General features: G+C 49.0%; 2 protein-coding genes across 6 annotated transcripts in view; both read left to right on the top strand.

Annotated features, from left to right (window-relative positions):
- Positions 1 to 27,750, top strand: part of Spire2 (spire type actin nucleation factor 2) — a 36,784-nt gene extending 9,034 nt beyond the window's left edge. The window contains exons 2-15 of one of the 4 annotated variants that reach the window (XM_069987818.1): positions 3,975 to 4,018; positions 10,672 to 11,028; positions 14,466 to 14,543; positions 14,666 to 14,830; positions 15,513 to 15,599; positions 15,925 to 16,048; positions 17,726 to 17,895; positions 18,492 to 18,681; positions 19,896 to 20,011; positions 20,930 to 21,064; positions 21,168 to 21,235; positions 22,147 to 22,174; positions 26,273 to 26,388; positions 26,821 to 27,750. In XM_069987818.1, the coding sequence (XP_069843919.1) occupies positions 3,975 to 4,018; positions 10,672 to 11,028; positions 14,466 to 14,543; positions 14,666 to 14,830; positions 15,513 to 15,599; positions 15,925 to 16,048; positions 17,726 to 17,895; positions 18,492 to 18,681; positions 19,896 to 20,011; positions 20,930 to 21,064; positions 21,168 to 21,235; positions 22,147 to 22,174; positions 26,273 to 26,388; positions 26,821 to 27,043 (1,901 nt within the window). In that variant the 3' untranslated portion in view covers positions 27,044 to 27,750. Of the gene's footprint in view, positions 1 to 3,974; positions 4,019 to 10,671; positions 11,029 to 14,465; positions 14,544 to 14,665; positions 14,831 to 15,512; positions 15,600 to 15,924; positions 16,049 to 17,725; positions 17,896 to 18,491; positions 18,682 to 19,895; positions 20,012 to 20,911; positions 21,065 to 21,167; positions 21,236 to 22,146; positions 22,175 to 26,272; positions 26,389 to 26,820 lie in introns of all 4 variants that reach the window. The other 3 variants (XM_069987817.1, XM_069987816.1, XM_069987819.1) reach the window with 3 other exon arrangements.
- A 2,562-nt stretch (positions 27,751 to 30,312) lies between these two features.
- Tcf25 (transcription factor 25) lies at positions 30,313 to 66,894 on the top strand. Of its 2 annotated transcripts, XM_069987814.1 has the most exons (18): positions 30,315 to 30,588; positions 36,844 to 36,996; positions 37,563 to 37,637; positions 41,719 to 41,837; positions 45,729 to 45,794; positions 51,918 to 52,000; positions 53,679 to 53,809; positions 54,414 to 54,513; positions 55,254 to 55,347; positions 56,617 to 56,709; positions 56,835 to 56,940; positions 58,806 to 58,965; positions 60,318 to 60,405; positions 61,076 to 61,234; positions 63,436 to 63,526; positions 64,312 to 64,391; positions 66,164 to 66,236; positions 66,605 to 66,894. In XM_069987814.1, exons 1-18 carry the CDS (start codon positions 30,397 to 30,399, stop codon positions 66,761 to 66,763), a joined length of 2,022 nt encoding a protein of 673 aa, XP_069843915.1. In that variant the 5' UTR covers positions 30,315 to 30,396; the 3' UTR covers positions 66,764 to 66,894. The 2 variants fall into 2 exon arrangements, with proteins under 2 accessions (XP_069843916.1, XP_069843915.1); XM_069987815.1 differs by lacking the exon at positions 64,312 to 64,391 and having other exon boundaries at positions 30,313 to 30,588.
- Positions 66,895 to 69,431: the final 2,537 nt, after the last annotated feature.

Below are 69,431 nucleotides of genomic sequence, written 5' to 3'. Positions count from 1 at the left end.
ATGGAGCAAGAGGGAAAACTGTTAGAGTGTAATTGTGTCAGTTCTAAGCTGCCCATGAGGTACAGGCAATGGTGGGGTCCAGGAGATGCCACCAGGGGCTGGATGAGGAAGTATAGCAGTAGCACAGAAACAAGATCTCCCTCATCCACTTGTGTGGGATGCAGAGAACACTGAGTGCTTGTAGTTGGAGTTTTGGGGCAATCTTAGGCAAAAATCATCCCTGGTTTGGGTCTCCTCCAGATATGTGCCTGTGGCTGGGTTTGTGTTGTGGAGGAAACGTCCTAAGAGGGTGGTATGAGTCTGGAGCTGACACCAGCGGCTGGTCTTATGGAAGTGAAGGGGGGTGGGGGAGAGGACATATCTGGGTCCCTTTGCTCCAAAGAGCTCTCTGTTAGCTAAGCAAACACTGGACTCTGACTCCAGTTTCGTCCTTTGGGTGTGTCTCCCTCTTTGACCAGGTTAGTGCTTGATCTATCTTTCTTGATAATGGAATAAGTATTTATGGGTAGCTTACTAAAGACCAAACACTAGGTCTGTTTTTTGTTTTTTTTTTGGGGGGGGGGGGTCCAGTTGTGGAGCCTGAACTCTGGGCCTGGACGCTGTCCCTCAGCTCTTCAGCTCAAAGCTAGCGCTCTACCACTTGAGCCACAGCGCCACTTCTGGCTTTTTTTTTTGCTTATGTAGTGCTGAGGAATCAAACCCAGGGGCTCATGCATGCAAGGCAAGCACTCTACCACTGAGCCACCTTCCCAGCCTGGTCTGGTTTTTGTTTTTGTTTGTTTGTTTTGTCAGTCATGGGGCTTGAACTCTGGGCATGGCGCTATCCCTCAGCTCTTCAGCTCAAGGCTAGCGCTCTATCACTTGAGCCACAGCACTACTTCCGGCTTTTTCTACTTATGTGGTGCTAGAGGAATCGAACCAGGGCCTCATGCATACAAGGCAAGCACTCTACCACTGAGCCACCTTTCCAGCCCCCTGGATCTGTTTTTGTTTAGCCCTTAGAGTCACCTTTACAGTAGGTGACATCCCTTTCATGGGAGAACAGAAGCCACTTAGGCAAACTGGGTAAGTTGTTCAAAGCCACACTTGTCAGTTTGGCTCCACAGTCTCTTGGTTCCTGGTAGCCTACTCAAGCTACACCTTGACCTACAATATGATGTAAGTGCTGGATGTTTGCTCATCCAAATGTATTCCTTCACCATGTAGCACATCCACATAATTCAATTCAGATGTAAAGGAAAGAGGACTGAAGAGTCCTGTGCCACCCAGACTTCTTTGTTTTTTTGTTTTTTTTGGTCTGGTCGTGGGGCTCTGGGCCTGGGCACTGTCCCTCAGCTCTTCAGCTCAAGGCTAGTGCTCTACCACTTGAGCCACAGCGTCACTTCCGGTTTTTTTCTTATGTGGTGCTGAGGAATCGAACCCAGGGCCTCTGGCATGCAAGGCAAGCACTCTACCACTGAGCCACCTTCCCAGCCCCACCCGGACTTCTTTGTTGACAGACAGCACAGCATGAACATTTCCTACACATGCCAATATGCAGGCAGGTGTATGCCCTCCTGAACTCAGGGATACCTTGCATCAAGTCAGCACAAAGAGTAACTTGGGGAGTGTTTTTTTCGGTTTTGTTTGTCGGGGAGGGTGTTGGGACAAGTCTCATTATTAAACACTGTTTGTGTACTTGCTTCCCAAGTGCTAGGCAGTCCTATGATGGACTTCTCCACAGCCATTCCTGCCCTGATTCCAAACCCAAAAGGTGTTCAAGGATAGGAGGGCCCAATTGTCCCCCTGCAGCATCATATAACTGAGTTCTCCACATCCTTTAGGCACCTATGCTAGCTGATGGTGACTCACATCTATGCTCCTAGCTACTCAGGAGACTGAAATCTGAGGATTGCAGTTCAGAGCCAGTCCAGGCAGACAAGTTCTTGAGATTCTTTAATCTCCAATTAACCAGCAAAAATCTGGAAATAAGAGTGTGGCAAAAGTGAGCATAAAAACAACAAAAAACAGTACTTTCCAAAGTCCATGCAACTGATGTCATAGATTCATGAATACTTCATTTTGGCAAAACTTTTTTTTTATTAACATGTGGCCTGCTTAGGCACTAAGATTAAAGATACCCAATCAAGAAAGCTGCCAAACATCTAAGAACATAGAAAGGCCACGCTCAATTTACAAAAATTGTGGAGGAACCTACCTGCTGGCCTGTCGGCCTGCCCTGCGTTGCCTCCTAATGCTCAGAGTGACTCAGGGCACTGGCTTCTTCTAGCAAGCACCTTTGTTCACCTCTGATTTCTCCCACTTTCCCATTGCCTGTACCCAGTCAACACCAAACATGGGTGGGGGACACAAACCCTCTAAGAGTGCTGCTTGCCAGTCACCTTTTCAGTACCTTACTGGTGTCAGGGAAAAGATTGTTTGCCATTATTTTAATGGACCTCACATTTATTTTTGGCAATCTTCCTGGTTCTTGATGTATTTTGAAAATATTTGTGGAGTTAGCAGGTTCACTTAGAAAACAATTTCATGGTTCATGTTTTTATGTCTCACCTCATTCCAGAAAGAACTTAAGGCATCTGAGGTTGACATGCTAGCACAGTTCTACCTGTATAAATAATTGAAGGAGGTTGTATAAGTGAGTGGGTTTACTCCTGGCATTCTAGAAGGCCTGTGGATAAGCCTTAAGGAATGTAGCTATTAGTACAAATGCTGAGGTTTCCAGCCTGCCACCATCATTTACTAGCCTTGATATCTTGGAGCCTAGGAATATACACTTCTCATCTCCTCATCTGTGAAATGGATGTCCAAGCTAGCTGCCTCCTAGATTATAGCAAGTGAACTCTTGTAAAAAGGACAGGTACCTATTGATTGCTCATGCCTGTGATCTTAGCTACTCAGGAGGCTGAGATCTGAGGGTCACTGTTCAAAGCCAGCCCAGATGGGAAAATCTGTGAGATTCTTTTTTTTTTTTTTTTTTTTGGTCGGTCATGGGGCTTGAACTCTGGGCTTGGGCGCTGTCCCTCAGCTCTTCAGCTCAAGGCGAGCGCTCTACCACTTGAGCCACAGCGCCACTTCCGGTTTTCTAGTGGTTTATTGGAGATAGGAGTCTCACGGTCTTTCCTTCCCCGGCTGGCTTTGAACCGCGATTCTCAGATCTCAGCCTCCTGAGTAGCTAGGATGACAGGCAAGAGCCACCGACGTCGGGCAAATCTGTGAGATTCTTATCTCCAGTTAACCACCAAAGAAGCTGGAAGTGGAGCTGTAGCTCAAGTGGTAGCATACGAGTGTTGTGCAAAAAAGCTCAGGAACAGAACTCAGACTGAGTTCACATGCCAAGACCAGGGGAAAAACTGATTTTCTGCCTGTTTCACCTAGCACAATGTTTAATAGATAAAATGCACAGAGCCTGTCATCACCTGACCTTCAACCCTGGGATGCTATCTCTGAACAAGGTACTATCAGCCCAGGAAAAGCTTGAGGTAGAGGGGTTGCCATCTGAACTGGGTTTATTCAGCCTATGAACTGTGATGAGGGCTCATGGACTTTGTTCTAGGCAATCTCATTTCAGATGGTGTCTCCCTGCAGATGTGACGATGGGAGCTGCTCCCTCCTCTGTCTCCCAGGGAACGGTCCCCTTTTGTGCTCACTTGGCCAGGTCGGCCGCTCTCCAGCCCTGACTTTTGGTCTTAAGCATCACCATGAAGGACTGGAGACTGTCTTCACCAGGGGACCTTGTACCTTTGAGGGCAGAGACTCTGTCACTCTTGACCCTGTACCTGGAGTCCTACCCAGCATGAGCTTCTCAGTTTCTGTCCAAGTGACCAGCTGGCTCGGCCCATTGTGAACTTTGTTGTGTTCTTTCGGAAGTGTGCTATGTGGTGATGGAAAAATGGAGCTGAGGGGGAAGGAGCTGACAGCTCGGTCAGGGTCCCATGGCTGCCAGCACAGCTTTGACTCATTGTCTTCTCTTGCAGAGCCTACAACCATGGGGGTGGTGCCAGCCCGCTCAGAAGCCCAGGTATTCAAAAACAATTTTAAAGATGTCTTACTTGGGCTGGGAAGGTGGCTCAGTGGTAGAGTGCTTGCCTTGCATGCCAGAGGCCCTGGGTTCGATTCCTCAGCACCACATAAGCAAAAACAAAAAGGCCGGAAATGGTGCTGTGGCTCAAGTGGTAGAATGCTAACCTTGAGCTGAAGAGCTGAGGGACAGCGCCCAGGCCCAGAGTTCAGGCCCCACGACCAGACCCAAAAAAAAAAAAAAAAAAAGATGTCTTACTTAATACTATGAAAACTTACCTGTTTTGTCTAATATAAATCATCAAATGTATAAAGTGTGAAGAAACCATTCACAGAGGACAGGCAGAGCAAGGAGCCCAGTTGGGCAGTAAGGATTGTTACTCACTGTGCCCAGTGAGGCTAGGCTATTGCTTGACTACCCTGCTGCAGAGAGGGACAGCAAGCGGTGGCCTTGCAGGACACAGAGCAGACAGGGACAAACAGGAAACCAGCCAATGATCAATGCCCAGGAACCCACTCAACTCACCACGACTCTAGTCCCACTAACAGCATGTCTTCCTGGGACTTTCCTTTTCACCTACTGGTCATGTCCTCAACTTGGTATTTTATCTGTTTGATATCTTTACCATTTCTCCACTCTTTTTAAGCCATAATCTTAATGTAATACCAATTTAGAGAACTGAGTGTAATAGTGCACGTCTCTAATTCAAGCTACCCAGGAGATTAGGGCAGAAAGAGTATGAGTTCGAGGCCAGCCTTAGCTACTGAGACCCCCCTCTCTAGTTTTTTGGTGGTTAATTGGTGATAAGAGTCTCATAGATCATGGTTTTGAACCATGATCCTCAGATCTCAGCCTCCTCAGGAGCTTGAATTACAGGTGTGAGCCACCAATGGCCCAGCTAGAACGCTGCTATTTAAGCATCACATGGCTGAGTGTTGCTTGGGAGCCCTGTGAAAATGGTATGTGTTTTATATGTAGAGTCCTGGGATTTGATGGGGGGAGGGTAACTGTTTCCAAGCCTTAGCTGAATTGCTGTGTGATTGTTAGCCATCCTTTTTCACTGCTGCCTAATATTTTGAATAATATTTTCCCAAATATAGTGGTTCTGAGTTGGGAAGTCAGATAGTCCCTGTGGCCTAGAGTCCCCACGAGCAATTCACATCACTCAAAGACTTTCCAAGGATGTTGGTTAACTACCTTTAAAATATTTACAAAGTAGGCACCTGTGGCTTATGCCAATAACCCAAGCTACTCAGGAGGTTGAGATCTGAGTACTGCAATTCAAAGCCAGCCTGGAAAGATAATCTGAGAGGCTCTTATCTCCAGTTAATCAGCAAAAAGCCAGAAATGGAGGTATAGCGCAAATGGTAGACTGACAGCCTTGAGCAAAAACAGCCAAGATCTAGAGGCCCTTAGTTTAAGCACCAAATCTGGAGTGTATACACACACATATACATACACACACAATTTAATTTAAAAAATTTGAATGAGGGCTGGGAAAGTAGCTCAGTGGTAGAGTGCTTGCCTAGCATGCATGAGGCCTTGGGTTCGATTCCTCAGCACCACATATGCAAAAAGAAAAAAATCCGGAAGTGGTGCTGTGGCTCAAGTGGTAGAGCACTAGCCTTGAGCTGAAGAGCTGAGGGACAGTGCTCAGACCCAGAGTTCAGGCCCCATGACCGGACTCCCACCCAAAAAAAAAAATGTGAATGAGAGTGCCAGTGTGAATTATTTTCTCAGAAGCCCATACATTGAGAGTCTCCTCCCCCAGGAAACAGGAGAGAAGAGCAACTCAACATTTTCTTTATTTTTTATTTTTTATTTTTGGCTGATCATGGGGCTTGAACTCAGGCCTGGGCACTATCTCTGAGCTTTTTCTGCTCAAGGCTAGTCTCTACTACTTTGAGCCACAGCGCCACTTCCAATTTTCTGGTGGTTCATTAGCGGTAAAGAGTTTCATGAGGGCTGGGAAGGTGGCTCAGTGGTAAAATGCTTGCCTTGCATGCATGAGGCCCTGGGTTCGATTCCTCAGCACCCCATAAGCAAAAAGAAAAAAGCTGGAAATGGCGCTGTGGCTCAAGTGGTAGAGTGCTAGCCTTGAGCTGAAGAGCTGAGGGACAGCGCCCAGGCCCAGAGTTCAGGACCATGACTAGACCCCCCCCCACCCAAAAAAAAAAAAAAAAAAAGAGAGTCTCATGAACTTTCCTGCTCAGGCTGGCTTCAAACCACAGTCCTCAGATCTCAGCCTCCTGAGTAGCTAGGATTATAGGCGTGAGCCACCAGCATCCAGCTTCAACATCTGTTTTTTATTTGGGCTATTGGATTTCATGAAATACCTGTGCAGCCCCTTCCAGGTTGCCAGCTGTGTTTGTAGTCTGCTCAGCCTAGTCCCAGCCTAGAATTGGAGGGAGGGCTAGAAGTCCTGCAGCTGGCCAGCTGCCCAGAACTTTTCTTATGAGAAAGTATTTTTTCTTTTATGCCTTTCAAAGAAAACTTCCAGTCACTTGAGGCACAGAAAAGCTTTTAGCAAAGTTGCTCCCGGCCTTAAGAGAAGAGGATCAGATTGGAGTTAGCCATTTCTCTGACACGTTGTTAGCTCAGGCTAGCAATCAGACAAAGAGGGAGGAATCATAAGCAGGTGAGGTGCTGTTCTGTGCTATGTGTGGGGCAGCTTTCCTATGTGCCTGTCTGTTTGTCCTGCCCCATGGACTTGTATGATTTCTACTGGAAAGGACATCAGTACCACACAGCTAAGATCAGAGCTATGAGGCAGACCACAGACTTCTACCACCTCTAGCTCATCCCTGGGCCTGGCATCTACCTCTGGGACCAAAAACAGTTGACATTTGGATAAACTTTGGCTCTTGCCAGCCATCCCTCTCTGTTGTATCTAGGAGGGGTGCCGAGTTTCTCCTTGGAGCCCCCACATCCCCAAGAGACACTGCATGCTGGCCCAGCCCTTGCTGTCACTGCCAGACGTGACTGGCCATTCAACTACCCTCTCACCATGGGTTCTCAAGTGTGTCTTAGACTTACCTGCCTAAATCAAGGATGACTAGCAAGTGGGCTAATGCCCCTACCTGCCAGAGGTTGACTTACCCAAGCTCCTCAAGTTCCAGGCTCTTCTCAGACATTGTTGCAGGACCTAGAGTCCTTGTTCCTCTCCTAACACCAGCTTTTACCACTTGTTTTTGTTCTTACTCAGGCTCAGGTTTCACCCTGGGCTCCTGGTGGTGTGTAAGCTGAAAATAACAGGAGAAACACTGGAACAAAGTGGGCCCACAAAATGTATAATGCTGGATGAGCATGTGGCCCCGCAATGACTTCTTCTAGCAAAGTAGCACAAAGCTTAGCGCACGATACAAACTGAGTTAAGTCCCAGATCTAGCCAAGTCATGGCACATACAGACCTAGTCCCAGAGCTAACCCAGCCAAGTGACCTGACCTCCCGGTGCTTCTGTCCCCTAACCTATGAACCAAGAAGTGTGTCAACTGGTTATTGTTGGCTGCATTTGTTATGTACAGGCTCAACATAGTGTTTGACATAGGAGAGGTATTATTTCATGTGTATGTATCTTTTATATCCTTATCATAAAAGGAAAGTATGTAAGCCCTGGATTTTGTTTTGTTTTGATTTGAGATAGGATCTTCCTATGTAACCTTGAGTACTGAGCTTACAGGTATACACCACCAAACCTGGTTCACTAATAATTTTTGTGTGTGTGTGTCAATCCTGGGGCTTGAACTCAGGGCCTGGGCACTGTCACTAGTGCTCTATAACATGAGCCACAGCTCTACTTCCAGTTTTTTGGTGGTTAATTGGAGATAAGAGTCTCATGAGCTGGGTGCCAGTGGCTCACGCCTATAATCCTAGCTATCTGGAGGCTGAGATCTGAGGACCACGGTTTAAAACCAATGGGGGCAGAAAACTTCCTTTGAGACCTTTATCTCCAACTAACTACTGAAAAACTGGAAGTGGTGCTGTGGCTCAAGTGGTAGAGCACTAGCCTTGAGCAAAAAGGGGCTCAGAGATAGTGCCCAGGTCCCGAGTTCAAGCCCCATGACCAACAAAAAAAAAGTCTCATGGACTTAACTGCCTGGGATGGCTTTGAACTGTGATGTTCAGCTCTCTTGAGTAGCTAGGATTATAGGCATGAGCCACTGGCACCTGACACTAATAATTTCTTTAAAGTATTTTAAAAAATCTCTGAGGGGCTGGGAAGGTGACTCAGTGGTAGAGTGCTTGCCTTGCATGCCTGAGGCCCTGGGTTCGATTCCTCAGCACCACATAAGCAAAAAGAAAAAAAGCTGGAAGTGGTGCTGTGGCTCAAGTGGTAGAGCGCTAGCCTTGAACTGAAGAGCTGAGGGACAGCGCCCAGGCCCAGAGTTCAGGCCCCACAACCGGAACCCCCCCCCCAAAAAAATAAAAATCTCTGAGCTCCTCTGGAACTGCAACTCCTTTGTATACTACTTAATTTTTTTTTTTTATAAAAAGGAAAAAAAAATCTGTGAAGTGTCACAGAAAAGTCCTCTTAAGGTAGTAATATTTTTCTATTTCACTGGGCAGGGAATCCTAATTTTAGCTTACCACTCGTGATTGGGACCAGTGGTTCTTTTCAGGGTATTGGCAGATGTTACCATGGTCTTGTCCCATATATGCCACCTGTATTCTGACTTTCCATGCCCAAAAGCCAGAGGGTCAGGTATGACCAGATGGGAACATTGAAATGAGCTGCTACCACCGCAAATACAGAAAGGTAATAATGGCATTTGAATAGCATTTGATTTCGTGTTTTAGAGGGCTTTCATAAAGCTGAGCGTAGTGGGACATGTCTGTAATCCCAGCACTGATGAGGCTGAGGCAAGAGGATCATTGGTTTGAGTAGCTAGGCTACACAGTAATACCCTGTTTCCAAAAAAGCAAAAGCCACTGGCTGTAATCCTAGCTATTCAGGAGGTTGAGATCTGAGAATTATAGTTCAAAGTCAGTCCAGGCAGGAAAATCCATCAGACTCTGATCTCCAATTAACCAACAAAAAGGCTGAAACTGGAGCTGTGGCTCAAGTGGTAGAGTATCAGAGCAAAAAGCTTAGGGACAGCACTCAGACCCTGAGTTCAAGCCTCATGACCAGCGTGCGCACGCACGCACACATGAATACACAAATGTCAACCTTTCTTAGGTGTAGTTGTATGAATCAGCTCTCTGTTCCTGTAACAAATTCCTTAGGATAATTAATGTGGTTCAGTGGTAGAGAGCTTAGCTTAGCATGCACAAGCAGTGAGTTTAATCTGTAGAAGAGAAGAAGGAAGAAAGGAAGGGAGGAGGGAAAGAAGGGAGAGAAGGAGAAAAGAAAAGGAAGCACAGAAAGGGAAGGAAAGCAGGCAGGCAGGCTGGCTGGCTTAGTTTGTTTCAGCTCACAGCTTTGGAGATGTCAGTCCATGACCAGTTGACCTTGTTTGGGGCCTGTGGCAGCACAGAACATCATGACAGGGCACATGGTAGAGAAGGCCCATTTACTTCATGGCAAAAAAGAAACTAAAGGTTTAAGTTCTCAACACCCCCTCCAAGAACAGCCTTCAGTCAGTAGAGTTCCCACTAACCACCATAAAATTCTACCACTTGGGGCTGGGAAGGTAGCTCAGTGGTAGAGTGCTTGCCTCCCATGCATGAGGCCCTGGGTCTCAGCACCACATAAACAGAAAAGGCCGGAAGTGGTGCTGTGGCTCAAGTGGTAGACCGCTAGCCTTGAGCTGAAGAGCTGGGGGACAGCGCCCAGGCCCAGAGTTCAGGCCCAACCAAAAAGAAAAAAGAAAAGAAAAAAATGATTCCACCACTTCAGCTGGGCACTGGTGGCTCACACCTGTAATCCTAGCTACTTAGGAGACTGAGATCTGAGGACTGAGTTTCAAAGCCAGCTCTGGCAGATGAATTCTGCTGTTCCCATCCACGTACACCCTCTTTGTTTTTGTGCTGGTACTGGGGCTGGGTGCTAGCCTTTAGGTTTTTTTGGCTCAAGCCTGGTGTTCTATCACTTGAGTCACAGCTTCACTTCCAGCGTTTTGCTCGTTAATTGGAGATAAAAGTCTCACAGACTTTCCTGCCCCAACTTCAAACTGGGATCCACAGATCTCAGCCTCCACAGGCAGGAACAATTGGCTCTGGCTTTCATTCCCCCCCCCACTCCTCCACCCCCACCCCCCGCCATCTTAAAACAGTTTCACAGGTGTCGTTCTGTTTATATATGTAAGTACTATTCTCATTCACCCTCTCTATTGGCCCTCCTCTCATGGACATATTTTTTAATTTCCCTGGATTAATTCCTGGAAGAGAAGGTGCTGAATCACCTGGTAGAGCAGGTTCATATAAGACTCTGCTTAACCTTCTTCTAAAGTAACTGTGCAATTTAGGAAACATCCTTTTAATGATTGTCAGTGTTATGGTTGAACCATGGTATGTACCCCCTGGCCTACAGTTAGCTATATCCAAGTCAGTCTTACAAACTGTCCTGTAATCTCTCCTCCCCTCCCAGCCGGCACTGGGTCTGGCAGTGGCTCTGCTCCTAAGCTGCCTTGCGCTTAGCAGCTGCCTGCCCTGATGCCCCTATGTCCCTGATACCCTGTCCTAGTGACCAACCTCTACTGCTGCTTCACAGATGGTGCAGTCCTTGGGCTTTGCCATCTACCGTGCGTTGGACTGGGGGCTGGATGAGAGTGAGGAACGTGAGCTCAGTCCACAGCTGGAGCGGCTCATTGACCTCATGGCCAACAGCGACTGTGAGGACAGCAACTGCGGAGCTATGGATGAGGGCTACGGGGGTCCTGAGGAGGAAGAGGAGGCCGAAGGAGGTCCCCGCACTGTGCGTACCTTCACCCAGGCCATGCGGATGTGCGTAGTCCGCCTGACAGACCCCCGTGGCGCACAAGCCCACTACCAGGCAGTTTGCCGAGCACTGTTTGTGGAGACACTGGAGCTGCGAGCCTTCCTGGCCCGGGTCCGGGAGGCGAAAGAGGTGAGCAGCGGACATGCACAGTGCCATGGTGGGCCAAGTAAGCAAGGGGACACTGTGGTGAAGGGCCTTTTGTGCTAGAGGGCCCAAGAGCCGGGTCAGGGTCATCCCCCGTCCATCCAACCAGTGGAACCCAGGACAGTGCATTCTGCCCTTTCACTGGCTCACCTGTGCTCTGGGCTGTCCTACATACTTCACATGTTTTACCCTAACCCTCATGCCTTCTTTCCACCAGTTTTCACTACAGGAAACTGAAGCCCAGGGAGTTAGGAAGTTCCTCCTTAGACCTCTTTTCCTCGCTGCATCATTCCTCTTGTTCTAAGTTATTATCCCCCCCAAATTCTACTTTTACCTTGAAAGAGCAGGATCTGTCTACTGCCTCCCAGCTAGCCTCTCCAAGTCCCAGGTCCTTCTGAAAGCAGGAAACTAATGATAGTCATTGCTGACCCCTCAGAACCACATACAGACTGGTCCAATTGGTTTGAGCTTTTGGGGCAGGTGGATGAGAGACTCTCTGTGAGGCTGTCACTGTGCATACCACAGTCCAGCCGTATTCTCCCGCTACCCCACTGAAATAATCCTCCATTTCAGAGAGAGCACATGGGAATTCTGTAACTGTCTCCCAGAGCCACAGAAGGGTAAATCTCCCCCAACTACCAACAGAAGTCCTGCTAGGGTTATCCTACCTTCCCAGAGTTAGAAGATGACATCTCCTCAGCTCTTCTTGCTTCTGGAAGGAGTTACTGTGTAGCTATGAAGTGAGTTCTAGACTCAGAGTCCAGCTCTTCTGTCAGCAATCCACAGATATAAAGGGGACTTTGAAGAACCAGTGGAAGTTTGTTTCATTCTTTCTTGCTTAGATGACAGAAAGTTTTTTTTTTTTAATGTTTTATTTCTTTGTGGTACTGGGGATCAAACCAGTGCCTTGCACATGCTAGGCAAGAGCTTTATAACTGAGCTACACCCCAGCTTGCAAGGGTGCTTTTGAAGTTAATTAACTCTGACCCTTTCTGGTGCTGTCTTCCTTTTCCTCTAACTCAGAAGTACTATGGCAAGCTTCCTGACCCTTGTAGCCTTTGGCAGGCTCTTGAGAATATCTGACTGATAGGGTCAGGGACGCAACCTGAACCAGTTGGCCCCCTTCAGTAACCAGTGGCCTCCCATCCATGGGCAATATTAGTAGTCCATCCCTATTTTTCCTCCCAGCTTTTCCTTGTCATCTTTTTTCTTTTTTTGGGGGGGGGGGTCCGGTCATGGGCCTGAACTCTGGCCCTGGGCACTGTCCCTCAGCTCTTCAGCTCAAGGCTAGCACTCTACCACTTGAGCCACAGCGCCACTTCTGCTTTTTTTTTTCTTTCTGCTTATGTGGTGCTGAGGAATCGAACCCAGGGCTTCATGCATGCAAGGCAAGCACTCTACCACTGAGCCACCTTCCCAGCCCTTTCCTTGTCATCTTAGAAACACTCTTCTGATGTTCTCCATGGTTAGCAGATGGTCTGCATGCCTTTTTTCTCTAAATTCAATCTGTGTTCTCTTGCTCAGATCAGTTCCTTTTCTGGTCATTTAACAGGAGCACACAGCTTGTACTTTAAGCTACTGACTCAGGAGAAGTTCAAGGAACTGGTGGTAGGGTTATAGCAAGAAGGGTACCTGGAGTCAGGGCACAGCCAGGCTAATCTGGGCTGATACTTTGACAGAAGCAGCCTGCTCAGAGACAGGCATAGCTATTCCAGATTGGACCAGAGAGCTATCCTCTGTGCCCTTTGCCCCACAAGCTGGTCAGGCACCACAGGAGGACTGTTATTAGGATCACAAACCTTGCACTGCTCCAAGTTGGCAGCGTTTTCTAGAGCATCTCCAAGCAGTTTGGCAAGTAGTTTAGGTGAAAGCCAGGAAAACTAGTTGTGTTCTGGCAGGGGTGGGGGGTGAGGGTGAGGTGGTAGCAGCTGAATGCTGACAGGGAGTTGCTTCTCCAGGGTGAGGGTCAGTGAGGACAGGAGTTCTAGGCTGCCTCCAAGATCCAGGGCCACAAAGGCAACAGGATAGCTTCTTTTCATCTAATCGTCCCTGACACACTTCCTAGGCCCTTACCATGATGTCAGCACTTCCCTGTTTTGTTCATTCTCTCTCTCTCTCTCTCTCTCTCTCTCTCTCTCTCTCTCTCTCTCGTCGGTTGTGGGGCCTGGGCACTGTCCCTCAGCTCTTCATCTCAAGGTTGGTACTCTACCACTTGAGCCACAGTGCCACTTCTGGCTTTTTCTGCTTATGTGGTGCTGAGGAATCGAACCTAGGGTCTCATGCATATAAGGCAAGCACTCTACCACTGAGCCACCTTCCCAGCCCCCCCCCTTTCTCTCTCTCTCTTTCTTTTCTTTCTCCCAGTCCTGGTGCTTGAACTCAGGGCCTGGGCACTGTCCCTGAGCTTCTTTTGCTTAAGGCTAGCGCTCTGCCACTTGAGCCACAGCATCACGTCTGGCTTTTTCTGTTTATGTGGTACTGAGAAATCAAACCCAGGGCTTTATTCATAAATAGTAGGTAAGCACTCTACCACTAAGCCACATTCCCAGCCCCTGTTGGCACTTTCTTTCGTTTTCAAAGCACACAGCTGTAACTGTCTCTTGGAATTTGCTTGTAAATCACTCTGTCACCTACCCCCACACATACATACAATCCAGTCAGTAATGGCCTGCCATAGTCCACACTGGTCCACTGCTGTGTCAGACTTGAGTAAAGCAGCAGCCGAGTGAACAGATGCAATCTACAAGAGTCTGAGTCCCTTGGGACCTCTAGCCTAGGTAGCACACAGGCCCCAAGAGGAGGGACAGACACTAGCTCCAGCCAGGGGTCCCTGAGGAGGTGTGTAAACTGAGATCTGAAGAGCAAAGAAGTGCTCTCCATAGACAAGGCTTCCACACTTGTCTCTGCCACCCATGAAGGACATAACACCTCCCTGTGGCATGCGGATCAAATGGGAGAAGGTGCCACATGGGCTCTAGGCCCTCACAGTCCCTGCTCAGGAGAGAACAAAGATGGGTAAGAGCCCTGTATGGTTCCAAGGTGATGGCTTCCTCAAATCTTCCCAAGCTCTACAGCTGGGCCCAAATAACTAAGGGTCTTCTTTTTTTTGGGGTCTGGTTGTGGGTCCTGACCTCTGGGCCTGGGTGCTGTCCCTCAACTCTTCAGCTCAAGGCTATCGCTCTACCACTTGAGCCACAGCGCCACTTCCGGCTTTTTTCTTTTTGCTTATGTGGTGCTGAGGAATCGAACCCAGGGCCTCAGGCATGCAAGGCGAGCGCTCTACCACTGAGCCACCTTCCCAGCCCCCTAAGTGCCTTCTTGAGTCAGTTTGGTGATAAGGATGTACTCCCTGCCAAGCAGGGCCATATCTTATGTCTGCCAGTCTCCTACCTTCTCTGAGCTAACCAGACATATGCTCCCAGATGTTGCAGAAGCTGGGGGAGGATGAGCCGCAGGTGAAGCCACTGGCTGAGCTTGACAACTTGAGACATACTGATTGGGTAAGATATTTGGTCTCTTCTGGTTGAAGATGCAGAAGAGTACAGTTCACCCCCAAGGGCCTGTGTGGGGAAGGTTGTGGGAGATGCCATGGCTGAGATCCTTTCTGTCTCCCTGGAGTCAGGCTCGACTGTGGGTCCAGCTAATGCGGGAGCTGAGACATGGAGTGAAGCTCAAAAAGGTGCAGGAACAAGAGTTCAACCCTCTGCCCACTGAATTCCAGCTCACCCCTTTTGAAATGTTGATGCAGGACATTCGCGCCAGGAACTACAAGCTGCGCAAGGTCATGGTGAGTTGGCAGGCCTCCCTGCTTCTCCTTCCACCAGCAGCAGCCCTGAGCTTTGCTCTTTTGCTAGGGTACCGAGTCCAGTATTGGTTTGTAGATTAAGTCCGGCATGGCCCCCATTCCCATGGCTCAAGGTTGTGTTAGGTCCACAGTGTGACAAGGGCAGGGAAAGAAGCAGGGGAATATTTGGAAGGATCAGTTGGCCCTAGCAGGAGAGGGGACCATAAGAGCCGGAGCTAGAGTGACTCTCAAATGATAGAATGCTCACTTATCTGTGTTCCATCCCCAGTACCACAAAGTAAAAGAAAAAACCAGCAACTGCATTTTTCCATTTAATACAGTGTGCTTATGTATACAGCCATCACTCTTAAAATTTTAAATGAGCAAGGTCATTTTGTTTGTACAACAACCTATGAGTGTACATTGCCAGACTCATTTCATGAAGAACCTGAGGTGCAGGAAGCTCAGGCAGCTGTATTTGGAGTATCAGCAGGGTGTGACCCATGTATTTATCTACTGTGCACCTGTCCAAAAGGCAGCTGGGTCCCAGCGAGTAAAGGCCATGAGGCAGAGAATGTAGATGAAAACCAGGCTGTGTTCAAGGCTGTTTGAGCCTCTTCCAGTCACCCCAACACCAACAGCTAGTGCCTGCAAGCTCTTCATTGCCTTACCATTCTTCTGGTAGGTGGATGGGGACATCCCTCCCAGAGTGAAGAAGGATGCGCATGAGCTTATCCTGGACTTCATCCGCTCCCGACCTCCACTAAAGCAGGTACCAACTCTGCCCCTCCTCTCCAAGGAATTTGTGAAGCCTGGGCTCTTCTGTGGCCAGCCTGGGGAGCATCTTACAGCACATATTTGTCTTTCAGAGGCATACTGTACTCTTGGCTGTTCACTGGTAGGCTGAGCACAGGTCTATGGCCTTGGGTCTCCTTCCTCCTGGAAAGAATTCACCTATTTGTCACCACACTAGAACACACAAAGGCCCCAAAGGCCTCGGGAGAACTGATCCTAGCAACTCTGATTACAGCATCTCCTTCCTTCAAAGTGGGCCCATGTCACTTCCCCACTTACCTGCTGCACCATCTTCTTTGCAGGTCTCAGAGAGACAGCTTCGCCCATTGCCACAAAAACAGAGGACTCTGCATGAGAAAATCCTAGAAGAAATCAAACAGGAGCGGAGATTGCGTCCAGTACAGGGCCAGCACTTGGGTGCCCGTGGTAAGCAAGAAGAGGGCACAATGGGAGAGAAGAAATGTCCAGGGGCAGGCTACAAATCAGGAATTGGTGTCAGCTCCAAGAGCTCCTCTGTGGGTGGGAGACCTGGGACATTTTGATTTTTGTTTGTGGACTTAGGGAGTGCTGATAGCCTTGTGAAGTCTCAGTGAGAGTCATATAAGGAGGAAGTGATCTTGCAGTCCAGGCTTTGACCTGATTTTGTCATTCTACATTGCTGCAGTGGTATAAAAAATTTCAGCATTTAGGAGTAAAATAAAATAAAAACAAGTTTTCTGGGGCTGGGAAGGTGGCTCAGTGGTAGAGCGCTTGCTTTGCATGCCTGAGGCCCTGGGTTTGATTCCTCAGCACCACATAAGCCAAAAGAAAAAAAAGCCAGAAGTGGCACTGTGGCTCAAGTGGTAGAGCGCTAGCCTTGAGCTGAAGAGCTGAGGGACAGTGCCCAGGCCCAGAGTTCAGGCCCCACAACTAGACCCCCCCCAAAAAAAAAAAACAAACAAATTTTCTGGGTAGGTAAAAACAGGCATTAGGGCTGGGAAGGTGGTAGTAGAGTGTTTGCCTCACATGCATGAGGCCCTGGGTTCAATTCTTCACCACCACATAAGCAGAAAAGGCCAGAAGTGGTGCAGTGGCTCAAGTGGTAGAGCACTGAAGAGCTGAAGGACAGTGCTCAGTCCCAGAGTTCAGGCCTCACGACCAACCAAAAAACAAACAAACAGGCATTAGTCTTTAATTCCCATTTCCTGCATGGAGAACAGAAATTTATCTTTTTCTATTTCTCCCTATTTTACCCCTGTCACACTAAAGTAAATCTTTATTAAAACTTAAAAAATATATTTATTAAAATATTTGTTTAAAAAAAAAAGGGTCCAGGTGTCAGTGGCTCACTCCTGTAATCCTAGCTGCTTAGGAGGCTAAGTTATGAGGATCACAATTTGAGGCCAGCTGGGACAGGAAAGTCTATGAGACTCTTCTCTCAAATTTACTACCAAAAAGCCAAAAGTGGAGCTGTGGTTTAAGTGATATTGCCTTGATAAAGCTCTCAGGACCCGAGTTCAAGCCCCAGGACTGGCACCAAAAAAAAAAAAAAAAAAAAAAAAAAGGCTTAGGAACAGAGCCCAGGCCCTGAGTTCAAGCCCACGACAAACACCAAAAGTTGGGAAGGCAGGGGGCAACAAACTCTATCTCTACTTCCACTGGGTCTCTGGTAAACGAGGTAGTTCTACTTTATCAACTTCAATTTCTCATTTGAATAATAACTGATATTACCATCTTGGTGCAGAAGTGTCATGGAACAATGGTCTTGGGACACTACTTCCCAAGCCAAAGAAAAGAGGCTATGAATAGAAGTAACCCTCTTTTTTTTGTTGTTGTTTTTTTTTCGGTTGTGGGACCTGAACTCTGAGCCTGGGCACTGTTCCTCAGCTCTTCAGCTCAAGGCGAGTGCTCTATCACTTGAGCCACCACACCACTTCTGGCTTTTTCTGCTTATGTGGTACTGAGGAATGGAATCCAGGGCCTCATGCATGTAAGGCAAGCACTCTACCCCTGAGCCTCCTTCCCAGCCCAGAAGTAACCTTGAAAGCAGAGGGGTGAGCCAGTGGTGTTCCTGGCCTGTCACCCCTGCCTCCCGCACTGTCCTGTCCTGATTTCTGCTTCTAGGGTTTGGTTCTCTGCCTTGCATCCTCAATGCCTGCTCTGGAGATGTCAAATCCACTTCCTGCATCAACCTGTCTGTCGTGGATGCCAGGAGCAGCAGCCATCGTCCAAGGCCCAGAGTCTTGCTCAAGGCCCCCACCTTAGCAGAGATGGAGGAGATGACCACATCTGAGGTCAGAGCTCATGGAGATTCCTGAAGAGACCATGCAGGAAGAGGGTAGGGAAGTGAAAAGGGCTGAGCAGAACCAGCTAGCAGAGTCTTCAGCAATTAGCTGAGTAGACATTGCCTGCCCAGGGCTGACAGCTAGAGTTAAGCTTATAGCGTTAAGCATATCTAGTGCAGAAGTGTCCTTGAGATACTAGACAGTGGTCATGGGACCCCTTTCTTGAAACAAACAAAGCTGGAAATTAAAGTGACGCATTGTCTTATGGTTGAAAGCTGGACCACCTCCAAATGACTAGAGTGAGGGCCTGTCCTTCACTACTGTCCTCTCTCCTTACGAGGAGGCTGGAGCATGGCTTCGTTGCTGGCCATCTCAGTGGCTCCTAGCCTTGACTGTAGGCTGTCTTTCCCAGAATGCTCTAGAAGGCTCTTGGGAGGAATGTGGTTATTGAAGCACCTTAATGAGCTGTCCAGAAGACCATAGAGTATCAGTTAGTGGGCGGGGGAATGCCCAGGGTCTCAGTGGCCTCCCTCGTTCTACTGCCTGGGTTTAGGGATGGACAAGAGGGGCGGGAGGCAGTGGTCCTGTGTCTGACACGCCTGCAGGAGGAAGAGTCTCCGTGTGGGGAAGTGACGTTGAAGCGGGATCGCTCTTTTTCTGAGCGTGACCTGGCCCAGCTCCGGTGTGAGGTGATGTCTGGCTTGAAACCAGCCACTCAGCCCATGCAAGGGACAGAGCCATCACGGCCACGGGCAGGCAGCATGAACACCTGGAGATCCAGCACCCGGGACCAGGGCAAGTGCCACCTCTTCTCCTCAGCCTGTCCTGTCCCTCAGATCTGTCCGTGGGTACTCTGTATTGTCTCAGTCCCACATCTGAGAAAACAGCACCCTGGCTTCAGAAGTTTGTCCCTGCAGGAAGGTCACTCAGTCCCCCACTCCTCAGACAGGCATCCCTTCCTTTCTTTACACTTGAGAACTTTTTGTTAAATATTCGTTATTTATTGCAAAATATTTTGTAGAGAATTAATTCCCATGATTCTATTACCTGGTGATAATGGCTACCATACTGGGATGGAGAAGGAATGTTATCCAGGCCATAAATCTTTTTCTGTGTGAACAGAAACATGAGTCCTCATTTCCAATCCATCTGTCCTCAGCCACCATTTCCCACAAGCTCTTTTCCTGCTGTGGAGTTCAGAGGAGTAGAGCTTAGAAACCAAGACCTGAGGGGCTGGGAAGGTGGCTCAGTGGTAGAGGGCTTGCCTTGCATGCATGAGGCCCTCAGTTCGATTCCTCAGCACCACATAAGCAATAAAAAAACGCTGGAAGTGGTGCTGTGGCTCAAGTGGTAGAGTGCTAGCCTTGAGCTGAAGAGCTGAGGGACAGCGCCCAAACCCAGAGTTCAGGCCCCACGACCAGACCCTTCCCCCCCACAAAAAAAAAAAAGAAGAAGAAGAAACCAGACCTGATAGCCACACAAGTTTAGTACTACTACAGAGGGACTGAACTCTATCTACAACAGTCATCAGGACACTGGCAGCTGCAGCCCAGCAGCCATGGCTAGTGCTTCTTGTCTGCCCCTGAAATCACCCTGGACAGCCTTGTAGCCTTGCCCCACCTTAGACAAACCCATTTAGTAAGGATTCACTTTCCATTGTTGAGAGAGACGTCCCAGGCAAGATCTACCCTCAATTTACTCCAAGAGTCCTCATTTCCATCTCGTCTTCTGAGCCTGCAACAGGCACCTGGGCTAGAGGCAGGCCTTCCTGTGTGGTATGTCTGTTGAGTCTGCTCAAGAGCCCTGCCGAGTCATGAGCTTGCAATGCTGGCTTGTCTTATGTCAAACCATGTTCAGATATGGTCCTCTGAGCTGCATACATCCCCAGCACATGGGTAACGTATTTCTGACCTTTTAGATTGGTCCCAGGGAAGCACATATCCCCAAAACCCACTTAGCACAGTGGAGTTCTGCCAACTTGTCCTCACAGACCTGTGCTCTGCCTCCAGTTTCTTGTGCTGTGAGTGTCCAGTCCCAGCCTGACTCCATCTGCCCACCACACAGCAGTCTGAGCTCCTCGAACAGACCCAAGGCTTCTGAGCCAGATGCCAGACACCTGTGGCTGGTGAGTGAGTTACGGTTTCCCTGGCAGGCCTCATTAGCACTATTTTTTTTTTTTTTTTTGGTCGGTCATAGGGCTTGAACTCTGGGCCTGGGCGCTGTCCCTCAGCTCTTCAGCTCAAGGCAAGCGCTCTACCACTTGAGCTACAGCGCCACTTCCGGTTTTCTGGTGGTTTATTGGAGATAGGAGTCTCACGGTCTCTCCTGCCCGGGCTGGCTTTGAACCGTGATCCTCAGATCTCAGCCTCCTGAGTAGCTAGGATTACAGGCGTGAGCCACCAGCGCCCGGCTCATTAGCACTATTTTTTTTTCTTCCTAGGGCAGGACACCTGCCTGGAGGAAAGTGTCTCAGTTCTCTTGGGTGTGGCTAGGTCTGGCTTTGTCCTCAGAGGCCAGGGTCAAGGCAACATATTCTGCGGAGGTTGGTCTTTGCTGCCACCTACTGGGGTTCATTGATCTTGTGGTCAAAGTGGAGAACAGCCTTGCAAGGTACCACTTAGGACAGTGGACCTGCTGGGTTCAGAGAACAAAAAGTCAGGCAGGTAGAGGGGACCTTGGAGCTACTCACAAATCAGGAACAGTAGAGAGACCCAATGGTTAAGGCCTGGAGTAAGGATAAAATTTGAAACAGACCATAGGTGGTTTTGGTCATCAGATCAGATGAGGGTATTGGAGAAGGCAGGCTTGGACGTGTGGTCAGTGAGGGCTGGGCAGATTTCTGAGCCTGCGGTTCTGGGGAACTTGTGGACCACAGCTGACTCCCAGGTGTGGGAGCACCGATGCATGAGCTTCAGGAGGTTGCCAGGTGTTTAGACTGGGACCAGGGAGATTGGGGGGCCCCAAGGAAGTAGAGAAGCTTGTGGGTAACCTCTGCCTGAAAGGCCTTGTCCGTTGGTGGAACAAGCAGGACCCCGCCCACCAGGAGTTCAGCCATCCTGTGGAGAGCCTGGCCCTGACTGTGGAGGAGGTGGTGGATGTGCGACGTGTTCTGGTGAAGGCTGAGATGGAGAAATTTGTCCAAGATAAGGAGCTCTTCAGCAGCCTGAAAAGGGGGAAGGTGAGGCACTTGAACCTCCTCTCTCATCAACCCTAGGTCAGGACTGGTGAGGGTGGGTGAACTAAGTCTTAGGTGCTTGCACTAACAAGGTCTTTTCTTACAGATTTGTTGCTGCTGCCGGGCCAAGTTCCCAATTTTCTCTTGGCCACCCTCATGTCTCTTCTGCAAGAGGTGAGCCTTCTCTAACCATGCTTTTTAACAAGGAGCCAGGAGCTGGGAGGTCTCTATACCAGGGTGACTTGAACACAATTGTCACCACCATGGCTGTGGCTGTTGAGACCTTGAGATGTGGTTAGTGTGAGGAATGTAATTTTTTTGGTTTACATTTCATGTGTGTGTGTGTGTGTGTGTGTGTGTGTGCATGCGTGCGTGTGCTCATGTGTGCATGTGTGCACCAGTCAATACTGGGAATTGAACTCAGGGCATCATGTGCTCTCACTTGATTTTTCACTCAAGCCTGCTGCTCTGCCACTTAAGTCACATCTCCACTTCTGAGTTTTTGGTGGTTAATTGGAAATAAGCATCTAATGCACTTTCCTGCTCTGGCTGGCTTCAAATTGTGATCTTCAGACCTCAGTCCTCCTGAGTAGCTAGGATTACAGGCATGAGCCACCGGGTGCACAACAGAGTGGAAGGCATGAGAAAAATCCAGGCCACATGTTCCCAAGAGAAGTAAGGACAGAGGTGAATGGGTAGGAGCTGAGAAAGAAGATTCTAGAATACATTAAAGTAAAATATTGGGGCTGGGAATGTGGCTTAATGGTACTGTGTTTGCCTAGCATGCATGAAGCCCTGGGTTCCATTCCTCAGTAAACAGAATGCCGGAAGTGGCACTGTGGCTCATGTTGTAGAGCGCTAGCCTTGAGCAAAAGAAGCTCAGGGGACAGTGTCTTGGCCCTAAGTTCAGAAGCCCAGGACTGGCAAAAAAAAAAAAAAAAAGTAAAATGTTGAAATAATGAGGAATTAAGCTGAAATCAAAGATAGCTGATCTGGTTGTGTGGGATGGGACATAAGGCCAGAGAGAGACTGTTGTTAACTCCTTAGATGTCCTCACCTAATATTCTTCCTCCATTCCCTTCTAGAGCCATCTGCACTTCCTGTAGCATAAAGGTGAGGATCTTGGGGGGTGGTCTTCTGGGTCTCAGAGAAGGGACTACCCTACCTCTTGTTAAATTGGTACTTCATCTATTTTCCTTCATGAATAGTGGTGAACATAGAGAAAACCTAAACTTTCCAAGGTTGCAGGTTTCTGTTTTGCTTGTTTTGTTTTTAGTTTTGAGATAGAGTGTCCTGGTCTGGTTTTGAACTTATTGTGTAGCTCACACTGACCTGGAATTTAGAATCTACCTGCATCTGCCTCCGAATTGTGAGACAGGGTCCTCCTAGGCAGGCCAGGCTGGCCTTGAAATCATGATCCTCTTGTCTTAGCCTCCTGGGTATGAGGGTATACCACCATGCCTAACTTAAGACTTAAAAAAATTCAAGTCTAGCCAGGCGCTGGTGGCTCACAACTGTCATCCTAGCTACTCAGGAGGCTGAGATCTGAGGATCACGGTTCAAAGCCAGCCCGGGCAGGAGAGACCGTGAGACTCCTATCTCCAATAAACCACCAGAAAACCAGAAGTGGCGCTGTGGCTCACGTGGTAGAGCGCTCGCCTTGAGCTGAAGAGCTGAGGGACAGTGCCCAGGCCCAGAGTTCAAGCCCCACGGCCGACAAAAAAAAAAAAGATTCAAGCCTATGCTGGATGCCAGTGGCTCACGCCTGTCATCCTAGCTTAAAAATAAAAATAAAATAAATAATTCAAGCCTGGCACCATAGCTTATGCCTATAATCCTAGCTATTAGGAGGATCATAGTTCGAAGCCAGACTAGGCAGGAAAGTCCATAAGACTCATCTCCAGTTAAGCACCAATAAAGCTGGAAGTGGAGCTGTGGTAGAGCCCAAGTGGTATAGTACTAGCCTTGAGTAAAAAAGCTCAGGGAAAGCCGGGCGCTGGTGGCTCACGCCTGTAATCCTAGCTACTCAGGAGGCTGAGATCTGAGGATCGCGGTTCAAAGCCAGCCCGGGCAGGAAAGACAGCGAGACTCCTATCTCCAATAAACCACCAGAAAACCGGAAGTGGCGCTGTAGCTCAAGTGGTAGAGCGCTCGCCTTGAGCTGAAGAGCTGAGGGACAGCGCCCAGGCCCAGAAGTTCAAGCCCCACGACCGACAAAAAAAAAAAAAGCTCAGGGATACTTCCAGGCCCTGAGTTCAAGCCCCAGGACTGACATGCATGCACACATGTGCGCATGGCACACACACACACACACACACAATTTAGCCAGGCATTTGTGGCTCGTGCTTATAATCCTAGCTGCTCAGGATACTAAGATCTGAACATTGTGGTTTAAAGCCAGCCTGCTGGACAGGAAATTTCACTAGACTCTTCTTATCTCCAATTAACCACCAAAGAGCCAGAAGTAGAGCTATGGGTCTAGTGGTAGAGCATTAGCCTTAAGCAAAATAGCTCAAGAACAGTGCCCAGGCCAAGTTCAAGCACACACGTGTGTACAAACACACACACACACACAAAATTCAGAGGCGGGGTACTGGAAGTTCATACCTATAATCCTAGTTATTCAAAAAGCTGAAATCCAAGCTAGGTGCTAGTGGCTCACAACTGTAATCCTAGCTACTCAGGAGGCTGAGATCTGAGGATTGAAATTCAAAGCCAGCAGGAAAGGGCAGGAAAGTCCATGAAACTCTTACCTCCAATAAACCACTAGAAAACTGGAAGTGGCGCTGTGGCTCAAGTGGTAGAGCGCTAGCCTTGAGTTGAAGAGCTGAGGCACAGCACTCAGGCCCAGAGTTCAAGCCCCACAATCGACAAAAAAAAAAAAGTAAGAAAGAAAGAAAAAAAAAAGCTGAAATCCAGAGGATTGTAGTTCAAAACCAGCCTGGAAAAAAGTATCCTTGAGACGCCATCTCCAAAATAAGCAGCAAAAAAGCAGAATTAGAGGTGTGGCCTGAGTGATAGAACAGCAACCAAGCAAGCAAGCTGGGCAAATGTAAGACCCTGAGTCCAAGCTCCTCTGACTATATTTTAATTTTCACTGCTGAAGTTCAAGCTCAGAGCATGCATACTTTTTTTTTTAATTTAATTTAATTTTATTTGTGAACATACTGTACAGAGGAGTTACAATTACATGGGCAGGATAATGCGTACATTTCTTACCAAGCATTGCAGCCTCCTCCTTTGTTTACCCTTCACATCCCTTCCCAGCCTCCCCCCTCCCCGCCAATTCCAATCCTTCTCCTTCCCCTCCCTTCCCCACCCCCGCACCGACTTGAAAGCAAGTGTTCTACCACTGAGTTACACTCTCAGCTCTTAGACTGTGCAGTTTTGTTTTCTGAGCAATCCTGGCGTGTGAACTCAGGTCCTGGGTGGTGTCCCTGAGCTTTTTTGCTCAAGCCTAGGGCTCTACCATTTGAGCCACAGCTCCACTTCCAGCTTTTTTTTTTTTATGCTTAATTGGAGATAACTCTTCTGAACTTTACTGTTCTACCTGGGCTGGCTTTGAACTGCAGTCCTAAAATCTCAGCATTCTGAGTAGCTAGGATCACAGCAGGTATAAGGCACTGGTGCCTGGTTTTGATTGTGAAGTTTTCAAAAGCTCTTGTCGGTAATATTTATTTACTTAGTGCCAGTAGGGGCTTGAAACTCCAGGCCTCAGCTCTGTCCCTTAGCTTATTCGCTTAAGGTTAGTACTCTATCACTTAAGCCACAGCTCCATTTCTGGCTTTTCTGCTGGTTAATTGGATATTAGAGTCTCATGGGCTGGGTGCTGGTGGCTTACGCCTGTAATCCTAGCTGAGATCTGAGGATCATAGTTCAAAGCCAGCCAGGGCAGGAAAGTCTGTGAGCCTTTTTTTTTTTTTTGTCAGTTGGGGGTTTTGAACTCTGGGCCTGGGCACTGTCCCTGCACTCTTCAGCTCAAGGTGAGTGCTCTACCTCTTGAGCCACAGTGCCACTTCCGGTTTTCTAGTGGTTTATTGGAGATCAGAGTCTCACAAACTTTTCTGCCCGGGCTGGCTTTGAACCGTGATCCTCAGATTTCAGCCTCCTGAGTAGCTAGGATGACAGGCATGAGCCACCTGTGCCCAGCTTCTGTGAGACTCTTATCTCCAATTAACCACCAGAAAACTGGAAGATTAAAGCAGAGAAACATAGTATAAGAAACATCCTGTTTCCTACACAATAAATAGTAGTTAAAAACTTCCCTTATAGGTAAATCTTTTTTAAAATGTTTTGAAAGCTGGCATGGTGGTAATACGAGCACTTGGGAGGCTTGGGAGATTATGATGCCCAGGCCAGCCAGCGCCACACACTAAGGCCAGCGTGGGCTATATAGTGAGAACCTATCTCAAACAAACACCACAAAAACCCCGTAAGTTTCAAATATTCCATGTGAGTAGACTGTTCTGAGAAGCACTGCACACACACACACACACACTCCAGAGTCCCTCTGACACTGGTGTTTGTGCATGCTTAGGTGAAGGTGTGCATAGAAGTAAACTGTTTGCTTACGTGTCCTTCACCATGCCTCCACAGACACAAGAATGTATTGAGACTTCTGCCATTGCTAGTTTTTGTGAATTTTTTGTTTGTTTTGTTTTTGGTGCCAATACTAAGACTTGAACTCAGGGCTAGGGTGCTGTGCCTGAGCCTTTTTGCTCAAGGCTGATGCTCTACCACTTGAGTCACACCTCTACTTTGAGCTTTTTGCTGGTTAACTGAAGAGAAGAGTTCCACAGACTTTCCTGCCTGGACTGACTTTTAATAACAATCCTCAGATATTAGTCTCCTGAGTAGCTAAGATTATAGCCATGAGCCACTGGGACCCAGTTCAAATCCTTTAAAAATACCCTTTGCAAGAAATAAAGAAAACAAATATCCCTTGACACTGGAACATTCTCTCCTCATTAGTGTAACTATGTGTAGGTCAAGATACTAGATCCTTTGCTTTAAAGTAGCACGGTTCACCTATGAAGTCTCTATCCAATTGGATAAAAAATACCTTCGATCCAACATGAAGGAAGACCATGATGGCCCCACACATGGTTGTAGAAGCAATTACTAGTATCTGGGCTCCATTGGTCAGGGTGGGGAGGATGAGGTGTGGCCAGACAATCCCAAGATGCCTTGCCACACCTCCCTGTGTTGCAGATGAAGATGCCTTCCAAGAAGTATGCACACATTCCCGTCTACACATTGGGCTTTGAGAGTCCTCAGAGGATGTCAACTGCCAAAGCCACACCAACACAGAAGAGAGATGCTTTCCAGTGTGTTCCTTGGCCTTTTTGCTGGTCTCAGGTGGTGGCTAGGCATTGACAGCAAAGGGAAGATTGAGCTTGGGCACTGTTTGTGAGGGCACCACCAAAGAAATGGGAATTCAAGATGGTTGGGGATGCAACTCAGGTATTTTCTGGAGGGCTTGGGAAGTGGGGCAATGTAACATTGAGTGTGAGTGGTTAAGGACCAGAACTCAAGTTCCTGTAAAAGAAGAGCTTTTGCCTGGAAGCACGTTGTCAGGCATGCTCATTCCTCAATTTCCTGTGGATTAAGAAGGGGAGAGATTGTAGAAGGTGGATATGGACATGAAAATGGATGGAATTTGAGATTCTAGAATGGGAGAGGGCAGGGTCTGTGGGTCATCTTGGCCTTGGTGGGCTCTCCTCCCTGATGACCTTCTCCTGAACTGTGACCTTACCCAGATCCCTTCAGGGGCCACAGTGGCGGAGCGTAGAGGAGGAGTTCCCCCACATCTATGCCCATGGCTGTACCCTGAAGGACGTCTGCAGTGACTGCACCAGCTTCGTGGCCGAGGTAGTCCGCTCCAGCCGCAGAAGTGTGGATGTCATCAATGCCACGCCTCGCCGCAGCTGCCAGACCCAGTCTCTCTACATCCCCAACACCAGGACTCTTGACTTCAAGTGACTTCCCAAGACCGCCAAGCTGAACCATTCTGCTCCAGCCTGGGGCACTGTCCTGGGCTGTGCATGTACATATATACATATATAGATACATTTATATAATATATTCACCTGGCCTATATATTTATATACATTGTCTCCAGGCCCAGGTGTCTGAGGCCAGGCTTACTCCAGCACCCTCCCTCTCCTTTTCTTCTCAGGACTCCTTGGAGACATAGGGATTTCCTCAGGAGGAGGGCAGGGGATGCTAGATGTTGGGACCACTGGCATAGCTCCCCTGACTGGGGCCCTGGTCATTCTCCACTCCAGGAGTGAATGCATAGCTGCTTCCTCTCCATGACTGAATGTCCAGACTGGGACAGGACCCCTTGGTTCCCAGGTGGACCAGAGGACCTGGTCTGCCTCTGCTGTCCCTTAGGGTGCTTAGGCAGCAGAGGTACCAAGGGAGCCCTTAAGTGGGTGAGATTCTTCAGGAAGGCATTCCAGGCACTTCACAATTCCATCTGGAAATCCCAAAGCCAAGCTTGCTTCCTGTTCTTTGCTGGCACCCACACATGCTGTCCCTCCAAGCCCACTTCATGCTGGTGCTGTTCTCCCTCAGCTCCGCTGGTCCTAAGAACCTATGATACTGGGTGGTCCCACGACAGGGAAAAGCAGCTGTGGGAACTTGTGCACTTGCCACTATTGGCCTAATAAAGTTGATCTACCTTCTGAGGTGGGCACTGAGGGTTCAACTGAGGCAGCTGTATGCTCTTTCAAGGCGAGGCTGGGCCCCACAGAACCAGGATGGGCCTCCCTGGCACCTCCATCAGGATGCACAATTGCAGGACCAGGTGTTTAGGACAACTGCTGTTACAGAGCTCTCGGTCAGCTTCTCTACCAACTCCTTGGCCCTGGTCCTCTCCATGCGGAACAACAGTTCACATTACCATCTGTCACCTGCATTAGCTACTAACATTAGAGATCCTTTGGTCTCATTTTCCCAGACCCCTAAGTCCTATTCTTGCCTAGCAGACATGAAGCCCTGAGATCTGAGGACTGTTGTTTGAAGCTAGCCAGCCTGGGCAGACAAGAGATTCTTACCTGCAAAAACCCAGAGGTGGAAGTGTGGCTCAGGTATAGAGCACCAACCATGAGTGAAAAAGCCAAGTGAGTGTGAGGCTCTGAATTCAAGCCCCAGTAGTGGCACATACACACACAACCATGTATCATTGGCTCATGCATGTAATCCTAGCTACTAGGGAGGCTGAGATCTGAGCATCTTGGTTCAAAGCCATCTGGGGCGGGAAAGTTCAAGAGACTTATCTCCGATTAACAACAAAAAAAGACAGGAAGTGGAGCTATGGCTCAAGTGGTAGAGTGCCAACCTTGAATGTAAAAAGCTCTGGGACAGTGCCCAAACCCCAGTTCAAGCCCCAGATTCAGCAGGAAAAAAAAAATTTCTTTATGCAGCACTCTCATGGGCAGTTCCAGGGACTAAAGTGCATTTGATTTACAATTGCAGAAAGTGGCATAGGGCAACACAGCCTTATACTCTCAAACTCAAGGGACCTGGGTTCTGATCTACACAGAACGTTTGAAAAGCCAGTATGAAGACAACAAAAGCCTATCTGGGAATATCTGGGCAAAGCAATCCTTTCATGCCATACAGTTCCATAGAGATCTTCCAGAGGCCACTTAGGCAACTTTAGACAGGCAAACTGTAAGACAAAGTCAAGGAGACTTCCTGGTTTTGTGTTCTTGCTATCTTTGGAGTTTTGTAGCCCCTTTTCTTCTCCCAACCATGGGTAAAGAAAGGTGATCATCAACTCATCATGAACCTCATCTACTTGAAATCTTGGCAAATAGAGTTGATATATCTTGAGGAACAGATCAGGCCTTAGGCGTTCAGGGAGAAACTCACATTTGCTTTTTTTTTTTTTTGGGGGGGGGGGTCTGGTCGTGGAACTGGGCCTGGGTGCTGTCCCTCAGCTCTTCAGTTCAAGGCTAGCACTCTACCACTTGAGCCACAGTGCCACTTCCGGCTTTTTTCTTTTTGCTTATGTGGTGCTGAGGAATCGAACCTAGGGCCTCATGCAAGCAAGGCAAGCGCTTTACCACTCAGCCACCTTCCCAGCCCTGCTGTTGATTGTTTAGCGAAGACCCATTCCAAGTTGGGCCTGATGTTGGGCCTCATTGTTCATGACTGCTCAGGGAAGAGAAGCAGTTCAGGATTGAGACCTCCCGTTTCCATTCATAGGCTAGTCAACAGGCTTCCATAAATTAGTCACACCACCAGAGTAAGGGTGACACAGAAAGCTTAGTCCCAAACAGTGAGCCATGGGATGGAGTGCTACGCCTGACTGGAGTAGGACTGATGGATGCATTGATTATGATGCCTGGTGGGGACAGAATCCTCAGCCTCAGACCACTGATTCTCATACCTAAATGTATAGGAGCCACCTTCTGTTGCATTAGTGGCAATAAAGAGCAAAAAACGAGGACCTATTATTTTTACTTTTGCTGGTCCTGGGGCTTGAACTCAGGGCCTGGGCGCTGTCCCTGGGCTCCTTTTTTTGCCCAAGGCTAGCGCTTCACCACTGGAGCCACCGCTCCACTCCCAGCTTTCCCCGTGATTAACTGGAGGCCGGGAACTCAGGAGGCTGAGATCTGAGGATCGCGGTTCGCAGCCAGCCGGGGCAGGAGAGTCCATGAGACTGATCGCCAATAAACCGCCAGGAAACGGGAGGCGGCGCGGTGGCTCGAGCGGAGGAGCGCCCGCCCGAGCGGAAGGCGCAGGCCCACGACCCGCAGCAGCAGCAGTCTCGGGGCTTTTCCTGCCCGCGCCGGCTTTGACCTCAGGCTCCCGCGCGGCTCGGCTGCAGGGTGCGCCCCGGCGCGGTGTCCCCCGGGGGAAGCGTGGGAGTGCGTGGCTCTGAGAAGCTTCTGGGTGCAGTGACAGCTTCCTGCATCCCGAGGCAGGCTGAAGAGGCGAGGCACACCGAGCGGGGACCGCGTGCCCTCCGGCTGCCCTCTGAGAACCAGGGCCTGAGTCAGGGCACAGCTCGCGCCGCGCCTGGCCCGCCCTACCCCGCACGCCCGGAAAGGCAGGCGGCAGCCAGGACGCCGCGCACAGCTAGAGCTCACGGGCTCTCAGCGCTCGCGAGAACACGTGCGGCGACTCCTGGGTCTTTTTTGACGCCATTGGTAACGGGCCGGAAGTTCCGGAGAGCCACAGCGCGCAGACGCGACACGCCAGCCTCACCCAGCGCGCCGTAAGTGCGCAGGCGCGCCAGTCTCACCCAGCGGGCCGTAAGTGCGCAGGCGCGCCGGCCGGTCTCCTTTGCTCTGTCTCCAGACGGCAGGCCGTCGGGTCCTATGTCGCGCCGGGCCCTCCGGAGACTGAGGGGAGAACAGCGCGGTCAAGAGCCCCTCGGGCCCGACGCCCTGCAGTTTGTACTCCGCGATGACGATGACGGGGAAGAAGGAGGATCAAAACGAGGAATGGGTGGAGGACGCCCTGCGGGCACCGGAAAGGACGGCGTCCAAGTCAACAACCGGTTCGAGCTGGTGAGAAGCCGGGCGGCGTGGGGGAGGGGGCCAGGCGGGGCGGGGCGTGACGTCACGGTACGGTGTGGGCGTCGGGTTGGGGCTGCCGCGCGGAGGGCGCGACCGTGACGTCATAGGCGGGGCGGGGCCAGGCTGCCCCGGGATGCCTCCGCGCCGGAGGGGGCGGGGCTCCGCGGCCCGGGCCGTGGTCTTAGGGCTCGCTGGGAAGGGCCAGGCCGCGGCCCCCGGGCGCGACCTCGGTGGGGCAGGTGCCACAGCGCCACGGCCGAGTGGGGACGGAACCCAGGGCCTGGGCGCTGCTCCTGAGCCTCGAGTGCTCAACGCCAGCGCTCTACCACCTGAGCCACAGCTCCACTTCTGACGTTTTCCTGCTTACGTGGTGCTGAGGAATTGAACCCAGGGCCTCATGCATGCAAGGCAAGCGCTCTACCACTGAGCCACCTTCCCAGCCCCCCAGCAAGATTAATTTTTATTTGGAGGATATTTGCATGTGTCAGGCACTGTAATTACGTCTTCACAACCTGGAAAGGAGATCAATACCAAGAGGTATTGATGACTTCACTCTAAATCCAGATTATCTGCGGCTCTATAGTAGAATGCTTCTCTACCGTGCATGAAGTTCACTTGGTAGCACCACAAAATATACCCAAATCTTTGTTGGCTTTTTTTTTTTTTTTTTGCCAGTCCTGGGGTTTGAACTCAAGGCCTGGGCAGTGTCCCTGAGCTTCTTTTGCTCAAGGCTAACAACGCTCTACCACTTGAGCCACAGCACCACTTCTGGTTTTCTAGTGGTTTATTGGAGATAAGAGCCTCATGAACTTTCCTGCCCAGGCTGTCTTTGAACTGTGATCCTCAGATCTCAGCCTCCTGAGTAGCTAGGATTACAGGTGTGAGCCACCAGCACTAGGCTTTAAATCTTAATAAAGGTAGTTTAGTTTTTTTTCCCCCTCAGGTCTGGGCTTGAACTCAGGGCCTGGGCACTGTCCCTGAGCTTCTTTTGCTCAAGCTAGCTCTCTATCACTTGAGCCACAGTACCACTTCTGGCTTTTTCTGGGTATGTGGTACTGAGGAATTGAACTCAGGGCTTCATGCATGCTAGGCAAGCCCTATACCACTAAGCCACATTCACAGGCTGATCATTTAAATCTTTAAGTAGTGCCAACTTAAAACATGTTCCTAGCTGGCGCTGGTGGTTCACACATGTAATCCTAGCTACTCAGGAGGCTGAGATTTTAGGATTGTGGTTTGAAGCCAGCCCAGGCAGGAAAGTCTGTGAGACTTGTATCTCCAGTTAACTACCAGAAAGCTGAAAGTGGAACTGTGATAGAGAGCTAACCATGAGCACAAAAGCTCAGCGACAGCACTCAGGCACCTAGCACTGGCAAAAAAAAAAAAAACAACAAAAAAACAACTTTCTACTTACATGGCTTTTATTTATATATTTTCACTCATTTATTTTTTATTAGTCATAGGGCTTGAACTCAAGGCCGAGGCCCAGTGTCTGAGCTCTTTGGCTCAAGGCTAGCACTCATCACTTTGAGCCATAGCAATACTAAGGGTTTTCTGGTGGCTAATTGAAGATAAAAATCTCAAGGACTAGCCAAGCGCCAGTGGCTCATGCCTGTCATCCTAGCTACTCAGGAGGCTGAGATCTGAGGATCGAGGTTCAAAGCCAGCCCTGGCAGGAAAGACTGTGAAACTCCTATCTCCAATAAACCACTAGAAAACCAGAAGTGGCGCTGTAGCTCAAGTGGTAGAGTGCTAGCCTTGAGCTGAAGAGCTGAGGGACAGTGCCAGGCCCAGAGTTCAAGCCCCACAACTGACAAAAAACAAAAACAAAAAAAAATTCAAGGACTTTCTGGCCTGAACTGACTTTGAACCATGATCCTCAGATTTCAGCCTCCTGAATAGCTATGATTACTGGTGGGGTTTTTATATTGGGAACAAGTGTAATGTCCCTACTAATGAAGAAAGGTAAATAGAATGTTGGGAACATTCAGGAGGAATGAGAAAAATGGCAGGTGATTATATATACAAATGGAAAGAAATGATGCCTATGTGTATCACCCAAATTATAATGGACTCAAGATTTGGTGTTTCCCTTGTCCCTTTCTTCTTGCTTGTTTTGAGCTAAAGTTACACCAGTTAAGCATGCTCTACCACTAACCCATATTCCAGCACCCTGCTTTCTGGTAGAATATTATCGCCTGGGAGGAGCTCAGGCCTCCTCCCAGGGCTGTGGATGCAGCTCAATGCCAGTTTCCTCCTAGATCTGTGTGTCCAGATGTGAGCTGATCTTACTGCTGAGCCCACACCTTCTGCTCAGCCACCTGGCAGGGCTTCTCATCTCTGCCTTTGCTTTTGTTCCTGAACATTTTGTTCTGAACTTGTGCTGATCACGGCCTGTGTTTCCATCATCTCCCAACAATCTTCAGTAGCACCAGGTTTGTCCGGTCTGTCGTGATGACCATCCTATCTCTTTATAATCTGGCTTGCTCTGCTCAAGCTTCCTGACCTGCCTTTACTAAACAAATTCCCTTTGTTCCAATATGAACACAAGCCTCGGCACCTTACCTTCCATGAACTTTCCTTAAATGGGTACTTAAAAGGGTACTTGTTACTGTCTAATTAAAGCATGTGGTCACCCACTCTTCCCATTGCTTTTATTCTGTTATTTTTTTCCCCTCCTGTCAGTTACCAACAAACATACAAGACAAGCTACTTGTTTATTCTTTTTATTTTATATTGTTTATCTCCCATTACTAGAATATAAGCTTCCTGTTATTTACTGATATAAGCCCATTATCTAGAGCAGTGTTCTGGCAAGCAGCTGTCAAAATAACAGGTTTGCTGGGTGCTGGTGGCTCATGCCTATAATCTTAGCTACTCAGGAAGCTGAGATCTGAGGATCACAGTTCAAAGCCAGCCTGGGCAGGAATAGAGACTTTTTTTTTTTTTTTGGTCCGGTCGTGGGGCTTGAACTCAGCCTGGGCGCTGTCCCTCAGCTCTTCAGCTCAAGGCTAGCGCTCTACCACTTGAGCCACAGCGCCACTTCCAGCTTTTTTCTTTTTGCTTATGTGGTGTTGAGGAATTGAACCCAGGGCCTCAGGCATGCAAGGCATGAGCCACCTTCCCAGCCCCAGGAATAGAGACTCTTATTTCCAATTAACCACCAGAAAACTGGAAGTAGTGCTGTGGCTTAAGGGTAGAGTGTTAGCCTTGAGTTGAAGAGCTCAGGATTACAGGTGTGAGCTACTGCCGCCTGGCTTCTTTTTTCTTTTCTTTCTTTCTTCTTTTTCTTATTTTGTCATCAGTGTGGGTCTGGGCCTGGGAGCTGTCCCTGAGCTCTTTTGCTCAAGAATAGTACTCTATTACTTTGAGCCACAGCATCACTTCTGGTTTTCTAGTGTAGATTAGACTCTCACAGACTATCCTGCCTGAGCTGGCTTTGAACCATGATCCTCAGATCTCAGCTTCCTGAGTAGCTAGAATTACAGGCATGAGCCACCAGTGCCCAGCCCTATTTCTTATTTATGGTGGTTGCTCTAGGGTTTAACAATAAGCTTCTGTGGTTTAACAGTTTATACTCAAGCATTTTATCACTTCACATAAACTATAACCTGACAACAGGGAATTTCCAGTTATTTCTTCTTTATTACTTCTATTAGGAACCCCAAAATACACTGTTATATTTTGCTTTAAACAAAATTAATCTTTTTTTTCTCTTAAGATAAAATATTATAGCCAGGTGCCAGTGGCTCATGCCTGTCATCCTAGCTACTCAGGAGGCTGAGATCTGAGAATCGTGGTTCAAAGCCAGCCTGGGCAGGAAAGTCTGTGAGATTTTTTTGGGTCCAGTCGTAGGACCTGAACTCTGGGCCTGGGCACTGTCCCTCAGCTCTTCAGCTCAAGGCTAGCGGTCTACCACTTGAGCCACAGCGCCACTTCCAGCTTTTTTCTTTTTGTTTATGTGGTGCTGAGGAATTGAACCCAGGGCCTCAGGCATGCCAGGCAAGCACTCTACCACTGAGCCACCTTCCCAGCCCCTCTGTGAGATTCTTATCTTGAATAAACCACCAGAAAACTGGAAGTAGCACTGTGGTAAAATGCTCGCCTTGAGCTGAAGAGTTGAGGGACAGCGCCCAGGCTCAGAGTTCGAGCCCTACAACCAACCAAAAAAAAAAAGAGAAGGCAGCAACATAAGTCTGGGGGTATGGTTTAGTGGTGCAACTTGCCCCTAGCATGCACAGGCTCTGGGTTCAATCCTCAGCCCTGTACAGAGAACAAGCCTCCATGCTGGGCACCAGTGGTTCACACCTGCAATCATAGCCATTTTAAGAAGCTGAGACCTGAGGATCAAGGTTTAAATACAGCCCAGAAGAAAAGTCCAAGAGACTCTTAAATCCATTTCATCAGCAAAACCTAAACGTGTAGCTCAAGTAGTAGAGTACCAGCTTTTTTCATTTTTAAAGCGGATTTTTCATTTATTTATTTATTGTCTGTCATGGGGCTTGAGCTCTGGGCCTGAGCACTGTCCCTCCGCTCTTCAGTTCAAGGCTCGCACTCTACCACTTCAGCACAGCACCACTTCCGGCTGTTTCTGTTTATGTGGTGCTGAGGAATTGAACCCATGGCCTCATGCATGTGAAGCAAGCACTCTACTGCGGAGCCACCTTCCCAGCCCTAGAATACCAGCTTTGAACGCAAAAAGCCAAGCAAGAGGTGGAGCCCCTTAGTTCAAGCCCCGTTATTAGAGCGCGCACGCACGCGCGCGCACACACACACACACAATTATACAGAACTGAGGATTGTATGGATTATGTACAAATACTATACCATTTTATATATACAATCTTCAGATTGGGCTGGTAAGATGGGTCAGTGGTAGAGTGCTTGCCTTGCATGCATGAGGCCCTGGGCTTGATTCTTCAACACTACATAAGAAGAAGAAGCTGGAAGTGGTGCTGTGGCTCAAGTGGTAGAGCGCTAGCCTTGAGCTGAAGAGCTGAGGGACAGCACCCAGGCCCAGAGTTCAAGCTTCATGACTGTAAAAAAAAAAAAAAGCAAAGGACCACTATTTATATTAGATATACTAAAGTCTGGACTTATGGCCTTGGTTTTTTTTTGTTTTGTTTTGTTTTTTTGTCAGTGATGGGGTTTGAACTCTGGGCCTGGTTGCTGTCCCTATGTTCTTCAACTCAAGCCGACTGTTCTACCGCTTGAGCCACAGCACCACTTCCAGTTTTCTGGTGGTTAATTAGAGATAAGAGTCTCACTGACTGGGCTGGGAAGGTGGCTCAGTGGTAGAGCGCTTGCCTTGCATGCTCGAGGCCCTGGGTTCGATTCCTCAGCACCACATAAGGAAAAAAAAAAAAAGTCTCACTATCTTTCCTGCCCGACTTGGCTTTGAACTGTGATCCTCAGATCTCAGCCTCCTGAGTTGCTAGGATTACAGGCGTGATCCACCCACGCCCAGCTATGGCCTTGTTCTTTTTTTGGGGGGGGTCCAGTCGTGGGGCCTGAACTCTGGGCCTGGGCACTGTCCCTCAGCTCTTCAGCTCAAGGCTAGCGCTCTACCACTTGAGCCACAGAGCCACTTCCGGCTTTTTGCTTATGAGGAATCGAACCCAGGGCCTCATGCATGCAAGGCAAGCACTCTACCCCTGAGCCACCTTCCCAGCCCTATGGCCTTGTTCTTGCTGCACTGCCACTCTCACTTGAGCCACACCTCTAGCCCAGCCATTACTAGTTTTTAGAAGATGGCATATTGTAGAAGAACCAAACTGTGATCCTCCAGCTCTCAGCTAGGCTTAACTAGTATTACTGGTATGAGCCATCCATGCCCAGCACCACTCAAAAATGTTTATAGGTGTACTCTTTCCCCTAGCCTCTTGTCTGTTCTGCCTTATGAGCTGAGGCTTAAGCAGGCAATGGAAAGAGAGACCCTCACTACTCAGCTGTGTATTTGAAAGTTTGCATTTGGCTGGTGCTTGGTAATTGGATATAAATGATAATGTGGGGGATTTTTGTTGGTGTTGTCTTTGAAGACAAATGCCATACACGACACAAATTTCTCTAGTATTCCCTGACTGAGCCTGAACTTGTTTGGCTAGAATTGTGCTGCATAGGAGGAGATAGTCCTCCCTCCTACCACCTGGCCCTGATCCCTCTGAGTCTGCCTCTCCTTTTTGACTGTCTGAGCATCACTGCACCTGACTGTGTTGACAGCCTGTTTTCCTCTCATCTGTTCTCCAGATAAACATTGAGGATCTTGAGGGTGACTCTGGAGTGACTGGGGAGAGGTCTGATTGTACGCTGGCCGGAGACAAAGGGCAAGCTGAGCATGGAAGCCCAGAGAAAGTGAGCAAGAGCAATGGACACACAGCCAAGGCAGAAACCCCAGAACAGGTGATGTGGCCCATGGTAATGAGAAGGTCAGAGTATGCTGGAGGGAGGAGGGCTCAGGGTGGCAACCTTGTACTTAATTCTGCCAATTTCACGGCAGCTCACTTTTCTTAATTCACTTATGTTAATTACCTAGTTGTTTAAAATGCTCACAGGAGCCCTCATGAAATTTGCATTGAAATTCTTAAGACCCGTAGTGGTCTTGTGGGAGTGTTTGTTCCAGCTAGTGAGGCTGGGGTCTCATGGAAGAAGTTATTCCAGAGCAGGTGTGGGGGAGCACTGAGGCAGGAGTCCCTGGGAGGACCTGTCTTCAGGATTACTAAGGTGTGCAGGGAGTGGTTGGCAAAGTAGAGTACAAAAGCCTACTGAGCCATCTTGATACTCAGGTCATGGGGAACTCAGAAGCGGGTCCAGAAGTTACCCCATGGCTGGGAGGATGGCCATGGGAGATTTCTGGCATGAAAGTAAGGTGAGGGGTCTTGCTAGGTAAGGAAGGGGATAGTGACAGCTTCTCATGATTTAAGATTTTTACTTCCCTTTCTATGGCTTGAAATGTCTCCTTTTATTAGTGTAATGCAAGTAGCAAACTCCGAAAGAAGAAAAAGAAGCAGAAAAATAAGAAAAATTGTCCAGGAGAATCCTCGGTATGTATCAGACCTAATCTGGTTAGTCTTCTTAAGCCTTTTTTCTTCTCTTTTGGCTGGGATCCTCAAGTTGGTGCTAGAAAAAGTTTATTTTCACTTGATAGTTTTGTTCCTTCCCAGTGGAAGTAAAGAAGCAAAGAGTCAGGTAAAGAAACAGGAAATGGCCAGATGCTGGCAGCTCATGCCTGTAATCCTAGCTACTCAGGAGGCTGAGATCTGAGGGTTATGGTTTGAAGCCAGCCAAAGCAGGGAAGTCCATGAGATTCATATCTCCAATTAATCACAGAAAAAGCTGGAAGTGGCGCTGTGGCTCAAATGGTAGCCTTGAGTGAAAAGTAGCTCAGGGACAGCACCAAAGCCTTGAGTTTGAGCTCCAGGACTGCCAGCAAAGAAAAAGAAAAGGAAAATGTACTTCTTTTGCTACCTTTCCTCCCCCTCCCTCTCCCTCCCTGCCTCCTCCTCTTCTTCTTCCTCCCCCCTCCTTATTCTCCTCCTCCTCTTCCTTCCCCCCTCCTTATTCTCCTCCTCTTCTCCTCCTCCTCTTCCTCTTCCTCCCCCCCCTCCCCCTCCTTTTGCTTAAGGCTTACACTCTGCCACCGGCCACTTCCACCTTTTCTGTGTATGTGGTACTGAGGAATCCACACCCAGGGTTTCATGCGTGCTAAGCAAGCATTCTACCACTAAGCCACATTCCCAGCCTACCTTTTCCTCTTGGTCACAGCCTACTCTTGGTTCCAAGTTTGAACAGAAATTAGAAACTGTGTTTTGCCAGGTGCCTCTGGTTCATGCCTATAATTCTAGCTACTCAGGAGTCTGAGATCAGGGTTCAAATCCAACCTGGGCAGAAAAGTCTGTGAGACTCCCAAGCCCTGGAGCTTGAACTCTCAGCACTGTTCCTGAGCTCCATTTTGCCCAAGGCTAGCACTCTATCACTTGAACCACAGTGCCAATTTTGGCTTTTTTTTTTTTTTGGTCATGGGGCTTGAACTCTGGGCCTGGATGCTATCCCTCAGCTCTTCAGCTCAAGGCAAGGACTCTACCATTTGACCCACAGTGCCACTTCCGGTTTTCTGAGTGGTTTTTATTGGAGATAAGAGTCTCATGGACTTTCCTGCCCAGGCTGGCTTTGAACTGCAATTCTCAGATCTCAACCCCCTCAGTAGCTAGGATTACAGACATGAGCCACAGACACCTAGCCAGCACTTTTGGCTTTTTTCAGTGATTACTTGGGGTTAAGAGTCTCTGACTTTCCTGCCCAGGCTGGCTTTGAACCTGAAATCCTCAGGTCTTAGCCTCCTAAAATACCTAGGATTACAGACGTGAGCCGCTGGTGCTCAGCCTGTGAGACTTAAAATGCAGCTAACCAGCAAAAAGTTGGGAGTGAGGGCATGGCTCAAGGTATGGCTCAAGTACATCCATGGATGTAAAAGCTAAGCAAGTCAGTACTGGTGGCTCATGCCTGTAATCCTAGCTGTTCAGGGGGCTGAAGATTGCAGTTTGAAGCTAGCCCAGAAAGGAAAAGTCATGAGACTCTTATCTCCAGTTTACCACCGGAAAGCTGGTAGTGCTAAGTGTTAGAGCACTAGATTTGAGGAAAAGAAAAAAAAATGCTCAGGGGCAACACCCAGGCCTTGAGTTCTGACTGACCCTCACCTTCCTCCACCCCCTCAAAAAAAGGAAGAAGCTAAGCCATAGTTCAAGATCTTTAGTTCAAACTCCTGTACTGTACAAAAATAATTAATGAGTAAGTAAATAATAAGTAGCTCTTTTCAGTAGAGAGCTTTCCCCAGCTCTGTCCTGTTACACTGTGTGAAGATCACTGTCTGACTTTTTTCTTATGCTAACAGCTTAACTGTGTAGTAGATACAGAAATGGTTGATGGTCCAGGCTCATTCACACAATTATAGCTACTCAGTAGGCAAAGATCTGAACATTGATTTGGAACCAGCTGAGACAGACAAATCTGAGAGACTTTTTCTTTTTGGCCGGTCCTGGGCCTTGAACTCTGGATTGTTCCTAAGTTCCTTTTGCTCAAGGCTAGCACTCTACCATTTCAGCTACAGCACTACTTCTAGCTTTTTCAGTGATTAATTGGAGATATGAGTCTCATAGACTTTCTTGTCAGGCTGGCTTCAAACTGTTTGACCCTCCTAAGTAGCTGGGATTACAGGCATGAGCCACCAGCTGAGAGACTTATTTCCAATTAAGTAGCCAAAGCCAAAAGTAGAGATGTGTCTCAAGTGGTAGTGAAATAACCAAGTGAGAGCTTGAGGCCCTGAGTTCATGTACCATTGCTAGCCATCTCCCTCCCCACCCCTGCCAAAAAGAAAAATTGTTGACAGGCTAGTCTGTCCTTAGCTTGCCTTGAGGTCTTGATTCTGTTTGTGTTGAAAAGTTGTAGCTTTGTGCTATCTACTGGGATTTACAAACCATATTTCACTTACTAGAGGACATTAACTCATTTGGATCTACAATGCAACAATGAGGTCAAACAAAAAATTATTTTTTCCCTCCCCCACAGTATAACCCCTGCTTTCACTATATTTGATGTCAGTATAACTTGAGGAGGAGATGGGGAAAAACCAGTTGTTTAAGGATACAGGTGGGCCTGTTGCAACAATGAGAAGTACAAGTTGTCATGTCCAAAACGAGCTTTACAACGTCGATGCGGGGAGAGGGGGGGGAAGGGGGAGGGAAGGAGAAGGATTGGGATTGGGGTGGAGGGGGGAGGCTGGGAATGTATGTGAAGGGTAAACACAGGAGGAGGCTGCAATGCTTGGTAAGAAATGTATGCATTATCCTGCCCATGCAATTGTAACTCCTATGTACAGTATGTTCACAAATAAAATAAAATAAAATTATAAAAAAAATTATTTTTTATTTTTGTTTTATTTAAGTAGTTGTATAAAGGAATTGCCACTTAACAAAGCAGTTATGAATTTTTTTTTTTTTTTTTTTTGGTCGGTCATGGGACTTGAACTCTGGGCCTGGGCGCTGTCCCTCAGCTCTTCAGCTCAAGGCAAGCGCTCTGCCACTTGAGCCACAGCGCCACTTCCGGTTTTCTGGTGGTTTATTGGAGATAGGAGTCTCACGGTCTCTCCTGCCCGGGCTGGCTTTGAACCGCGATCCTCAGATCTCAGCCTCCTGAGTAGCTAGGATTACAGGCGTGAGCCACCAGCGCCCGGCTTAGTTATGAATATATTTTAATCAATGTCACCCCTTTCAACATTCTCACCAAAAAAAAAAAAAATTTACTATTCTTTGAAGAAAGGATTAATTTTTTTCCCTTATAGTTTTTTGAATGTCACAGAGCTTTATCCATGAAAAAGTAATAAGCATTTATTTGTAACTTGTACAAAGCAGTAGCTAGCCTTGAAGTTTTCTGTTTGGCTAAGAGAGCAGTGAATACTAATGTGCTTGTTTGGGCTGCTACTTATCTTAATCAAAATGTCTACATGATAGAACTTAAGAATTTGTTGCATGTTTGTTTAGGTTTTTTTTGAGTGTTTTTTTTTGTTGTTGTTTGTTTTTTTGCCAGTCATGGGCCTTGAACTCAGTGCCAGGGCACTGTCTTTTGCTCAAGGCTAGCACTCTACCACTTGAGCCACAGCACCACTTCCGGCTTTTTCTACATCTAAAACTTCGGGCTAGGAGTATAGCTTAGTGGTAGAGTGCTTGCCTAACATGCAGGAAGCCCTGGGTTCAATTCTTCAGTACCACTTACACAAAAATAGCCAGAAGTGGCGGTGTGGCTCAAGTGGTAAAGTGCTAGCCTTGAACAGAAGCTCAGGGACTGTGCACAGGCCCTGAGTGCAAGCCCCCGAACTGGCCCAAAAAAAGAAAGAAAAGAAAAGGGCTGTGAAGGTGGCTCAGTGGTACAGTGCATGAGACCTTGGGTTCAATTCCTTAGCACCACATAAGCAGAAAAAGTTGAAAGTGGTGCTGTGGCTTAAGTGGCAGAGCGCTAGCCTTGAGCTGAAGAGCTGAGTGGACAACGCCCAGGCCCAGAGTTCAGGCCCCATGACTGACCAAAAAACTAAAAGATCAAAGTGGTTATTAACACGTTGTTCTGGACTTTTAGGAACATGGACTGGACGATATTGATCGCATCTTGGAGAGAATTGAGGACAACAGTGAATTCAGCTGCCCAGGCCCCCCTCCTCTAAGCTCTAGAAAGCATGTGCTGCATGTGGAGCACAGGTACAGCTCTTCCATCACAGGGGACTAAAAGTAGAAAGTTTACTGTCTTTACTTTGACCGTGTTTATTTTAAAGGTTTACTGTGTTTATTTTGTAATGTGTGAGCTGAGGGCTGGTGGTTCACACCTATAATCCTAGCAACTAGGGAAGCTGAGATCTAAGGATCATAGTTCAAAGCCAGCCCAGGCAGGAAAGTCTGTGAAACTCTTATCTCCAACTAACCACCAAAAAGCCAGAAGTGGAGCTGTGGCTCAAGTGGTAGAGCACTAGCCTTGAGCAGAAACACTCATGGATAGCACCCAAGCCCTGTGTTCAAAACCCAGGACTGGCACAAAAAGAAAAATAGTGGTAAGGTCTGGGGAGTTTATATAAAACCCTAGGTTCTATCTCCGTACTAGGGAGGGGGAAACATAAGATTCCTTAAAAAATATGGTCGTAAGAATTTATCCTTAGGGCTGGGAAGGTGGCTCAGTAGTAGAGTGCTTGCCTTGTATGCATGAGGCTCTGGGTTTGATTCCTCAGCACCACATAAGCAGAAACAAATCGGAAATGGTGCTGTGGCTCAAGTCGTAGAGCAATAGCCTTGAGCTAAAGAGCTGAGGGACAGTGCCCAGTCCCAGTGTTCAGGCACCATGGCCGACAAAAACATAAAAAATAAATTATCATTAAACTTTTATGAAATAACCTTTTGGAGAAAAAAAGAAAAGGAAAATATGCATATTTTAGAGGATTTTAACATTTACATTTCTCTGGTGGTACTGTTTGATCTCAGGGCCTCTGGCTTGCTAGGTGGTACTCAGCCACTTTAGCCATGTGCCTAGCTAGCCTTTTTTTTTTTTTTTTTTTTTTTGCTTTAGTTATTTTCCAGATGTCAGACTTTTTCCCTTAGGCCAGCCTGTGGTGGTCATCCTGGGGCTTGAACTTGGGGATCAGGGATAGTAAGTACCTAGACCTAGTGCTTTACCACTTTCAGCCACAATTCCACTTCCAGGTTTTTTTGTGTTTTGTTTTTTTATCAGTTGTGAGGCTTGAACTCTGGGCTTGGGCACTGTCCCTCAGCTCTTCAGCTCAAGGCGAGCACTCTACCGCTTGAGCCACAGCGCCACTTCCAATTTCCCAGTGCTTTATTGGAGATAAAGCGTCTCGTGTACTTTCCTGTCGAAGCTGGCTGTGAACCGTGATCTTCACCGGCACCTGGCAGCACTTCCAGTTTTTGAGTGGTTAATTGGAGATAAGAGTCTCCTGGACTCAAATAAAATAAAATAAAATTAAAAAAAAAAAAAAAAAGAGTCTCCTGGAAAGCCGGGCACCGGTGGCTCATGCCTGTAATCCTGGCTACTCAGGAGGCTGAGATCTGAGGATCACAGTTAAAAGCCAGCTTGGAAACCGGAAGTGGCGCTGGGGCTCAAGTGGTAGAGCGCTCACCTTGAGCTGAAGAGCTCAAGCCCTGAGTTCAAGCCCCACGACCAACCAAAACAAAAAAAGTCTCCTGGGGACTTTTCTACCTGAGCTGGCTTCCAACCACAATTCTTAGCTCTCAGCCTCCAGAGTAACTAGGATTATAGCTGTGAGCCACCAGCACCGAGCTCTGTCTTGTCCTCACACCTTTTTGTCTGCCATGGGCCTTGAACTTTGGTCCTGGGTGCTGTTCCTGAGCTTTTTTATTCAAGGCTAGTGCTCTTCCACTGGAGCCACAGCTAGACTTCTGACTTTTGGGGATTAATTAGAGATAAGAGTATCCTGCCCTGGCTGGTTTCAAACTGTGATTCTCAGATCTCAGCCTTCTGAGTAGTTAGGATTACAGGTGTGAAACAACAGTGCCTGGTTTGTCTCTTTTGTTGAGATGGGGGGGCCGGGGTGGGGGTGGAGGTGTCATTTTACTAAGTTTTCCCAGGCTAGCCTCAAACTATAATCTTCTTGATCTCTGCCCTGGGAAACTGGAATTACAAGTGTAAGCCATTAGGCCTGGCCCTATAGGTTGATTCTATATTTTGGTAATAGGGCTTGAACTCAGGGACTTGAGCTTTTTTTTTTCCCCCTCACAGCTGGCGCTCTGCCACTTTTAGCTTTTTCCTGGTTAATTGGGGATAAAAGTCTTTCATGTTTATCTCTTTCTCGGCTGGCTCTAAACTAAGACCCTCACCTCCGCCTCCTGATACAGGATTATAGGTGTGAGCCCCCAGGCACCCAACTTTAGTTGTTTTTTGTTTTTGTTGATGCTAGTCCTGGGGCTATCTGGGCACTGTCCTTGAGCTGCTGTGCTCAAGGCTACTACTCTACTACTTGCTGCAGCTCTACTTCAGCTTGGTGGTGGTTAATCAGAAAGTCTCAGGGACTTTCCTGCTTGGACTGGCTTTGAAACAGGCTCCTCAGATCTCAGCTTCCTTAGTAGCTAGGATTATAGGCATGAATCACTTGTGCTCAGCTTGTTTTGTTTCGGTTGCTTTCTTTAGTTAAACTTTTTAATTAGCATATACTAGTTGTACAAGGAGGTTCATCGTGACATGTTCACACATTCATACACTGCTTCTCATGTACCTCACGTTCTGTCACTGTTCTTTGTCCCTCCCTTACGGTTTAGAAATAACTAAAAGTACTGTTATCCTTGGGTGGTTATCCGTCTCTTGGTCTTATAGATATGCACTGAAATCTGGTTCCTATGACATTGGTTATTATGTGTGTGCGTGCATGTGTGTGTGTGTACGCTCATGCATGCACTCAGGCACATGCATAAACACCAGTACCAGAGCTTGAACTAAGGCCTTGGCTTATTTTTTTATTTTATGCAGGTCCTGGGGCTTGAACTCAGGGCCTGGGCACTGACCCTGAGATTCTTTTTTTTTTTTTTTTTTTTTTTTTTTGGGTCCGGTCATGGGATCTGAACTCTGGGCCTGGGCACTGTCCCTTAGCTCTTCAGCTCAAGGCTAGCATTCTACCACTTGAGCCACAGCGCCACTTCCAGCTTTTTTCTTTTTGCTTATGTGGTGCTGAGAAATGGAACTCAGAGCCTCAGGCATGCAAGGCAAGCGCTCTGTCACTGAGCCATCTTCCCAGCCCTGACCCTGAGATTCTTTGCTCAAGGCTAACACTCTGCCACTTGAACCACAGCATCACTCTGGTTTTTTTCTGAGTGATTTATTGGAGATAAGAATCTCATGGACGGGCTGGGAAGGTGGCTCAGTGGTAGAGCACTTGCCTTGCATGCATGAGGCCCTGGGTTCAATTCCTCAGCACCACATAAGCAAAAAGAAAAAAGCCAGAAGTGGTGCTGTGGCTCAAGTTGTAAAGAGCTAGCCTTGAGCTGAAGAGCTGAAGGACAGCGCCCAGGCCCAGAGTTCAGGCTCCATGACCGGACCCCAAAAAAAAAAAAATCTCATGGACTTCCCTGCCCAGGCTGTCTTTGAACTGCGATCCTCAGATCTCAGCCTCCTGAGTAGCTAGGATTGTAGGCGTGAGCCAGCAGTGCTATTATTATTATTATTTTGAGGGAGTCAGGATCTTACTGTATTGAAACAAAAATAAGGCTCTGGGCATGGCATGGTTTCGGTGGTAGAATGCCTGCCTAGCAAGCATTGAGGCCTTGTATTCAAGCTTCAGTACTGTTCCCTTCCCCCACAAAAAAAGTGTCACCTAGAGTTCTTTGGAATACCGTATTCTAGTTTCAGGTGTTTAGGAAGCCCTAACATCCTCACAGACAAATGCCGTGTGAAAGAGACCGGCTCCAGGTGTCTTCTTCCAGCAGGACGGCTGCTTCATCTGTTGGCATCCGTCAGCGGCCCCCAGTGATTTTCAAACCAGAGTTACTAGATTCTTACATGGCTCCCTAAAATTCCCAGAATCATTATAGCAGAACAAAACTTAATTTTTCTTTCTAAAAATTTCAATTCTCTAGACACTTGAATCCAGACACAGAACTGAAAAGGTATTTTGGTGCTCGAGCAGTCCTGGGGGAGCAAAGGTAAGGTCCACACTAATCTATGCTCTAAGCTGTTCCATTCCTTTTCAGATTCTAGGGAGAGGAGGGAATGTTGAAGGGTTAAAAATCACTGTGGGCTGTGGCGGGGGGTGGTGGTATGTAAGGCCATAGAGGACGACAAGTGAAATCCTTAGACTTGGTCTAAAATGAGCACAAGGAGAGGGGGTCAGGATGCCCCCCTCCCCCACGTAGGATAGCTGAGCTCCATCCCTCACCTGCCTTTCTAGTATGTACATTGTTGTTTCATTTATTTCCTTATTTATTTATTTGGTACTGGGGTTTGAACTCAGGGTCTCATACTTGCTAAGCAAGCATTCTTCCATTTGAACCAAGCCTTATTCCCTGCCTCATAATTTTTGACAAGTTTTAAAATCTTCTGTAAATTTTGAACTTCTAGTCCCTGAAGTCTTAGGTTCATTTTGCTTCCAAATCAGCTACAAAATTAACATAAGATTTAGGTTCTAGCAGGGCTTACCTATGTTGGTATATTTAATTAATTAATTTATTTTTTGTTGGTCGTGGGGCTTGAACTCGGCCTGTGTACTGTCCCTCAGCTCTTCAGCTCAAAGCTAGTACCCTACCACTTGAGCCACAGCGCCACTTCCAGCTTCTTTGGTGGTTAACTGGAGATAAGAATCTCACAGAAGCTGGGTGCTGGTGGCTCACGCCTGTAATCCTAGCTACTCAGGAGGCTGAGATCTGAGGATCGCGGTTCAAAGCCAGCCTGGGCAGGAAAGACCGTGAGACTCCTATCTCCAATAAACCACCAGAAAACCAGAAGTGGCGCTGTAGCTTAAGTGGTAGAGCGCTCGCCTTGAGCTGAAGAGCTAAGGGACAGCACTCAGGCCCAGAGTTCAAGCCCCACGACTGACAAAAAAAAAAAAAAAAAAAATAGTCTCACAGACTTTGCTGCCTGGTCTGGCTTTGAACTGCGAACTTCAGATCTCAGCCTCCCGAGTAGCTAGGATGACAGGCGTGAGCCACCGGCGGCCACCAGTTTAATTTTTTAATGTTATAAGGGTGATATGCAGAGGATTTAGTAGTTGTTAACGGCTGGGAAATGTGCTGCCAGCACAGCTGCTGTGATAAGCAGCATCCAGCATCCTCACACCTACAGAAAGCAAGCACAAAGGACTGTAGGAGCCATGTGTTCTGCTCTCTCTTCACCCATCAAAATGACTAGAAAGCTTTTTTCTCTCTTGGGTAGAGGTCATGGTACCACAGGCTGGCCTCAGATTTATAACCGCTCTTCCTTAGCCTCCTGAGTGCTGGGATTACAGGTGTGCCTTACCACTCCTGATGACCTTGGTCCTTTTTGTAAATTTTTTAAAAATTATTAAATTAAATACCTCTTGCTAAAAATTGAAGCAATTGGGCTGGGAAGGTGGCTCAGTGGTAGAGCGCTTGCCTTGCATGCATGAGGCCCTGGGTTCGATTTCCTAGCACCACATAAGCAAAAAGAAAAAAATCCGGAAGTGGTGCTGTGGCTCAAGTGGTAGAGCGCTAGCCTTGAGCTGAAGAGCTGAGGGACAGCGCCCAGGCCCAGAGTTAGGCCCCACAACCGGACCCAAAAAAAAAAAAAATTGAAGCAATTTAGAAATGCCTTTCTGAGCCAAGCACCAGTGACTCATGCCTCTAATCCTAGTTCCTCAGGATGCTAAGATCTAAGGATCATGGGTTCAAAGCCAGCCCTGACAGAAAAATCCCCATGAGATTTCTTTCTTTCTTTCTTTTTTTTTTGTTCGTGGGGCTTGAACTGGGCCTGGGCACTGTCCCTGCACTCTTCAGCTCAAGGCGAGCGTTCTACCACTTGAGCCACAGTGCCACTTCCGGTTTTCTGGTGGTTTTATTGGAGATAAGAGTCTCAGGGACTTTCATGCCCAGGCTGGCTTTGAACTGCGATCCTCAGATCTCAGCCTCCTGAGTAGCTAGGATTACAGGCATGAGCCACCGGTGCCCAGCTCCCCATGCTATTCTTATCTCCAACTAACCACTCAAAAACTGGAAGTAGGGCTATGGCTCAAGTGGTAGAGGGCTGACATTCTCCCTGCCCAGAGATAACCATTGTGGTGGGCTGGGTCTTCCCATGGCACAGAACACTTGTACTGGTCAGTAACAAGACTGGTTTTATACTCCACATTTCAAGTGTTACTGTCTTTTTGACAGTTAAAGGGGGAGAGGGTTTATTTTGATATAACAGGATTAAAGTAGGGAGAAATGGGAAAAAGAAACATTTCCTGCTCCCCATACAGGAAATGGGAGTTAAAGACTCTCCCTTCGAGTGTTAGTTTGTATGCCAGGGTTATTTACTTACTTCTGATGCAAAGTTGTGTCTGGCAGATGGCTGCAGTTCCCTGCATCTGCCACATTTTATAAAATTGTCCAAGGTGTTCTCATTTTCTGTTACTTGAATATTGCTGCTTCACCCTCCAAAGAAGCTGTGCAGCTTAAACTCCTCCATCCACAGTAGCGAAGTGCATGTTAAAATCTGTCATAACATATAGACAAAGAAGTCTTTTTTCTTTCTTTCTTTCTTTTTTTGATAGTTTTTGTGCTGGCGCTGGGCTTGAACTCAGGGCCTGGGCACTGTCCATGAGCTTCTTTTTGCCTCAAAGCTAGTGCTTTACCACTTGAGCCATAGATCCACTTTCAGCTTTTTGGTAGCTTATTGGAGGTGAAAGTCTTCAAGCTGGCTTTAAACCTGGTCCTAAGATCTCATCCTGAGTATGGGATTACACTCATGAGCTATTGGTACCTGACTCTTTTTTTTCACAGCCTCACTAGGTTTCCCAGGCTGGTTTTAAATTCACAATCAAGTGATTTCCCCCCACCATACCTCCTTAGTAGTCTAAGCTATAAATGTGTATCATGGTGCCCCATCCTTTTTTTGTTTGTTTGTTTTGTTTTTTGTTTTTTGTGTCGGTCCTGGGGCCTGAACTCTGGGCCTGGTTGCTGTCCCTCAGTTCTAGGCTAGTGCTGTACCACTTGAGCCACAGTGCTACTTCCAGCTTTTTCTGCTTATGTGATGCTGAGGAATTGAACCCAGGGCCTCATGCATGTGAGGCAAGCACTCTACCATTGAGCCACCTTCCCAGCCCCTTGTTATACTTATAATACTATATTTTTTACTACATTTATGTCTTCTTCTTCTTTTTTTCCCTCGTGCCAGTCCTGGGGTTTGAACTTGGGGTGTGGGTTCAGTCCCTGAGTTTTTTGTTCCAGTCTAGCTCTATCACTTGAGCTACAGCTCCATTTTCAGATTTTTGGTGGTTAATTGGAGATAAGTCTCACATACTTTACTGGAAGGCTGGCTTCTAACTGCAGTGGTCAAATCTCAACCTCCTGAGTAGCTAGGATTATCAATCAGTGTGAACCCCTAGCACCCAGCATACTTACATTTTTTATTTGGGGGGGGGTCCGGTCGTGGGGCTTGAACTCTGGGCCTGGGCGCTGTCCTTCAGCTCAAGGCTAGCGCTCTACCACTTGAGCCACAGCGCCACTTCCGGCATTTTTCATTTTACTTATGTGGTGCTGAGGAATCGAACCCAGGGCCTCAGGCATGCAAGGCAAGCGCTCTACCACTGAGCCATCTTCCTAGCCCTGAGACTTACATTTTTGAAGACATACGTATGCCAGGCATCGGTGTTGGCATTGGTGGCTCACACTAATTGGTAACCCTAGCTTCTCAGGAGACTGAGATCTGAAGATTGTGATTTGAAGAAGCAGGAACCTTGGTGAGACTCATATCTCCAGCTAGCCACCAAAAAGAAAAAAGGCTGAAAGCAAAGCTATGGCTCACATATTAAAGCTTCTAGTCTTGAGCAGAATAGCTAAGGGACAATGCCCAAGCTCTTGAGTTCAAGTCCCAGTACCATGACACACGTACACACAAAGTGAGTCCTAGACTTGGCATGGTGGGACATGCCTTCTTGGAAGACAGGAGTTTCAGGCTAGCGCAGGCTATAGTGAGGCCTGAGTTTAAATATTCCCCTGCCCACATGATAGATGAAATCAGTTCCCTCCCTCCCCAGCTCCCTACGCCATCTCTAGTGCCTATGTGTCTGTAAACCACTTGGTGCCCTTCCAGAACCCCTGAGAAGTACCTTCCCTGCCACACTCCAGCACCAGGTACCTCCTTCCAGAACCACTGCACATGAGACTTGAAACAGCTCTGAGCCTCCATTATTCTCCCTTTGTGCCCTACCAGTTACCCAGGGCCTTGCCCCATTTTATTTGGGACATGCTTCTTTTTTACAGCTATTTTTCTCCTACAGTTTTTCTTTTTGGGAGGAAAAAAAAAACATGCTTTTTAAAAAATTCTGTTTCTAAGAGTCTGGCATCTTAACTGATTCCTTTTTTTTTTTTTTTTTTTTTTGCGAGTCCTAAGGCTTGGGCCTAGGTACTGGCCTGGGCACTGCCCTTGAGCTCCTTTTGCTCATGTCTATCACTTTATTAACTAAGCCACAACTCCATTTTTGGCTTTTTCTGTGATTAATTGGAGATGAGTTTCATGAACTTCTCAGCTTGGGCTGGCATCAAACCACAGTCCTTAGATCTCAGCCTCCTGAGTAGCTAAGGCATGAACTATTGGTGCCCAGCTTTTTTTTTTTTTTTTTTTTTCAGGTTTTAGGTTCATGCTTGTTATGCTGGCACTCTACAACTTGAACCACACCTCCAGTCCAACTTTCTGCTGGCTAATTGGGTGGACTTACCTGTCCAATGGCTTTGAACTTCATTTTTCCAGATTTCCACTTCCTATATAGCTAGAATTATAAATGTGAGCCCCAGTACCTGGTGCTCTTGCACATATTTTTCTTGTTTTTTCCTATCGCTTTTTCTCTCTCTTAACAAAATAGTTTAAGTTATCTAAAAAGCATAGAGAAAAGCGCGCACATGGTCATCACTCCATTCCAGATCTAACCTTCACTGAAACAGCGACGTTCCTTCCTCTACCATCATTGTCTGTGTCTGGCAGGTTAATCCTGACCATTCATGGGGAGTCTAAGTCCTTATGGTAGTGCCCCAACACCCAGTAATAATTCAGAGCACTGGCCCTGGGGTCAGAGTCCTGGTACCTTGTCCCCAGCCACTACCCCAAACTCCACAGCCATGAGAATTCTACAGATACCTGGGCTTCCCTGTCCCTCCAGCGTCTTCTCCAGCAGGCTCACTTCTGGTCAGAAATGTATCTTTGCCCTCCTCTGGTTTTCTCCATTGTTTAAACCTAGTTATCAGCTGGGTGCAGGTGGCTCACGCCTGTCATCCTAGCTACTCAGGAGACTGAGATCTGAGGATCGCGATTCAAAGCCAGCCCAGGCAGGAAAGTCCATGAAACTCTTATCTCCAGTAAATCACCAGAAAACTGGAAGTGGTGCTGTAGTTCAAGTAGTAGAGCACTAACCTTGAGCTGAAGAGCTGAGGGACAGTGCTCAGGCCCACGACCAACAAAAAACAACAACAACAAAAAACCAAGTTATGTTGGTCTCAGTCAGTGGTCCACAGTGGTACCCGTTACATGCCTACTACCAAGTGTCATTTTTTCCCAATTTGATTGCTCTCTCCTACCTAGCACACCGACTACAGAATCCTACCAGGCCTTGTCTTAATCTCCTCACTTTTTTAGTGTCATCTTTGGCTTCCTTTTTACTGTTGTCCATTTTTGCTGGACTGTTTCAATTCTCTTTTTTAAATTTATGTTAAATGTAATTTATTTATCTGGTAGTGCTGGAGATTGAGCCCAGAGACTCATCCAAGCGCTCTGCCACTGAGCTATATCCCCAACTTCTTTTTCTCTTTCTCACGCTCTCTCAGTACTAAATATAGACCCTAGGGCCTTGCACGTGCTAGGTAGGTGGTCTACTGAGCCACCCACCCATCCTAATCTAGCCCTTATTCTTTCCTGTCTCTGATCCTGTGGTGAGTGAATGGTGGTGATCACTGCTGCCTCCTGCGCTTTGTTTTCAACCTTTGACCATGCTGTTTGTCCCCTCCCCAAATGTTCTCCCTATTTGCTCCCACAGTTCCCGTGGGGATAAGGCAGCCAAGCCTGGTCCTCACACTACTGCTACTGAAGGTAGAGCTGTACTCATGTACTCTTCTCCCCAGGCCGCGGCAGAGACAGCGTATGTACCCTAAATGTACGTGGCTGACAACTCCTAAGAGCAGCTGGCCTCGGTACAGCAAACCAGGTGAGGGTCTGAAGGCATTTGGGCTTCAGCTGGGTGCTGCTGGTAGTCCTTCTGGCCTGGCAGCCCTTTCATCAGTGTTGCGCTGGTATGCAGTGCCAGATCTCCAAGGGCTGTGTGCACTGCTGCTTTAGGACGGCAGTCCGGTGTCTACCACATAGTCTAGCATAATCTGGGTTTTCTCATTTCATTACAGGATTTTCTTTTTTTGATTTAGTCTTGGGGCTTAAACTCAGGGCCTACCCACCATCCCTGAGCTCTTTTTCTCAAGACTAGTATTCTACCACTTTGAGCTACATCACCACTTCTGGTTTTCTCTTGGTTAATTGGAGATGAGTCTCCAATTAAAGTCTGCCCCCAGGCTTCAAACTGATTCTCAGATCTCAGCCTCCTTAGTAACAAGGATTTGAACTCAGGTTCCTGTTATTACTTAGCTTTTTTCTCATGGCTGATGCTCTACCACTTGAGCCATGCCTTCAGTTCCAGATTTTTGCTTACTAGCTGGAGATAAGAGTTTCAGATTTGTGTGCCCAGGCTGGTTTTGAACCTTAATTTTCAAATCTCAGTCTCTTGCATAGCTAGATTTATAGCTAGTATAGGTTTATAGACACCAGCACCTAGCTTCAAGTTCATTTTTTTACAGTAGATTACCAAGCGCACATAATTAAAATATAGCTTGATGCATAGGCATAGGGCTACATAATGTATAGAAGCATCCAGAGAGCCCTCATCGCTGGAGAAGGGCCAGGGCCGGGACACCCACCATACCTAAGGGTCGGTGCATATTTGATGAGGTGTGGGTGCGGTTCTGAAGATCTGCCAGTGCTGCCACACCTCTCCCTCACAGCCCTGCCTCTCCTGCTCCTGTGTGGATACTAGAAGAGTCTCCCTGTGAGGACTCACCTTAGGAACTTGGGGCTTATGTTTTAGAGAGCAGCCTCTGGTGCTGCATAGGTGTCTGTCCTGCCAGGCTCCTTTCCCTCCTAGCAGAAACACCTGAGCCCTGGTGTCGATGGACAGTCATTGGCCATGTGTTCTACAGGACTCAGGCATCGAGTGGGGTAGTCAGCAAGGAATAACTAAGGAAGCCAAGAACCACTGGCCTGTATCATGGCGGTCCTGGGAGACTGAAGAAATGGGCACTGTAAGCACACACATAGCAGTCGTAGAGAAGGTGTTGGCATGGCACTGTGTTCACTCATTCTTCTGCCCCTCCTTCATGGTCACCCTGGATAATCATCCTCACCAGCTGTGTGATCTGAGCATCGCGGGTCCCTGACTGGATCCAGTGGCTGGCTCAGCTCTGTGTGCTCTGTTCTCTGATGATGCTCCAAGTCTGCCACGCTTCTTCTGGTCATTTCCCAATACACCTCATACTCCATGCTGGATCTCAGTTCTATGGGGAAACATGTCTACAAAACCAAAACTGACCTAAAATCCCTTCTTGATGTAGCCCAGGCACTGGGAAGTGGGCCTGGGCATTAATTGGAGAGCATTTGATGGGTGTCAGACTATACCCTAGAGTTAGCCCAGCCTCATGCTTTGGTAACTTGCACAAAACCATCTGGGTGCAGTTTTACGGTCTTTGCCAAGTGCAGCATGAGGGTGTGTGTCTGCCGAAAGCCCAGAAGACTCCACAATCCAGCCCAAGCACACTCTCCCATATCTTTTTGCCTCTTAGGTCTGTCTATGCGTCTCCTGGAATCGAAAAAAGGCCTTTCCTTCTTCGCATTTGAGCACAGTGAAGAGTACCAGCAGGCCCAGCACAAGTTCCTGGCAGCTGTGGAATCCATGGAGCCCAACAACATTGTGGTGCGTGAGTCCTGCAGCTCTGGGCAGAAGAGGGTCTGAACAGCTCCTCCGCACCAGGGCCAGGCCCCCTGGTGATTGGAGGAGGTGTGCCTGCAGGCACTGCTTCCCCAGGCAGGAGGGACACCTGTGTACAATGCAAGCGTGCTAGGAACTAAGCAGCGGGCAGGCCGTGAGAGGAGCACATAGTCCTGTCTAGGACTGCCTGCACCTGCATCTCCTGACACGGCCTGTGCTGCACTTCCTTGGAACAGCAGAGGGAGTGCGTGGGTCCTGGGCGGCCCAGTCTGCGTCCTGTGCCTTTAGCTTTACATGCCCAGGCCCCTCTGCTTCCCAGGTTCACCTCACCTGCAGTGAGCACTCCGACCTGTTCCCAAGTGGGAAAAGAAGGCTACCTGTTACCCTTGCTCTTGGTTGAGCTATGGAAAGCTGACCAGGCCCGACTCTTGATTTCCTATCAGGAGTCAACTCATTGGTTAAATTGGAAGGGAAACGTGTCGCTTCTGAAGCTCATTACTCCCAACATATGCAGGGCCCATGCATCTGGGATTATTCCCACATGGGCCTACCTGCAGCCCTTCCCTAGGACTCTCCTCCTTTCTGGCAGGTTCTTCTCCAGACAAGCCCCTATCACGTCGACTCACTTCTGCAGCTCAGCGATGCCTGCCGCTTTCAGGAGGACCAGGAGATGGCCCGAGACCTCACAGGTGAGAAGCCCCTGCGCCTGCCGCTGGAGCAGCTCCCGGCACAGGCAGACATTGTTTCACAAGATGAAGACAGAGGCCTCATGAGATACAATTCGCAAACTGCAAAAGTCACCTGTGGAAAGTATGCAGTGCATTGTGTAGCTACCACCATGGTCTGTTTTAGAGCACTTTCGTGTCCTGTGGAAGAAGTCTCACTCTCTGTTGTCCTTCCCTGACCTCGGGAACACTCTTCTGCTCTGTCTTTGTGAGTTTGCCTTGTATGGAACTTTCATGTAGATGGAACCATATAAGTACGTGTGGCTTCTTTCATTCACTGAAATGTGTGTGCTGTCCGTACTGTAGCATGTACTACACCTGCACCCTGTTAGTGGTTGCGTAATATTCCGCCTATGTGTAGACCACATTTGTAGACCATCTTCAGTTGATGGGCCTTTGGTCTGTTTTCTGGCTACTGTAGATAGTGCTGCTGTGAACACGAGTGTGCAGGTTTTGTGGGTGTTTATGCTTGTGTTACACACATAGTGTTAGCGGAACACAGTACCAGTCATGCCTCATAGTGTCTAAGGTTTTTCTGTCTCAAGCTCACAAGTTCTGTGTTGCAGTAAACTCTGACATCAAGAATACCCAGGAGGTCCCACCTGCCCTGTTTCCAGAATTTTCTCTATTTTGAGTCATCAGAGAGGGCCACAGTTGCCACATGGTGGCTGTGACACCTGCCTTGGTGTGTCTGTGGCCCACAGAGAGAGCACTGTACAGCATGGAGTGTGCGTTCCACCCTCTGTTCAGTCTTACCAGTGGGACTTGCCGGCTGGACTACCGCAGGCCTGAGAACAGGTGAGCATGCCTGTCCTGAAGCCTCTCCGGGGAGGGTCCTATCCTGTCGGTGCTGGCCCCTGTTTTTGGAGGCAAGGTTTCACGAGGTGCCCATAAGTTACACAAGTGACAGCTTTGAGTTCAGAGCGCAGGGGGCAACTATCTGTCTTCAAGGTGAACCGGGGCCCTGCAGGTCCAGGATTCCTTTCAAGCCTTGGTACTCACAGCTAAAGTGCAAGAACTCAAGGTTAGAATGGCCCTAAATAAAGCCTGTCTGAGTTAGCAGTGAGTCTGACAGGCTACCTTGCTACAGTGATGTCTATAATTATGTTTTCTTGTGTATTTGGAGGAGAAGGCTAATTCTCTCAGTTGAGAATATTTTAGCATGCTTTTGCAGGCATAGGTCCTGATTTTTAAGCTGTGTTCAGTGGAGATTCAGTTTGATTTGTGTGATTGCCCTTCTTTTCCTTACCAGCCTCTGGCATTAGCCCACTTATCAGGCCTGGGCAGCTGCAGCAGACCCCTTCTCACATCCAGTGCCCTACTCTGGCTGTTCTGGTGAATTCCTGTGTAGGACACCCAGTGTCCTGTCATCTGCACTGGGTGCTGCATCTCGACTGTCTCCACTGGATGGCTTTGTGTTGCTTTTGTCTTTTCCCGTTGCTTTGAAACGGGTTCTAAAGTGAATGAGGGTAACTAAAGTTACACAATTCAGTGGACCCACCATTAGCACTGAGTGTAAAGTAAGATCATAACTCTTAACAGATTTTAACTCTCTTCCCTTTCCATGATAAATAGCAAACAAAAACCACAAAGGTAGTAATCCTAGTGACTCCGGAGCCTGGGATCTGAGGATTGCAGTTCAAAGCCAGCCTGGGCAGAAGAGTCTATGTAGCATGTAAGCCCCAGGACTGGCGCGCGCGCGCACACACACACACACACACACACGCGCGCGCGCGCGCACACACACACACACACACACACACACGCCAAAAAAACCACATAAAGATGAAGTCTTCTAATGAGCTTGATTTTAATCAGACATGGTAGTACCTGTAGTCCCAGCACTCAGAAGTCTGAGGTGATTAAAAACAAGATTTCAAAATGAGCTTGGGCAACATTAGACCTATCCATATGTTTTTCATATGTAAGTACGTTTATAATAAAATAAGGGCTTATACCTTCATCCAGACAGAATGTTTACTGAGGGACGGAACATATAGATGTCTCTCAGTTGTGCTCTGTGGCTCTGCTGTTGCTTTAACTCACATGGAGCCATTTCAAATGTAGGAGCTTCTATCTGGCCCTCTACAAGCAGATGAGCTTCCTGGAGAAACGAGGCTGTCCACGCACAGCTCTGGAATACTGCAAGCTCATCCTGAGGTGAGTGTCCACCCAAGCCAGGCTACCATCCGTCCTCACCACAGCAGCCCCAGGTCTGGGGACTCGCCTTGATGATATACCTCTCTTTCCTCTCTGCTCTTGGCTTGCTGTGCTGTCTCTGGAAGCCTCGAGCCAGATGAGGACCCCCTATGCATGCTGCTGCTTGTGGACCACCTGGCCTTACGGGCCCGGAACTACGAGTACTTGATCCAGCTGTTCCAGGAGTGGGAGGTAGGTGTGAGTCTGAGCACACTGACTCAGGTGTGTCAGTGTCTCTCTCGCCTTCTTTGTCCATATGCTATGTGTCGAAAGGGCAGTTTCCCAGTGCACTGGCGAGGATATGAGAGCTAGGGTGAATACCATGGTACTCCCACCTTGTTGGTTCCCTCCTACTTTGATTGAACAGAATCTAGTCTCCCTAGAATGTAGTCTAGTAGCTTAGTGTTGAGATGCATGGCACCACACACTGCTTGCTGCAGAAAGACATGTGTACATAGTGCTCATAGTGATGGAAAGTTGAGAAAACCTTAGAGCAGGCTGTCACCTATATAGTAGGGTACAGCCATGAAGTAGAGAGTACCATCAAACCAGCGTAGGGACTCCAGCACACTGTCCAGTCCATGTCCTGCAGAGGCGCAACATGTTTGTAACTAGTTACATCTGCTGTATTGGATTGTTGACATGTGGAATGCAAAGGAAAGGTGGCCTGGTTCCAAACCACCATCCTCAGGCCCAGATACCTGGCCCGCTGCAGTGACAACTGGTGCAGGTCTCATGCCAGATTTGATCGGCGCTCATTCTGTGAAGTGACAGTTGAGTTATACTAGGTTAGAAGCTATGTGCTAAAACTAGTTACATCTTTCTAATGCAACTACTGGAAAGTTTAAACAGCACATAGCTCCTCTCATCTCATGTGGAGGGAGGTGCCAGCCTTCGCTTCCCGCCCCCCCCCCCCCAAAAGCAAGGACTGGGAGGGCAGAGGGATGACAACACTGTTTCTATGCTTGAACATTTTCATAGTACATGTTTTCCACACATAATAAAACATTCCACTTTCCAGAAATATTTGGAGCTCATAGGAACATAGCTTTTAAAACACTAGGGAGCTGCACAGCACTAGTGGCTCACACCTGTAATCCCAGCTACTCAGGAGACTGAGATCTGAGGATCATGGTTTAAAGTCAGCTTAGGCAGGAAAGTCCATGAGACTTTTACCTCCAGTTAACCACCAAAAAGCCAGAAGTGGAGCTAGTGGTAGAGTGCCAGCCTTGATCAAAAAAGCTAATGGACGGCACCCAAGCCTAGTTCAGTCTCCTGCACAGAGTAACACAAGGAGAGGTTCTGGGGGGGTCTCACAAAAACAGGGCTGTGGGGGAGGTTTCGTGCTTGTTTCTAAGATTATAGCACACTTTGAATATGATTTCATTTTAAGGGGAGAAGGATAGTAAATCACATGCCTATTACATACATGCATAGTGAAGGGAAAGAATGGCTTCTCTGAATGGTGAGGTGTTGATACCTCTCGTCTTCACTGACTGTCACACAGAGAAAGGGCTGGCTTCCCTGAGAGCAAGTGTTAAGCCTCCGCTCTTCAGGCCCTCGCTAGCTGATGGAGGGAGCATCCTTCCGGTGAGGCTGTTTCCCACCCTCTCCTGTCCTTTCTTCCTGTGCATACAGAAAATCTCTTTAGACACAATGTTGCGTTTTCTGTATTTCTTTATCCTAAGTTAAGGAGGTACCTTCATGAAACCCACCAGCTGTGTCTGGCTCTGTGGGGGTACCTGGCAGCATCTGAGTCTCTGTAGTCCTTCACTTGGTAGCTTTTGGGAGGTCTAGTGCCTGGACTCAGGTGGTTAAGCTCTTGCTCAGTCAGCTTGCTTACTCAGAGTTGGTGCACTATGGAGTGGAGCTATACCTTCACTTCCAGGTTTGTTTTGTTTTGTTTTTGTTTTTGCTGGTTAATTGGAGATAAAGGTCTGTCTGTCTGGGCTGGCTTCCAAGCCTCAATCCTTAGATCTGTTTCCTAATAGAACCTTCACATTTTTTGTCTTCATGACCTTGAGGGCCCAGACTTTGTTTCTTCATTAACCTTATAGGCTCATCGGAACCTGTCCCAGCTCCCAAATTTTGCCTTCTCGGTTCCATTGGCATATTTTCTCCTGAGTCAGCAAACAGACCTCCCTGAGCATGAGCTCAGCTCTGCAAGGGAAAAGGCCTCTCTCTTGGTCCAGCAGGCGCTCACCATGTTTCCTGGAGGTAGGTGCCATGCCTGTGGAGGGATGTATGCCTTCCAGAGGGCCGTCTTCCTCTTGTGTTCCCCAGAGAGTGGGATCTGCCCAGGAAGATAACTTGCCTTCCTTGGGGTGGGACAGATCCAGCTTCTAGCCCTCCTTTTAGTAAAGGACATACATGCACTAACAGGACTAAACAACTGCTGTACTGGTGCTTAGAAATCTGGCCAAGTACAAGGAGCAGCAGGGAGAGGGACACACATCCATACCCTTCGGGGCTTAGTAGCAGGTGAGAGAAAGACCATGATGTCAGCCAGAAGATACACTATGTTATACAGATTTTGCTGTTAGGGAGAAAAGCGGAGCAGAGAGTGTCTAGGCCCGGCCCAGAGGCAGTGTATCGGCATCAGCCTGGAGATGTTATTGTGCTATACCGCTGTTAGGGCTCCTACAGACACACTGGGCAGGGTCTCAGCATGCTTCCATCTGTTTACTGAGACGCCACCCATGATCTCTGAGGTTCAATACAGTTGGCAGCTCCTGGGCTTCTGTAGACAACTCGGAGAGGTGATGCAGGACTAGGCAGCCTGTGTGCTGCACAGCAGAACTGGCCCTGCTACCTCACAAGGGTCTTCAGAAGCCACGGGCCGCTGTGCATATGCAGGCTGTCGCCAAGCCAGTACTCAGCCAGAATGCTGCCTGCCACGGGGGCTGGGCAGGGAGGACAGCGCCCAGCGTGCCACCTACTAACCCACATCTGGACATGTGTGGGAGGGCACCGGTGGCTCCCACCCCATCTGTCTTCCATGAGGTCTGGTCTTCATATGGTTATCAAAGGGGGATGATGCGTAACTCTGTCTCACTACAGGTGAGGGTACTAGAAGATTAAAGGACAAGTTTCTATTTCCAGGTTCTGAGGTAGAAACCCCAGCCTCCAATCTGAACCCTCAACAGCAGTAACTCAGTACTGGTCAAAAACAAGGCCCCACTGGCTGTCCCAATGTCCTTCACCTTAAAAATACCCAGTGATAGGCCAGTGCTGGTGGCTCACGCCTGTAATCCTAGCTACTCAGGAGGCTGAGATTTGAGGACTATGGTTTGAAACCAGCCTGGGCAGAAAAATCCATGAGACTCTTACCTCCAATTGACCTCCTAAGCCAGAACTGGGGCAGTGGCTCAAAGTGGCAGAACAGTTGACTTGAGCAGAAAACCTCAGGCACAGTGCCCAAGCCCTGAGTTCAAGCCCCATGGCCAACAAAAAAAATACCTAGCTGTGCCTGTGACAGGGACCTTACTAAGTCCCTTGTCATCCGCCATGGGTGGAGGGAGCAAGTGTAATGAGGTCATAAGCTCACGGAGTCCTTGCTTCTCCCGCAGTCCTCATGCCCTTGCTCGAATACTGCAGTGTGCGGCCCGATGCCACAGTCTCAAGCCACCGCTTCTTTGGACCAGATGCTGAGATAAGGTAACTCACTGTCTGTGGGTACTGCTCCCCCTCACAGAAGCAGAAGGGCTTTCAGGGGCTGTGGCACTGAAGGGTCAGAGTGGAACACAAGGGTGTAGCTCCAGGCATCTGTGCCCTCCATTTTGACAGCCTTGGGGGCAGGAAGCCTCTGGGGGAGCCGGGACTGATTTCCATAGGAGGAAGGTTCTGGAACTCTGATCCATGTAAAAGACATCCTCACCTCTGAGAGAAAAAGTGCTGCTGGAGCAAGTGAGCACCCCCTGACCTAAGACATGAGGTTCACAAAGATGCCTGCTTATGAGAGTGGGAGAGCAGGGCACGAGGTGGGTGTACAGCCTGCTAGGGCCCTCAGCACGGGAACATGGAAGGGCTGAGCTCGACCTTCACATCAGTAGTATTCCCACTTTGTGCGTAGGTCAAGTTTCTATAAACAAGGAACATGGGAAGGATGTAGCCTATGGAAACCCAGCCCTGTCTCTCCATCAGCAGGCTTCAGGCTGACCTCCAGGGCCTGCTCTATGCTGATACAGACATGCACATCACATATTCTATGAGTCTGTGGAGTGACCCCACTGTCCACAGACTGCTTGGGCCAGTCTGGACCTCCCTCTGCCTACCACTGGGGTCCTGCTGGGAGGGGTTTCTGCTTACAGATACTGCTCTCCCACAGCCAGCCCCCTGCCTTGAGCCAACTGGTGAATCTGTACCTCGGGAGGTCCCACTTTCTCTGGAAAGAACCTGCCATCATGAACTGGCTGGAGGAAAATGTCCGAGAGGTTCTGCAGATAGTAGATGCTGGAGACCCAGTCGTGGGGTCCTGTGAGAGCAGGTGAGCTAAGCGGGGCTTTCCAGAGCTTGGGTGGGGCGCCAGGCATCTGGCATCAGCACCTGCTCTGCCCTCCTTGGGTCACAGCTGTGGGGCAGCAGGACTGTGAACTGCAAAAAGCAGCTCTTGTGAGGTTGGAGGGGCAAGCGTATAAACTGCTGCTGACGGTGGGCCCTGGAGGGCCCTGGGGTAAGCTGCCGTCACTGTCTGCACAGAATGGTGTGTGTGATGGTGTAGTCACATTGGTTTTTTTTGGTTTTGGTTTTGGTTTTTCTGTTTTTTTGGTTTTTTTTGGGTCCAGTCGTGGGGCCTGAACTCTGGGCCTGGGCGCTGTCCCTCAGCTCTTCAGCTCAAGACTAGCACACTACCACTTGAGCCACAGCGCCACTTCCGGCTTTTTTCCTTTTTGCTTATGTGGTGCTGAGGAATCGAACCCAGGGCCTCATGCATGCAAGGCAAGCACTCTACCACTGAGCCACCTTCCCAGCCCCAAGTCACATTGTTTTAACGTCATCTTTTTTTTGGTTGGTCGTGGGGCTTGAACTCTGGGCCTGAGCGCTGTCCCTCAGCTCTTCAACTCAAGGTGAGCGCTCTACCGCTTGAGCCACAGCGCCACTTCCGGTTTTCTAGTGGTTTATTGGAGATAAGAGTCTCACAGGGGCTGGGAAGGTGGCTCAGTAGTAGAGCACTTGCCTTGCATGCATGAGGCCCTGGGTTCGATTCCTCAGCACCACATAAGCAAAAAGAAAAAAGCTGGAGTGGCACTGTGGCTCAAGTGGTAGAGCACTAGCCTTGAGGTAAAGAGCTGAGGGACAACGCCCAGGCCCAAAGTTCAGGCCCCATGACTGGACCCCCCAAAAAAAAAGTCTCATGGAGTTTCCTGTCCGGGCTGGCTTTGAACCACGATCCTCAGGTCTCAGCCTCCTGAGTAGCTAGGATTACAGGTGTGAGCCACTGGCACCTGGCTAACTTCATCTTGACCATGAAATTTTTTCCACATTTGCTGTGACAATTGTCAATCTCACCATCACTAGGGAAACATTGAAGCCAGCAGGTGCCCACAGTTAACCATGCTGGCTTCTCCTTTCCCACATGTAGGGATTCTAGTGACTTATAACCTGACGTGCTGCTTATAAAGAACAAGCCCTTGCCTGTGTGTGCAGTTTGTCTGGTCTGTGGCCCTCCCTAGCACCCTGACTCTGGAGATTGCAGCAGCTAGGCTGGCTGGCACACCACTTCCCAGAGCCACCAAGGACTCGAGACTGAGGCTTGGGATGCCCAGCTATGTGAAGGAACAAGGCAAAGGAACAAGGCAGTGCCTGTGTTGTCAGCCCTTATAGCTATTCTGGGCACCTTTTTTTTTTTTTTTTTTTTTGGTCAGTTGAGGGTCTTGAACCCTGGACCTGGGCTGTGTTCCTCAGCTCTTCAGCTCAAGGCAAGCATTCTACCACTTGAGCCACAGCACCACTTCCAGTTTTCTGGTGGTTCATTGGAGATAAGAGTCTTAGGGGTGCCAGGTGCCAGTGGCTCAAAACTGTAATACTAGCTACTCAGGAGGCTTAGATCTGAGGATTGCGGTTCAAAGCCAGCCCAAGCAGGAAAGTCCGTGAGACTCTTATCTCAATAAAAACCACTAGAAAACCGGAAGCGGCGCTGTGGCTCAAGCGGTTGAGCTCTCGCCTTGAGTTGAAGAGCGCAGGGATGGCACCCAAGCCCACAGTTCAAGCCCCACGACCGACCCAAAAAAAAAAAAAAAGAGTCACAGGGCCTTTCTTGCACGGGCTGGCTTTTAACTGTGATCCTCAGACCTCAGCCTCCTGAGTAGCTAGGATGACAGGTGTGAGCGGCCGGGCCGGCTCTGTGGACTGCTCCCCTCCCCCAGCCCAGCAGGAGGGGTGCCCAGCATTAGCGCCCACTGTGGAGATGGCCCGAGCAAACTCTCTGAGCCATGGCTGTAGCTGCCATCATTCCTGTCTCACAGATAAGGGTGGGGTTATTTAGGCCACTGCCAGGTTTGTCTCCATAGTCTGCCCTTGGAGACCCTAAAGAGGGCCAGAGGACTGGCCCTGAGCATGAGATGGAAGGAGGTTCTTGGCCAGCTTGAGGGAACCAGCTCCTTCTGGGCTGGTTCCAGAATCACTGGGGCTTGCTTGATTTTTCCCTTGATGAGTACCAATTACTCGTTTTGTTTTTCCTGGCCTTAGAAGGAAGGTGCTTTTCCAGCGTGCTCCCAGAAATATCCACCGCCATGTGATCCTCTCGGAGATCAAGGAAGCTGTTGCTGCCCTGCCCCCGGTAAGGGAGGGCCCTAAAAAGGGGCCAGTGACGTGGGGTCACACACTGGTGGGCTAGGCAGGCCTGGTTAGGACAGAGGGCTCCTCTCCTCAGCCATCTGGAGGCCAGGCCTGTATCTCTGCACCATGGACTTGGTGAGCTGTCTCAGCAAGGTCTCGGGCTGTGTCCTCCTGCAGCCCAGCCTGTACTGACTTCCCTGCCCCAGGCTAGGCCCTGGCTGCCACTATCTGAAACGTAACCTAGAGGAATATAATGGGAGAAGCAGGGAACGGCTGATGGTGGGCTGCTTCCGTGAGGGCTTTCAAGCACTCCCTGGCTTAACCATGACTTCCTTGTTGTCTCTCATTACTGACACTGCCAGCCTGGTCTCGGGCACCAAGGCTCCCCTCCTGTCCAGTAGAGCATGGTGCTTCAAATCATGGGCTAAGTAAGGATGGGCCATCTGGTGTGCTAGCGTTTTGCGTGAGAGACCAGCAGCTCTGGTTACTGACCTGGGGTCCCCGTTCACCACTGTCACTGCTGACACTAGTGTCTGCTTTCCCCACCCCACCTCAAGGGGTGGGGTGTTATGAACTGTGACTGTACTGCCTCCTGCTGGAGGGGAGGCTCCTCCACCACCCCCACTCCCACCCTTTGAAGCTTCTTGGTATGGAACTCAGGCATTTCAGCCAGACATGTGGCTGCCTCCTACTAGACCCATGCAATCCAGGTTGGGAGCCCCTCACTGCTGGGAAGGCAGGGGCTCCCAGCGTGCTCCAGCGTCTCTGTTTTGTGTCCCTCTGAAGGATGTGACCACGCAGTCTGTGATGGGGTTTGACCCTCTGCCGCCCCTGGACACCATCTACTCCTACGTCAGACCAGAGAGGTACCTGCCCCTGCTTTGCTGTCACGCTTACACAGACCTAGGTCAGGGCTTGGAGGTGCTCGGGGGCTTGCCGCCCTGCAGAGCAGGGGATGGAGAAGCAAGCACAAGCATTCAGAGAGCCATCCCAGCATCTGAGTACTTTCCTGTTGGGTTCTGTAGCAAGCAGGAGAGACACAGTGGGACACAAAAGAAGAAACCACCTCTGGAGTGATACGAGGGGTGGATGTGGCCCAAGTAAATTCCATGCATGTGTGGGAATACCAGTGAAGCCTCACGTTGTGCTGTTCGCAGGCAGGTTTGTGCATGCGTGCGCAGGCACACACTGCTGTTAGGTCTTGAACTCGGAGCATTGCACTTTCAGCTCTACCACTTGATCCACTCCTCCAATCCAGCTTTTCATGCTAGTTAATTGGAAATGAAGTCTCACGGATTTTTCTGCTCAAAGTAGCTTTGAATCATCATCTTCATTCAGATATCAGCTTCCTGAGCAGCCAGAATTACAGACATGAGCTACCAGCCCCTAGCTAATATATACTTTCTAATTCAAAAAACGTTACAATAAAGAAACCACCTCTGCCCTTGTAAGTGCTTTGTGGAGTGCTCCGGGCGGTGGGCAACAGGCGAAGCATAGAACCTAGAGGTGAGCACATGATCGAAACTTCAGTGACAGACCATTGGGTGAGTGGTGTGACAGGAAGGACAGGGCCTGGCCAGGAAGCAGCAGTCACCTGCCTCAGAGAGGAAGAACTTGTGCTTTGGCCGGAGGATGTGGGCTGTTCATCTAGCGGCAGTGTCATCATGTGCGAAAGCCCTGTGCCCAGAACAAAGCATGAGCCCAGAGTGCTGCAGTGAGGTCTGTGTGCCTGGGTGAACATTCACGGGACCCCTTCAGAGCCTGATTTGTGAGCAGCTTTTGGAATCCAGGTCATGAAAGGCTTCTTTGCCCTTTCTTCCTGGCCTTCAAAATCAAGCGACTGCCTCACTGGCCACACCCCCATTGCTCCATCCTCAGTGGCCCCAGAAAGGCTCTCCTGCTTCAAGGAACGTGCCTGTAGGCCTTGGTGGGACACACTGAATACAGCAGTGACCCTTTTATAACATTTGGGCCGCAGACCAGGGGTGTGGCTCAGGTGGGCGAGCCCCTGCCTTGCAGAAACGGGTCCCAGAGATCCATTCCCAGTACAGAAAGGAAGAGAAATAGGAAAGGGAAAGGAATCTTGGACAGCATGTTCATGAGGAGTCCATCCCCATTAAGCTCTCTAGTAGATGAGCGTGAAGCTTACAGTGTCTCTTGGTTCAGGCACACCCTGCTGGCTGTGGTGGCCTGGCCCTGTGTGGGCCCTTCCTTCACTGCCCTCCCTGTGTGCAGCGGGGCGGCCTCCGCTACCTGTCACCAGCAGGAACCTCCCGCACCATCCTGGCGTCTCTTGCCTTTCTCTTCATACTGCTGAGTGCTTTCCTCAGCCCTCACCTGCTGAGAGCACACTGGAACCACAAATGTTCCTGGGCAGGGAGCCTCAGCCATAGCCACAGCAGCCTGACCATGGTCACGTCTTTTTTTTTTTCCATGTTGTTCAGCAGGCCAGGCTGGGTAGAGGGCAGTACCCCGATACCCTTCTCTCTCTCCCTCATTGACCCCCCTGACCTGGCCATGACCTGTCACTGGGCCTGGTCTGCTGGCTGACCCAGCAATTGATGGGGCTATCATGAGCTGGCCTAAACAATGTCTGTTTAGTTTTGTTTTTGTGACCTTCCTTGACTTTCTCTTTCAGGCTAAATTCTATCACCCATGGAAACACAATTGCTCTCTTCTTCCGGTCATTATTGCCAAATTACACCACAGAGGTATGTTGATCCTGTCTTGGCCTCTCCTGCTCAGTAGGTGTAGTCACGTCCATGAGTGAGTCGTGTCATGACAGACAGGAACAGGGCAGGGCTTCAGGGATATCCTGCCCAGAGGCTGCCGTCCTCGTGGGATGTAGAGACTTGGCCTCTCAGAAGCTGTAAATGCTGTGAGGCAGCGTGGCTGGTGGACCCCATGGTCCAGGGCTTGGATTGAACATATGCATTTTTTTGCCTTGCCCAGGGACTTAGTAGGGTCGAGTCCAGTGCTGGAGTATTGGCTGCCCTAGGCTTTAGAGAGAACTCCAGTTTGGGTCCCAACCCCAAGTCCTGCCACAGGCGGTCCCTGCTCAGACATGTCTCATGTGCAGGGGGAGAGGCCGGAGGAAGGAGTGGCTGGAGGTCTGAATCGAAACCAAGGCTTGAACAGACTGATGCTGGCCGTTCGCGACATGATGGCCAACTTCCACTTCAATGACCTGGAGGCTGCTCGGGAGGACAATCCTGAGGGCGAGGGAGATTGGGACTGAGTCGTCTGCAGACGTTGTGCCCAGTGCTCCTTAATTATGTTCCTGATTTCCTTTGTCTGAATTGACTGATTCCCTGAATGTATGGCTGGCCTGCATCTTGTTCTCCTGTAAATATAAATGGACCGCGCTCAGATGCTGTGGATGAACTCTCTTTCCGGAGCCCTGGAGACTCAGCATTCTGTCTCCAGAGCAAGTCCCACTCCCAGGATTTGGTGCTCGGTGGGTCTGTGCAGGGTCCCCACCCTCACGTGCTTTATCTTGAGAGTTGGGAGAGCAGACACACAGCTCTCAAGACTGTGCTCTCTTCCTTCTAAGCAGCTAGGGGTTATGTTGGAGTCTCCCAGCCAGAAGCCATAATTTTAGGGAGGGAGGGGGAAGTGGATGGATGCCGTGCTGTCCACGAATGCTGTGCCAGCATAATTTCAGTGCTGGAGGAGGAACCTAGGGCCTTGAACATGCTGATGCACGTATGCTGCACCACCAACCTATACCTCTGACACAAAACCATTACAGAACTTGACAGGAATGCCCAGAATCGAAGGGAAGACAGAGAAGCAAGTTTAGGAAGGAAAATTGTCCCAGGTAGATCAGGGTAACACAGGATAGAGATGAGGAGACACTTGATACGAGGGCAGACGGGGTGCTCTAGCTGTTGAACCCTAGTCCGAGAGTGAGCTTGCTCCTTTGTAGATCCTGGATCAGCTGGCCACTCAGGGAGCCACACACACTGTACCTTAGCCACTGGCCTTAGCTGGACAGGTGAGAGGCCTGTAATTCAGAAGCTGCTTCTGGAAGAATCCCAGCTAAGGCTACAAACTAGCAGGCATCTCAGCCCAGATCTTCCTCCCGTCAGGGGCAGCCAGTGGGGCAGAAGGTTCCATCCGAGTCCTGCCCTCAGTCCCCTCCATCGCTAGGAGGCTCCACTGCTGTCCAGTTACCTCTGTGGGCAGCTGGTGGCCTTGGTGGGACCGGGGACCTCAGGAGGGTCTGGCACATGTCCTTGAGACAGCTTTCAATCCTGGACTGACAGGCCAGGCTTCACGGTGCACCTGCTTCCTCCTGACCCTTCAGCCTCCCCAGAAGGCTGTGTGCTCAGTGTGGGACTGCTGACCTGTTGCCCTTTGTCCTGAGTCATGGTGGGTGCATGGAAGGAAGCCTGTTTGCCATCTCCATATAGGGGCCTCCTGGAGTGATCTGGCCTTCAGGAGAAGGGCTGGCCCCCAGCGGGAGCCTGACTGGCAGGTTCACATAGTTGGGAACCGGAGCTCCTAGGAGAAGCAAGCCAGGGCCAGTAGGGCCTCTGCCAGGCAACAACACTCATCCAAATGGGGTTTGGCTGAATGGAGGCAGGTACCAGTTCTGCAGAGGCTCCCGTAGCCTGTCCGCATGTGGAGTAGAAGCAATATGGCCTGCGGTCTGCCTGGTCTGCTGCAAGAACCGGGTACGCAGCCAACCAGCTAGAAAAGCTCTTTGCAACTCATGTTGCATGGAAGACAGCGCCACGGACTGCAGCAAAAGCTCCTAAACCCCAGTCAGTGGTGGTACTCCAGGACACTAGGAGCCAAAAGTTGAAATTCAGCCAGCCCTGAGCATATGGTTTCACCTGGAGCTCATGTTGCCTCCTGTTTTCCTGTCCACAGCCAGAAGCTGACTCCAGCTCAGCCTTATCTTCCCATGAGGCACTGACAGGTGTGGCCCGTGGGATCCAGGACAGGGAGTCCCCAGGCAGGGCACCCTATTTCTGGTATCCACCAGCGGATGCTTGCCAGAGGAAGGATGTGGCCTCCCTGCCAGAGGCGGGATTCTCATGTCCTTTGAAGTCAGGCTGTGGGGTGGGGTGAGTGGGGGAGTGTCCATCTCAAAGGCCTCATTGTGGAGCTGGAGATAGCGTCCCTGGAATGCTATGGAGCGGGGAGCTGGGGCCAAGGGCTACTCGCTACAGATGCCACAGAGGCAGGTGGCTGCGGCTGCCAGCTACCTGGGTGCTGCGTGGTTTTAAGGCCAGCTGTGCCAGCCTCTCCACGGAGGAGCAGAGGATCAATCCACCCTCTTCACTTAGCTCTCAAGAGCACAGCAAGGCCCAGGGCCACAGGAAACAGCTAACTGGGCCAATGAGGTGACAGTATGGCCTACCTCCACCCCAGCCCTTGCGGCGGCTCGGGCACACTGCATGGAGCATTCCCCTTTACTCCCAGAGATGGGGCCTCGGAGTGCCTGTGCTGTCAGACAGAAAAGGGCCTGCCCATGAGGAAAGTGGTTGGCCTAGATCTAAAGGCGAACGTTCGCTTCTGGCCTGTGCAGGTCCACTACCAAGTGTCTTGCGCTGTGAGGTGGACAGAAGATGGACGCCCAGCAGCACTGTGTCACAGAGAAGCTTCCCAAATGTCCACCACAATCCATTCTCATAACAAGTGGGACATAATCTGAAGGTGAAGGGGCTTTTTTTGTTTTGGTCCTGAAGCTTGGACTCAGGGCCTCACACTCATTTGGCTTCTCCACTCACGGCTGGTGCTCTGCCACTTGAGCCATTGAGTTCTGGCATTGATTGTGTGTGTATGCACATGCACGTCAGTCCTGGGGCTTGAACTCAGGGCCTACGTGTTGTCCCTCATTCTTTTTCTCAAGGCTAGTGCTCTTCCACTTGTGTCACAGCACCCCATCGGCTTTT

This window comes from Dipodomys merriami, unplaced genomic scaffold, assembly GCF_024711535.1.
Source record: "Dipodomys merriami isolate MVZ:Mamm:240054 unplaced genomic scaffold, mDipMer1.0.p SCAF_348, whole genome shotgun sequence".
Taxonomy (NCBI): domain Eukaryota; kingdom Metazoa; phylum Chordata; class Mammalia; order Rodentia; family Heteromyidae; genus Dipodomys; species Dipodomys merriami.
This window is presented reverse-complemented; position numbering and strand designations above follow the sequence as displayed.

What these genes read in the sequence shown, in the direction of transcription:
- Tcf25 (XM_069987814.1), top strand. Translation starts at nt 30,397, where the DNA reads ATGTCGCGCCGGGCCCTCCGGAGACTGAGGGGAGAACAGCGCGGTCAA. An exon ending in AGGCAGAAACCCCAGAACAG is followed by an intron (nt 36,997 to 37,562) that starts GTGATGTGGCCC and finishes TCCTTTTATTAG; the next exon opens with TGTAATGCAAGTAGCAAACT. An exon ending in GCTCACCATGTTTCCTGGAG is followed by an intron (nt 58,966 to 60,317) that starts GTAGGTGCCATG and finishes CTTCTCCCGCAG; the next exon opens with TCCTCATGCCCTTGCTCGAA.